The sequence below is a fragment of the Sceloporus undulatus genome, chromosome 5 (genome assembly GCF_019175285.1).
Source record: "Sceloporus undulatus isolate JIND9_A2432 ecotype Alabama chromosome 5, SceUnd_v1.1, whole genome shotgun sequence".
NCBI lineage: Eukaryota > Metazoa > Chordata > Lepidosauria > Squamata > Phrynosomatidae > Sceloporus > Sceloporus undulatus.
In genome coordinates, this window is record NC_056526.1 from 152,013,123 (window position 1) to 152,077,765 (window position 64,643).

At 39.2% G+C, this 64,643-nt stretch overlaps 1 long non-coding RNA gene across 2 annotated transcripts; it reads right to left on the reverse strand.

Moving 5' to 3' along the window:
* Positions 1–16,268: 16,268 nt before the first annotated feature.
* LOC121931488 lies at positions 16,269–57,924 on the reverse strand. 2 transcript variants are annotated; one of them, XR_006104151.1, is made up of 4 exons: positions 57,686–57,924; positions 52,585–52,748; positions 19,135–19,287; positions 16,269–17,975 (listed from the first exon to the last, which is right to left on the reverse strand). It is a non-coding gene; the product is annotated as an uncharacterized LOC121931488 (long non-coding RNA). The 2 variants fall into 2 exon arrangements; XR_006104152.1 differs by lacking the exon at positions 16,269–17,975 and having other exon boundaries at positions 18,438–19,287.
* Positions 57,925–64,643: the final 6,719 nt, after the last annotated feature.

Sequence of the window (64,643 nt, forward strand, 5' to 3'; positions counted from 1 at the left end):
TTTCATTCCATCTGCTTTTTTTAAAAAATCAATAGAAATAAATACACATACAATTAAATATTGGATTAAACAGCCAACTGAAAGACTGAGTTTCTTTCACTTTTGAACTTTTCTGATTTTGTCTCCAAGGGAGGACTATTGTGCTCTTATTCCTCAGCAGGCACTCGATAATGCAAAAGCCCTTTGAAGTTGCCATTGGAAAAAATTGAACAGATGGAGCAGTGAATAAACCCATAGTGCTGTCTTTTGAATATTAAGAAAAGCCACTGTTCCAGACAAAAAAAGTTAATATTTAATATCATTTGCATATCAAGGTATGTGGTTTTTGAGTTGAGCAGAGAAGACTATAACCATCCTGTAGCCAGGTGTATAAAATTCCTTGTTTCATGGCTTACATGCAGTACAACAAATGTGACAGCACTGATCTGGAAGCTGATGGACATCAGTGGTTACATGAACTGATTTTTTATTTTTTACTAAACATGCAGCACAACTTGTAGAAACCCTGGATTTCCTCCATAAGGCAATTCATAGCATTAGGAAATTCTGCATGACAGATGGAATAGTGTCACTTGGGGTTGCAGCTCCTTTGTTCACATGTTCAATTACATGGTGTCACTTTGAGGCATTGGCTGTTTTGTTTTGTGTTGTATATTTTACTATTTCTTGTTACTGTACTGCAATATGGCAAACAGAAGATGATAATTTTCTCAATGTCAGGCTTTAATTTCCTCTGCCAACCATTTCTGAAAAGCACTCCAACTTCATCAGGTTTGAAAGCCAGTGAACAATCATAGCAGCAATCTCATCAGTCGTAGGGGAAAATCACATCCTAACCATGTTGAATGCATATCAGTCAGATGTGCTGATTGTCATAGGTCAGTGTAAAAGCTGCTCCCTGGCATGTTTTGATTTAGCATGGATACATCTTACTGTCTAGTATCTGTGGAAGACAGAAATGCAAACTATATAGTAAACAAGTCTATGTGGCTGACAAAACTTTAAGCGATGTTGTTGTTGTTAACCACCCTCGAGTCAACCCTGACACATGCTGACCCTGTAGATAAGACATCTCCAAGCCCCTCTATCCTCCACTGCTGCTCAGTAATCTGTAAATTCACATTTGTGACTTCCCTAATTGAGTTTATAAGAAGTTCCTCTCTTTCTACTGTTTTCCACTCTTCCTGGGATTATGGTCTTTTCCAATGAATTGTGACTTCCCATGATGTGGCCAAGGTATTACAATTTCAGTTTGACGATCTTCACTTCCAGGACTTAATGATTTTAAGGCCAATTTGTTCATCTTTTTGGCTATCCATGATATCCTCAGCACACTTCTCCAGCAGCACATCTCAAATGAATTGATATTCTTCCTGCTTGCTTTCTTCACTGTCCAGGACTTCCATTTGTACATGATGATGGAAAATGCAATTTAATTTAAGCAATATGAAAAGACAAATAACTTAGGCCCCATACAGACAAGCCAAAAAAAAAAAAAAACTGCTTTGGGTCACTTTGAAGGTATGCTGTTTAAATGGTGCATGCATACTAAGAGCCCGGAAGCCACACCAAAGCCACGATCCAGTCCTAAGGAATGGTGCACAGCTTTGATACAGCTTCTGGACTCTTAGGATGCATACATCATGTAATCAGCATACCTCCAAAGTGACCTGAAGCAGCTTTATTTTGGCCTGTCTGTATAGGGCCTTAGAAGACTTTTTCCATTAGCTGATGTTACCTCCATCCCTCATGATCTTGTAAACAGTTAAGCTATGTACATTGAGCAATCTTCGGCCTGGTACATACCAGCCTTATGTTATGCCCTCATCATGTGCTAGGGTTGCCTGGAGGTGGAGCACCCACATGCCCTGCAACCCTCGCACGCGATGAGGGCATAACAATGGCGGCACATTGTTTACATGGGCGCTGCCATTGTTGCACAAGCACGCGCCGCATCTCGTGGCACTGCACACAATCAGATAAGCTTTATGCCAAAGTTAATGTTAACGTTATGTTAAAGTTCTGTTAGAGAATAGATGTTCTAATGTCACCCTGTCAGTTGCCAAGTTCCTATCTTTGGTAGGAACTTGAGTTAAGATAAGAGAGAAGGAAATTGCTAAAATTGGCCAGAGTATCTTAAAAAAATGATTATGTCAATTTTATTGCATTTATGGGATGTTAAATTGTATCCTATTTTTTGTTTGTTTGTATTGCTGGGTCTATGGAATGTAATAATAAATACTACTGTGTATCCTGGTCTGGCTTTATTTATATCAAGTTATAATTCTTTCCCCTAAAACTCATATTTACTAACCATCTTACTTTGCTGTGGCCCTAGTGAAATGATGGTAGGAACCAGCATGGTGCAGCTGGTTTGAGTGCTGAGAGACCAAGTTCAAATCCCACTCAGTCAGGGGAATGCACTGGATGACCTTGGAGAAAGACAATGGAAAAACTCTTCTGAATAAAGCTTATCAAGAAAAAAATATGATAGGGTCACCATAAATTGGAGCCAACTTGAAGGCACATAACAAGATGCACATAGACGTCTGATACATATTGATGATGAACTAGTGATGACAAACAAGGAAAAAGATGTTAGAGTGGCTCAATGAAACTATCAACCCAATGTGTAAAAATATTTCATTGAGGAATCACTAAGAGAGCAGTTGAAGATGACACCACAAATATTGTACAATGTGCCTACCTCATACGCTGAAAGCCATGCAATGGGAGAACAATGCCGAGCATGAGCCCCATTATTTTCAATGGGGCTCGAACATACGTGTGATTTGCCCATCTTTATATCTGAAATATTGTGCACAGTTCTGGTTCTCATGCCTCATCAAAGATAGTATAGAGCTGGAAAAATGTTGAAGTCAGTGAAAATGATCACTGATTTGGAACAACATTCAAAAAATAAGGAAGTGCCATGTCTGGGAGCTTTTTACATGAAATAAAATTTAATAAGGAGGAACCTGAGAGATGGTTTAAAAATTATTCATGATGGGTGAAAATGGATTGAAAGATGTAAAGTTGGCCTTCAGTATCCATAGATTCTTTATCCAAGGATTCAAATATCCATGGCTTGAAAATATTTTAAAATATATTAATTCCAAATAGCAAACCTTCATTTTGCTATTTTATATAAAGGGGTCAATTTTACTGTGCCATTGTATTTAATGGGATTTGAGCATCCACAGATTTTGTTACCCACAGGGGTCCTGGAACCAAACTGCAGTGGATAATAACTATATTCCTCTCTTATAATATTGTAACTAATATATTTCACTGGCATGAGATACAGGACATACAAAGTAAATCTAACTGGCATGAGATACAGGACATACAAAGCAGTGATGTAGTGGAGCCAGGGCCACAGGGTCAAAGTACTGGGATATCATCATCATCATCATCATCATCATCATCATCATCATCATCAGGGGCTATGCTATGGTCTGCCACTTCCCTTGGACTCTCCTGTTCCCTCTGAGCTTAGCTTCAATTCCCACAATAACTGGAAGAAAAACAAAATTTCCCAGAAATTTTTGGATTGTTTCTCTGGGATGTTGCTATAGAGACTGTCCTGGTAAGGGTCTGCATTTCAATATTTGAAAAGGCAGGGGTTTTTCTTATACTACAGAATTTAGTGATAGCTGCCAACTTGGATAATTGCAAAGGAACAAATTCATGAGGACAAAATTAACAATGATTACAAGTCATGGAAGCTATATATTATTTCTAGTATTAAGGCAATAAACCTTTGGATTCAAGGTGCTCAGGAATAAGATTGTAAAAGTGTTCTTACACTCATGTTTTGTTTTCAGTCTTCGCAAGGCATGACTTACCCTGATGTTGCCCAAAGGTGTGGATGTTCTGCTAGGTATCCTCAGACTCAGTGCCAGAAGTCTTGCAAAGGCTCAATCATTGTGAGATTTCAGTTGGGATGTGAGACAAATCTCATGTCAGATCTCAGGGGATGTCTCATGAGACCAGAAATCTTGCAAGACTTCAGATGTGATCTTGTGGGGATATAATGCCTACACACATGGCTGCTGCCCATTTTCAGCCAGACCTTTTGTAAAATTGGTACTATAGAACAATGCTGCAGATCCTGATAAAAGGTGCAATGCAATAACACATGCCCCACTGTTTCTACCTCTCCAGACCCACAAGGAAATTATCCTTATCCACTGTATGGAGAGAGAAAGAACAATAGCCACTTTCAGAATTAGATGTTCAGTGTACACAACCTTTTCATGCCCTCTGCCACAGTTGCAATGTGCATCTGGAAGATACTCATTCACCTCTTACATCAAGATGAGAATGGCAGGGTTGGCCCTGCAGCCCCTTCCAGATCTAAGCTCCTATGATTTTATGAAGATGTGGCCTGAGAGCTTCATGAAGCCCCAGGGCCTCACAGAGATGAAAATTTCTTTTAAATTTTTTTTGAAAATGAATGGCCCTCAAATGTTCTCTAGGTGGCATGGGGGCATTTACTCATGATTTTGCCCCCTAGGCATTTCTGGCAAAAATGTGCCCTAGACCATGTATGGGGGCACTCTGGGACAAAAATTGAATTTCTTCGTGAGAGGTTTGGTCCTTCAAATGTAAGGCAACTCCTCCTGGATTCTGACTGTTGTCCATTCCTGCCTTGTAGTGTATGTCTTACAGGTTGCCTGAGTACCTTGTGAGGTCTGTGTTCATGTGTGTGTGTGTGGGGGGGGTGGTGGTGGGTGGTAGGGGGGGTAAATATATGGACTAAAGATATGTATCAGAATTCACAGAGGACAGGAATGAATACTGCTGGTCTCTGACCAACAACACTGACTGGTATAATTGAATCCTTTGAACCCATTTTCATTTTTCAGGCTGAGAGACAAAAACTTCTGGGATCGGCCACACTAATCTCAAAAGCATGCACAAGACGCACACAAATAGTTTTTAATTATACAATAAAAAAATTGTCCATGTTGTTATGGGCCATCAAATCATTTCCAACATATGACAATCTTAATGTGAACTTATCATGAGGTTTTGGGGGACTGAGACTGTGTGATTCACCCAAGGTCACCCAGTGGGTTTCCATGGGCAAGCAATGAACTGAACCCTGGTCTCCAGAGCCATAGTCCAACGCTCAAGCCACTACACCACTCTAGCTTAGTAAACATAGTCATACTATAAAATATAACTTGAAAAGTAAGGAGAAGAAGAAAATTAAGTATGTATGTGTATGTGTCCATGCCCATAGCTTGTGCTGTAAATTAAATTATTTGGAGGTTGTTCATAATAATCAATGTTATGGAGAGGGGAGCTAAAAAGATTTGCACATTTTGAAAGGTAAGTTACTTTGCCTTGAAATTAACAATATTCTGAATATTCTGGAGGGGTAAATGCTAGTTTCTATTTATGCCATATACTCATATAACCACACATAATCATTTCCCATTCAGATCGTCAATTCTAATGTATTGGGATTCTGTCCAAAGTTGCCTTCGTGGTTCTCCTTTGAATATCTATATTTATGTATATAGTGTTTTCAGTTTACTTGAACACAAGGAAGCAAATAGAAAAAAATCATTCTATTTGCTCTGTTCATCCTTTTAGTCTAATTAGAAATAATTCTACTGTCACTTATAATATATACACAAATCTTGCATTAACATTCTTGTAACCTATTTGGCATTTCAAACTAAGAGTTTTATTGCAATTCTTATAATTAACCAGTCGAGCAATATCTACCTTTTGAATGTATGTGGCTTTTAAATCACAGGGGATCCTCCTTAGCACTCCCTGCCTTCTTCTTCACTCTCTTTTTCTGAAAATAAGTGTTCCAAGCATGTAAAATATATTAGTTGAAGTAATATCATTGAAGGAGGATTTTGCATTCATAAATTGCATCTTGGATTGGAATTTGTAGAGACAAATATTCAAGAAGGGATATCTTTTCCAGCTTACTCTCCAACAGAGAAATAATTCATATAATGCATGTCAAGAAAGAATAAAGTCATCACATAGCACAAAATGTTAGAGCACAGATATACTAATCAGAACTTGCAAATCTTATAGTCAGCATTTAGCTATGATGGGTAAGATAATATATCCTTCGTTAGACTGGATCTGTACATGTGTGTCAGCAAATTAAATACACTTCATTAGCCATTTATGAAACATCACTATGCGTCACATATTAGTCTTGTATTCAGGACTGCCCTTACCATTAATCAGCTGACACATAATGAGAGTGGGCATAGATTTGTGGGATTATATGCCTTTCTGTGCCAAATAAATTAAAGGGCATGTCCACATGGGGCAAATTAAATTTTCCCCCACTGCCCTTACCACAGCCTTTCTTCATGATGCAGGGCCAAAGCCTCAATTTGACAATGGACTATCTTCATGATATCAGGCCAATTCTGCATTAAATCTGAGCCATTTCTTCCTTAAATTGCATCAAGAAGACCTACCTTTCTCCATGGTGATACTGGATGCCTGTTTACACATGCATCCCATGTACCACGACTGTCATGAATCGATCCCACCAAAGTCACAACAAGGCACACAGCCTTTTATTGAAGCTGGGTGCCTCATTTAGACCTCACAGAGGCAGCAGCAGCACCTGGTGGCACAGCCACCCAGAATCACTTGAATGTGGAGGTAACAGGGGAATCCAGGGCAGTTCTGGGGCCAGAATACTGTGAGAGCAGCCTGCCCTCAGACAACAGAGCAGTAAAATTCAGTTACAAATCTGCACATAGAATGAAGGGAGGGGCACCATTTTGTCCTTTGCCTTAGGCAGTAGGTAGCTCTGCCTGCTAGAAGCAGAAAATAACTGAGAGATTTCAGAATATCTGGCAGGTTACAAGACAAGGCTAATAAGCTATGTTCAGCTTACTGAGTCACTAGATGTCAATTCTGACCCAGAACATTTTGCTTTCTGAAGTGGAGCCCAAATAGCAACCTGCCTCCTGATATGTTTAAGAGTTCGAAAGATGTTGCTGTGTTATTCAAACATCAATGTCTGTCTTCAACTTTCTCATTCTCACGGTGCTATCTGAAGCAGTTCTTTTCACCTTGATGCATAGCAGGGCTATTCCTGTACATTTCACCATCATGCTTTAAATGTAGGCATCTGAACTAGGTGAGTGACAAAAAATAATAATAAAAAAAAATCTTAACTAACATGAACAGACATAAAGAAGATTTTGTTGGGGACCATAAAGATTTTCCCAAAGTTAAAAAGCAGCACAATTTTGTGGCTTTTTGCACAGGTTAATGTTGGGTTAATGCCCAAGTTGTGTGATGTCGTCTTAATACAATTCCGTTCTTGCAGGATATTCCTAGTTTTAAACCCTATTTATCCACAGGATTTGGGTGCTTCCCTCTCATGTGATAAACTCCGTAGTATATACGGGATAACTTTATAGTTCAAGATACTAGAATTAAAGCCTAAATGTCATCAATCATAATTAGACCAAAGCAAGGTGTGGTCAGTTAATGTTTGAGATAGTTCTTCAAAGAACTGAGGGAACTTTTTTTGATACTGTGGTGTAGTTGTTTGAGCATCGGACTAGGGCTCTGGAGATCAGAGTTTGAATCCCTGCTTGACCATGGGTGACCTCAGGCAAGTCACACATTTTCAGTTTCAGAAAATTCTGTGATAGTTTCACCTTAGGGTTGCCATAAGTCAGAAATGACTTGAAGGCGCGCAACAACAATAAATGAAGATGTGGTATTGGATATCTTCAATGTCATGGAATATAGATAATAATGGTTTTCAAAACCTCCTATTTAGCTGCAGGAGGGCAAAACCAATGTAAGAAAACCCCAGTCTTTCTTACTTGTGAACAAGATAAAATTGTATATTTACTTACCCAAGATATAGTGGGGGAAATCAGTTTATTGTGATGTGAGTCACGAACTGACTGCTTTAATTTTTAACCTTAATAAAGAGTAACAGAGAAATGAAAGTGTGCATTTCATAATAAATGATTTGACTGAAAGAAAAATGCTCAATATAAGTAATCATCAATCACATTTTGTCACAGAACAGCCTCATGATATTTTTTTCAATAATATGAAATGTTGATTTTGTCAGCAGTTTTGTTGCAATACATTTTCTATGGAGAGTCAGCATTTTGGTCGTGTATGTATTTTGTAATAAATTCTTTAAATGCTTGCAAATACAATCAACAGTGTTTGAACCTGTGTTGGGTTTTCCTGATTTCCCTTGTTGTACTTTTCAAATATTTCACAATGGTGTCAGCATTTTGGGGGGGAAAACCAGTTAAAACTTGTCTTATGTTCTACTTTGTCTTTTTTTCTGGCTAAGAAGAAGCTTGCAATCCAGTTTGAAAAAAAATATATATATTTTTTTGCTTATTGCTGCAATTCTAAATAGACAGAATTATTGTTTCATTACAGCTGCTTGAAAATACCACTTGTGATATGTGGTGAATGTGCATATGGTAGCACCACCATTAAGGACTGCCCCCATTGTCCCCCGTGGTGGCACATGCATGCAGATGCAGCACCATTAGGGACAGTGGAAGTTTCCCCAATGGTGGCGCAGCCATATGCACATGCTGCCAGTGAAGTCCCATTGTCCCTAATGGTGGCATAGCCACATGCATGCAGTGCCATTGGGAACAATGGAGTTTGGTATCTGTGGAGAGTCCAGAATGGATTCCCTACAGATACTGAGGGCTGACTAGATTTAACAGTACATAACATCAATGAAGTGGGGAATTGTCAGGAGAGGCTATTGTCAGTTAACGTATACAATTAAAAATGAATAATTGACTATATGTTTGAGATGTGAACTTTCTAAAGTGGTAATCTAAATGTTTTAAATTCCATTGCCCTCATTTGGAGCCAAGGCAAGGCTTTTGAATTTATATTGCTTTTTCCTGCACTTTTTGGAGAAAGGGCTGCCCTCTCACTCAGTTTTGTAACATAATGCCTGCCTGGAACAATAGGCTCATTGTCTGATTAGGACCCCTGAGAAAATTAGAACATGAATAATTCATAATATGACAATTTGTTTTCAGTTTGTTTACTAAATTATATGCAAGTTTTAAACAACTCAATTTGTATGACTCCTCCGCTCTTCCATCCTACAGTTGCAGTGTTAATACAAGCTGTTATTATCTGTGCATGCATATGCTTTCTCCTGAATTTTACAAGAATGAAATTACTGGTTTCTTTGGTGCAGAACCCTCCTCCAAAAACATTTCCCTGACTGAGCAAGTATGGAAAGGCCTTCCTGCCCTCTTAGTTATACTGGTATTTCTGGAAATGTTCTTATCAACTGTGCTCCTATCTAAATTACAATAGCTACCTACTGTCTAATATTACTGTTTAATATATTAGGCCCAAGTAGAGAAGCACTGTAAACATTGTTTTTCATCAACACAAGACATTTTTTGTTTTCACTGAGTCAGGGCAGTCTCATCTCATAGGAGACAACTGCACTGGAATAGACATCAGCATGGTAATTTAGAAAATCCTTGTTTAACAACCTGTTTTGCTGTTACCTTCCTACTCACTATTCATACTGTTGCCTCTGGCAACTCTCTTCAAGTCATGTGCAGTTTGTGAACAGTGGTGACATGCAACTGAAAAACCAGAGGCTATATCCTATCTAGTTACTATACTGAAGCTTGTTAAGTCATCGTTACATTTCCCCCTATTTTGATAGTGGTCCTCCTAAATCAGGTGTCTCCTCTTCCTCAGGGATTGTCCACACTGGCAAAAGAAAGTGGCTTCAAACTAACTTGAAGCCAAGCTGTTTAGACAATGTGTGATGTGTAACTGAGTGAAAACTGACATAAAGCCATGATCTGGGGTTAAAAACTAGAGCAAAAAGAAGAACTGATTGGGCCACATTTTACCACATCTGCAAATTATATTTCAAAAGGCTCAAACTTTATTGAGCAGATGGAGTTCACCTGTCTGAACTAGGCAATTCTATTTTCTTAACAGGCCTACTACAGGGCATTAAGGGTGTTTTCGATGCCTTGGTGGGAAATAGGGGCTCATCAGATGCTTGTTCCATATTTGTGGTATGATTTGGGAAAAAATTGGATTTTGGTGAGCACCTAAGACACTGTTTGGGTGGAACGGAGGCCTGTGGAACCACCTCTTTGGGCCTTGGGACCTGGGAGGTGGGGAAAGATACACCCCTTTGGACTGCATCTCTTTAATTCTTTGACTCTGGGAGAAGGGCTTTCATGTTAGTCTTCCTGATATGGGCTGGCCAACAGATCACCCAGCTTTGGGTTACCATTGGGGCTCAAGTGCTATCGCCCAGGGGAGGCTGTGGAGATAGACACCAACTGCAACTGCTCTTGGTTTGCAGATCTGTTAAGAAATTAATAAAGAGGTCAAGTTGGTTCTGTTTGAACCTACTTTTCATTGTCTTCTCTCATTATTCCTGGAGTAGGTGGGCAAACAGCACAGTGATGTTAGCATATAGTAATGTCATTTTCATCAATATATGCCAATCAATTTCAGAGCAGAAATAATTGAAGGCAATAATAATAATAACAAGGTATTATTATTAGTAGTAGTAGTAGTGGTGATGGTGGTGGTGGTGGTGGTAGTCATGGGTATTGTAATGACCCTGCAATGCTTCTAGACTCAGTTATAGGAAGGATTTTCATGCTGGTCAGTGGGAAGAGTGGAAGTGAGGAGACCTGATTGGCTCTGACATCCACAAGGTTCTATTAGCCAGCCAATAGAAAGTGAAAAAATGGAGAGTCCTGATAGGCTCTTACTCATCTTGTGTTCTGGAAGTTTAGAAGGAGAGAGAGATTTGTGGTGTAAACAGGTTCTAACTGCTCTGACCTGAGCAAGGGAAGAAATCCTGAGAAAAATCATAGGAAGCCAAGGACCATCTAGGTAGATTGGATAGGTTCCTTGTTCTTTGGAAAATAGACTGGTCAACATAGTCGGTAGAGTGCAAGACAAATGGACACACACACACCTTATACTGAAGCCTTACAGTATAAGTTAGAGAAGCAAACAAAAGCCTTGATTCCTGGTTCTTTGAGGTAGCAACTGTCATTCTTCTCTCTGGTACCTTAAGGAGTATAGCTACAATAGATAATATGCTTCTGAAGTGTGAACAGACAATGGAAGAATTCAATTTTGCTATGCATAAGCAGGAAAAAAAATGTAAGTACACAGTAAGTGAAGCTTCAGCAGCCAGTCATGAATTAATGTCCATGCAATGTCTATGAGTTTAAGCTATGTTTGTATGTAAAATGCAGACTTCCAATCACAGCATGCTATGGTGTCATAGATATACAGTGCGGCCACGCCATAGGCGGGCACACTATATGCGGCTTCAAGCTTATGCTGAAGCTGCGCAACAGTAAAATATATGGAATGCTTTGCTGCAGGCACGTGCCCCATTGTTTTCAATGTGCCACAAGCATGCACATAATTTATTTTAAGTGGGGGGGATCTGAAATGGATCCTCTGATTAAAAGAAGGGCCAATTGTAACTGTAAACTGTATAAGAATGCTGTTCTCACCTGTAATGGGAGGACACGTGATTGCTGCTAAGGTGCATGTACTCAATCTTGCAATATTTAATAAAGTGCTATAAAGAATCTCTTTCTCAATGTGTGGATCGGGACCCTTGCACGCTGGGCATGAATTCTCATTCTGAAGGTCCTGTCTGAGGTTTAAGGTAACAGACCTGTTAAACCTGTGTTCATTTTGGCAACCGGGGGAAAGATAATTGGAAAGTTTGTGTTTTTTAAATTATTTGAACTCTCTTGTTATAACTATATTTACCTTTTACCATCTAATTTTCCTTTTAAAAAATGAATAAAAAGTAGTTTGCTTTTTAAATGTCTGAGTGATTCCTTAAGAGAGAATGAAGAGGAAGCTCTGATCACACATCTCCATGACCAGATCTGTCAGGAACCCAATAGCTAGTATTCTGCATTCTCAACAAGTACAAGAGAGGGAGGGAGGGTGTTGAGTCTTTGCCGCATCTGGAATTTGAGAGGGATTAACTATCCAGTGAAAGGCTTGCTTATGTTTTCTGAGAACAGTTTTTTGATATTTTTATCCAGACTGAAGATTGTGTCATTGTTGACCAATAATCTGAATCTTCTTGAGAAAGAGGAAGCAGAGGGGCTCATGGAAGCATCTTTTCCAGCTTAGAAGAAGCAGATGGAAAAGAACCGGGAAGAGAGCATGGAGGCCATTATATCATATCTGTGAGACACTTTATGTGCCCCAAGCTATGCATGTATTTTAAAAATATGAACAGTTAATCATGTTGCAAAGTTAAAAAGTATTTTCTTTCATCAGTGAGAAAAATTAATACATAACACTTATATTGCAGAAAGTTCATAAATAATATGCATTTTATGAAAAAAAAATCATGCAGATAATGCTTACAGACTTCCAAAACAAATTTGGGAAGAAAAGGGAAAGTTTCGCAGCTTTGAAAAGGAAATGAAGGGTGGATGGGACAGGAATACAGATGGGATTTGGAGAAAAGCAACAAAAGTGTGGCTAACTTTTCTGCATTCCTCCTTAACAATGGTTACATGTTGTGTAATAAAGGACTATGCATCTACACTATAAGGCAGCATGATTGGGAAGTATGTTTCACATTTCCTGGTGAATTGACAGTGTAATATTTATCTTCAAAGCCTTGTTCAGACATCAATCAAGCTTCAAACTTTTTCTGTTACTAGAAGGTGATAGCTAAGCCGGAATCATTAAACAATTTATTAAAGTAGTCCCAAAGGATTCATTACATGTACTCTGGAGTAATTAAATTTGAAGATTGGGGTTATATTCCTTATCCTTCATAGCATCCTCATTTTCTTCTTCTTTTTTTTTAAATGAGTTTTTTCTTCCCCCATTAGTCACTTTTCCCCCTTTTAAAAATATATATTCGCTTTCATTATTCCCTTTCCATTTTTCTGAAGTGCTATTGTGTCAGAATTATTACATCCAGTGTCTGGCCTAATAAGAGATTATTGCTGAGGTTCTTGGCATTCACAGAAATATATTATGATACAAATTTTAAAAGGTTAGGATATGGCTTTAGGGCAGTGAATTTAGGTGACCCAAGAGCAAAGCTGTAAAGCCACAGCTTTCAAAGTCAAATGACATTAAAAATATGGATTTCAAATAGATTCTGGAGAGATAGCCTAACAATAATCTTACACTGACCAGGATACTTATCCAGAATACAGACCACTTTAAGTATATTTACCTAAGCCTGAAGACCAAGTATAGTTTGGGGACTGTGCTAGTATACTGTCCATCCCATTGTCTAGCAGACTTCCTAACCAAGCTGACACAACTGGTATCAGAACTAGTGTTGGAGTTGCCCAGGTTATTAGTCCTCAGAGACTTCAATATTCCACTTGAGCCCAGTTTGACAAAACTAATAGGTGCATGTTTGTCATGTAACCATGACAAACATGGGCCTATCCCAATTGGTCTGTGAGTCGACACATTGTGCAGGTCATGCACTAAATATTTTATTTATTTATTTATTTATTTGAGTATTTATACTCTGCCTTTCAGCCCTAAAGGCTATCAGAGCAGCTTACAATTATTATCTTTAATTAGATGGTTCTTTGACCTCAAGCTTACAATCTAAAAAGATATTACACAAAAAGAGAAGAGAATGGTGGTGAGGAAGGGGATCAGGTCCAGCAGTTCTTCTCTCCCTTTGAGGCCTGGACCAAGGCAGATGGACTGGAGGGAGGGCTCTTCTTAGTTCAGGCCAGGCTCGATGGAGCTGGCAGGCCTCCCTCTGATGATGTAGATGGCAAAGAGAGGGCTCTTCTTAGTTCAGGCCAGGCCTGATGGAGCTGGCAGGCTGCACTCTCCCTATGATGATGTAGATGGCAAAGGGAGGGCTGAAGGTATCATTTTGTTAGGAAAATAGGGCTGTAAATATGGCCTTTAGTAAAGAACAGGTGTATCCGTGGGCAGAGATAATCAATAATCAATAATAATAATAATAATAACTCTTAATTCCAAGAGAATGTCATGATTGATAGTATTGAAAGAGGTCCAGAAATACCAAATGGGTCACACTTCCCCTGTCGATACTCAGACAAAGATCATTGACTAAGGCAACCATGGTAGTCTCAACTCCATATTCTTCCCTATAGCCGGTTTGAAATGGATCCAGATAATCAGTTTCATCCAAAATTACTTGGAGTTGAAGGACAACAGCCCTCTCAATCACTTTGCTCAAAAATGGGAGGTGTGAGACTTTTCTGTAATTGTTGATCTCCAGAGGGTCTAAGGAAGGTTTTTTCAGGAGTTTTCTTACAACTGCTTCCTATAAGCAAGATGGAAACTCAATCGTGACATCCTCTTGGAACACCTGAGAGAATTGGGAGTTGGGGACACTGCATTGTAATGGTTCCAATCTTATCTCTTGGGTAGATTCCAGAGGGTGATGCTTGGGGATAGTTGCTCCTCAAAAACAGAGCTTAAAATGCCATTCTGTCCCCAATGATATTAAACATATACATGAAACTGCTGGGAGAGATCATTCAGAGACATGAGGCAGGGTGTTATCATATGCTGATGACACCCAAATATACTTCTCCATGGCTCAGACCACATCCCTGGCTAAAGATGGCATCTCTTCTCTCAAATGAATGCCTTAAGGTGGTAATGGACTGAATGAGGAAAAACAGACTGAAACTGAATGCAGATAAAATGGAGGTACTCACTGCAGTAGGGGCCCCTAATCTAGACACAGGGATATGTCAACCAGTCCTAGATGGGGTCATACTCCCCTTAAAGAACTGTGTTCATAGCTTGGGAGTTCTCCTAGACTCGTTGCTCTAGATGTCAAATCAGATAAATGTGACGATCAGGAGTGCTTGAAATCAGGTTTGGCTAATATGCGAGCTGCATCCTTTTCTGAAACAGGGGGATCTGGAAATAGTGGTACATGCGCTGGTAACCTCATGACTTGACTTCTGTAATGCACTCTACATGGGGCTACCCTTGTGCCTAGTTTGGAAACTTCAACTAGTACAAAACATGGCGGACAGATTAGTCACTGAAACAGCTAGAGGTGAACATGTAACACCCATCTTGAAATCTCTTCACTGGCTGCCTATAAGTTTCCAAGCACAGTACAAGGTGTTGGCGATGACCTTTAAAGCCCTTCATGGCCTGGGTCCAACCTATATACAAGATCGCCTTCTCCCATATAATCCACCCCGCACACTTAGGTCCTCTGGGAAAAATTTACTGCAGTCAATAAAAACAAGATTGGCTGCAGTTACCCAGAGGGCCTTCTCATCTGCCACTCCCAAATTATAGACTGGTCTGTGTGAAGAGATCAGAAACATTACAAATCTTGGGAGTTTTAAAAAGCTATCAAGATGGATCTCTTCTGACAGGCCTTCCCCTGAATAGTCCATTGGTCCCCCAATGATGCAGACCATCACATAGAATATCCAAGATGCCATTTCCCCATCACTGGTTGTTTTATGATTATGATTAATTAGTATTTTATTATTATTATATATGTATTATTATGTTGTTATTTTAGAAAGGAAGGGATAAGGGAACTATGTTATATTTTTATATTGTCTGTATTTCATTCTGCTGTAAGCCGCCTCAATCTTGATGGAGAGGTGGGATAAAATAAATAATAATTATTATTGTTGTTGTTATTATCATTATCATCATCATCAGTACATACTTGGTTGAAAGTATATCTGCAGGCATTAATACAACCCCTAAAACTCTGAACATATGATACACTAAATTGACTTGAAGAGCTCCATATTCCAAACAAGGTTGTCAATATTTTCCTTAGATCCATTTTAGGATAATTCACCATGATTTGAGGTATCATTTTGTTTGGAAATTAGGGCTGTAAACTATACACATATATACTCAAACAGTGCCTCTTACTGACATCACTGAGACTTAGGGCCAAAATAGACCGGCATAAGGGACAGCTTGAAGACACCCTTCCGAAGGCATATTTGGGCCACAGCAACTGCACCCCATGGCCCCAATCCGCCTTAAAGCCTCTTGAAAAAGGAGCGGCAAAAAGCATCTCCTTTTTTGGGTGACAAAAAGCTGGTTTTGCATCACACCACAGTCAGAAGCCAGCTTTATGAAGCTCCAGCAGCATGCAATGTCTAAATGTCGTGCCACTGGAGCATCATGAATCCTTCCAGTCTGCTTGGGAGCATGCGGAAAACGTAATTGGTAACAGTATGATTGAGAGCCTGTGCAGATCAGCCAGTTTTATTTAAAGTAATAATAATAATAAAGCCAGATTTTAAAGCACAAAAAGCCAGATTTTGCTTAAAAAGATATTTTACATACAAAGTATTTTTCTTGCAAACAAACAAACAAAAAATTTGCAGATATGTGATATACCCATTCTGTATCCAGTGGCTGTAAAAGTTAAGGGATGTTCAGTCCTCAGGTTAGTATTTTATATAGTGTCTGTTAAGATTTGTCTATAAAAGATCTCCCATTCAGCTCCCTTGCATGTGAGGCAGGCCCTTTCTGAACTAGCTCAGTAAGAGCTAGATGTGAGAATGCTACTATCATTATTTACAGCTCTATCCATTCCTAATGTCTGTATATCATTTTCTGACTACGGATCTTAGATTACATGGCCTGTAATTCTGCTGTGTACTTAGAACTAAGTTTCAGGGCATGACATTTTGTTATGAAAAAAAAGTGTCTGTTGCTTTAGCAGTAGAAAATAGGATACAAAGTATAGAGGAGGGAAGCTGGTAAAAGCTCCATATTTTAAAAGTTACATTCAGTTGGTTTAATTTTCCATATGAAACTATTGATTCTACCTACAATCAGATTTTGTGTATATGTGAAAATTAAAATTATTTTTGATATATATTTTTAAAAAAACTTTGATTGTAGGATTTGCATATAAATGTTAATATACAGAAAAGTCACTTTCATCAATAGATGCAAATCTATTTCAGTACAGAATGAATTATAAATAATAACAATAATAAAAAGTCATGTTTATGACAGTACAAGAAAAGATAAGATATAATTTAGGGTTTTGTTTTGTTTTGTTTTTTGTTAAATATAGTATCAACGCTTCAGAGGTTTTGAGGAAAGTACAACATTCCAGTTCCACAAGTGATGGGCTCGAGGTTTCAAGAGCTGTATATTGTTATTAATTTATTCTATGAGAAAATACCAACATTTCACAAATGTTTTTTGGTTTATACCTCTTACAGTAAGTGACATTTTAAGTGATAGTTTCTCCATAACAAAATATTTTTGGATATTTGTATCCAGGCTGAAGATTGGGTCATATTTCTAAATATTAAGCCTCAGTGAGATCCATGTCCCTGCTCTCTAATGTAAGCCAGATAATGGTTTTGCATGGAATTATCAAGGAATGAGGGGTGGGGGACACACATTCCTTTACTTAAGCATTTTGATATTTAAATGATTTTTTTCTGAATATAAACCAATGTGCGGTGATATGAAGTCAAAGCACGAAAGGAATAGTTAAACTGCAAAGTGTTCTATTTTTAGAAAATAATTCCAATACCAGTACAGGCCTTTGTTGTGTTTTCTCTACTTCAATAGCATAAAGTCACAGCTAAATGTGATTCTCTTCATGGCTAGTGTATAGCCTGAATACACTGTGTCCATTAGAAATACAGGAATGCTGTGACAGTCAGATTAAAGCTATATTCTGTCTAAATCATGAATGGGTTGACTTAATGTTTGTCAGACCTTCCCTGTTTTTTGCTAGTCCTCCCTGTCACAATCCACCAGTGATTTTATAGACTAACACATCTACTTCTTGAAATTCTATACAAATCTGTGTTGTGTTGTCTCTTTTGCCAGTCCATAAGTGGTCAACTCCTCACTTGTATCCCAGACCTAGAGTGATTAAATTGCATTGTGGACCAGAAAGGACAGATGGTGGAGAATATTGGAACAACATTCTAAAAAATAAAAAAGAGTTCAGAATCAATTTATACATATGAGATTAAGTTCAAACATGGTAAAACATCTTCAGCCTCCAGAGATCTCTTTCCACTGGAAATCAAATATGGGAAAGTGGTGTAATGCCTGTAATCTCTTGCTGTCTGGGGTAAATATGCATGATATTTTATCTCAACTTTTATACCTACATGTCTCTGGAAAAGCAAGTCACCCCAAGTTCTAATGCGAATCTCTTACTAAATGTCTTTTCACTCAGTTATGAATTCCTACTGGTTTTAGTATCATGTACTGTAATTGTGCACCATTGAACAAATGCTTTACATCTGAAAAGCTAGTGAAAACACATTCAAACAGTATACAACACACTGTGACTTTCTCCAAACACACATTTTTAATGATAGAGTACAATTGTTATTAAATAAATGTTTGTTTTTAAGCATTCCTGTAAAGGTGATGATTCTGTGGGGCTAAACCACAAGAGTGGTTCACAGTGACTCTTACATTTCATTATAACCTTATGTAGGGCTTTGTAAATTAACTCCTAAATGCTCATCTCATTCTCCTGATTGGTCCCACCTGGAGTCATAAACCTTGGCATGATAGGATAATAACAATTTCTACAGCACTGTGGAGACATGCTGATAATGTTATTAGAGAACTGCAGTGGGCCAAATGTACAAAGGAAATCTCTTATGTATTCTATAGATTGTAATAATGCTGCTAATGATGCTGATAATTTTATTTAGTGTGCTTTGTACACCAGAGCAATAAATAATTTAAAAAACAAATAAACATTAATCAAATCACAATGCCCTTTAAATATGGATGAAATCTGGAGAAAGCCAACATTTCTGGAACTTCCTAGCTTATACAGCTTTATGCTGTCAACTAAAACTTTGAGGGCTAGGCCTACTAGTAAGAGTACTTGTAGATGTGAAGCCAAGATGTAAATTAGAAGCATAAAAGGTATATTATGAAAAGCAGTTGAAAAGACAACTCCTAATCTGGGTAATGGTGATATGCATGCAGAAACAAGCTCCTATTTGGAAAGCTTGCAAAGTTGACTTGAAAAAAAAAATAAGTTCCAAAGCCCCAAACTCTTATTAGTTACTACTGTAATTAGACTTGTCAAAAAATAACTTATAAACCCAACAACACCTGAATTCTATCAGACACTTCTTTCCATTTTAATGTTATTTCGGTATGCACAGCATTGCATGAGGCAGAAGCATGAGGGAGTGTGAACCAGCAGGTGAACTAAATGATTCTTCTCCTTCATAATCCAGTGAGGGGACTCCCCTGTAACTGTATCTGTAACAAAAAATTGTTGTACTTCAAATGGAGTGAAGTTATTCCCTCTAATATTGAAAGCATAATGTCACTTAATTTTTTTAAACAGTATTAACTTTATATTACAAACAAAAGTTAGAAATTATTATGAATTATACATGATAAATTATAAACTAAAACTATATTAGATTATATTAATTTTGTTATTGGAAAAATTAATTATAAGTAGCTAGTCATTTCAAAGTTTTGCTTCTGAATATCTCCAAAGATGTCTTGTTGAAAATATGGGATTATTATTATTATTATTATTATTATTATTATTATTATTATTATTATTAACCTTTATTTATAAAGCGCTGTAAATTTACACAGTGCTGTACATACAATCTTTTAATTAGGCGGTTCCCTGCCCTCAGGCTTACAATCTAAAAAGACACGACACAAAAGGAGAAGGGAGTGATGGCGGGGAAGGAGAATAATACTATTCCCTGTAATACTTATAGAGAAATTGTCATCTCAGGTCAAAATTCCTGCTAGTATTGTATTTGACCTCAGTGAGTGAAGAAATTCTCCTTATCCAATTTCATGCTGATAAGAGAAGTTGAATAAATTATAGAAGGAACAGATTTTCAAGCTTTATAACAGGAGAATGTTGAAAATCCAGTCTTCCTTGACACTAAACTTCCTGCTGTGGCATGGTAATTATGAGGAAGATAACAGAAACTGATACAGAACAATAAAGTATTCCCCCACACACACACACACTTTTTTCCCCCATGGAGAGTTGATTGGAACTGTGCATAAATAGCATCTTGAAATCTTAACCCCCTGTTTCTGGGCTAAAACCTGAAAGCTATGTTTACCAATAAACATATAGCATGGTACCCAGTAAAGGTATCACTGTTACCTGGATTTTGGATGTTATTGTACTTTGCTATAAGCCAACATGGCTACCCCGGAAATATTTTCTAGATAGGAAGATACCATATTTTAGCCACAAGAAGGGAATTCTAAGGACTGGCACTTTATTATTTGAGGTTTTCCCTACAACAAAGGTAAAATATATTTTTTCTTTTAAATTGGAACATGTTTTACCTTAAGAACACCTAAACATTTTCCTGATGCAAAAACATGGAGCCTTTCTGAGAAATTCAGTGCTCTCTTCCTAACAAAGGGGCTTGCAGTTTCACAAAGGATTTGAAACAAATTGGATCTCAAAGGCAGTAGCTTTTTGTCTTGCTAATGGAATTTAAAGTTTTAAGGAATCTCCTAGTATCCACAAATACAGAAGGATGAGGGGCCTGCTTGCATGAATACCCTTCCATACCATCTGAACTGAGGATAACAACCAGAACATCTTGACAAAATGCAGGCCTATGACTAATATTGTCACCTCCCACCCCCTTTTCCTGTATGATTTTTAACAACATTTGCATCATGAAAAAGCCAGTGGCTCTTCAAAAGCTTGCAACATGTATATTGTGCATTTTGGTTGGTTCAGTAAAGATATCCCTGTTTTGTGGATTTGGGGATGTTAATGTACTTAAGAGGTAGTTCTTGTAGGTCAGAAGCAGTGAACATTTGGCTAATATATGCTTCCTTCCCACAACTGTATTCATCTATGGAACATTTGCAGAGCTTTTGTCTTAAGCAACTACTTGCTGCCAGAAAGTCATTGATCCTTTTGCCTCCATGGTCTGATAACTGAAAAGCAGCCCTTACTGGAAAGCCCAGAGAGGCCATGAACAAGAACTATAATCTCTCATGATCATATTGTAAACCAGGGATGGATAAGATGTCAGACAGTTGCAAATGATGGTTTGTATGTTAGTGTGGTGGTAGACCAATTCTCAAATTTACTCTTAACTCTAAAAGAACTATCCAGTGTGCTGAACTCTATCCACCAGATGGGTCTAGAGCTTACATGGCTCCTGAAAATCCCAAGTGGATTCATTACCATGCTCACATTATTAATAAATATTAATAAATATTTATATACCGCTATTCCAAAGATCATAGCGGTGAACAGCAAGTAAGCTAATTAGCAAGTAATCACATGGAAGTGACTAGATGTCATAGGCTGCATACTGGATCCAGCAGGACCAGAGGCAAAAGTAGGAGAGCCACCTTACTTATAAACTGTAATTTGTTCCCACTGCTAATAAGAATGTTCAGAAAGTTATCTGAAGAAAATTGGAAACGTAATTCATTACATGATGTGTTGCATTACTGATTCCTTAGATAGTTCCTTTTCTGAGTGAGAAAAATCTTAGAATTGGTAAGGAAATGGAATAGCACTTGAAAAATTCCTTTCAAAATGCCAGTAGAAATGCCCATAAAAGGTAACTTTTACATGTAACAAAAACTGTTAATTACCACACCAGTTAAATAACTACCCTCTGATTTGTTCTGTCACTTCTGAAATATTACTTTCTTCCACTCTTGTTTTAAAAAAAATGTGTTACAGGAATAGTTACTATGGTTTGTTTTTTTGGTTTTTTGGGGGGTTTTTTTGCAATTCATTACTTCCATCCCTTTTCTTTCTCTTTTGTGCCACCAACTTTTCTCTGTTTGTTTCACTTCCTTCTCAATTATATGGTGTCTCCTTGTCCTCTTGTATTATGCTGCACAGGAACAGAGTATTCTTGCAAGGGTGGAAATAATTGCTACCTGCTGGAAATTATTTTGCATGTAACTCCAGGATCCTACTCTGCCAGCTATTGTGCTAGTGCTCTGTATTTTTACCTTTTTGGGTAAGTAATACTCCAAGGAACACCTTAAGATTCCTCCAGTCCTCTACTGTTTCTCTTGTTCATTACCTTTCTTAATATATGAGAAAAGTGGGGACAAAAGGAGCAGACAGAGCATAGCAGGAAAAAAATGGTAACCATGGTATGGGGGAATTTGTGGAGAAATTTCATTGAAGTCTGTTAAGTATCATGCCCACCCAAGTGATAATGGAAAGAAAAATCTTAGAACCCCACTCCCGCACCCTGAAAATTGTCTTCTTCTCCACTCTTACTTGTTGTAACATTAAGTGTAAGAAATGTAAGGTCATGAAATAAATTCTATAATTTTATAACAAGCTGTATGAAACATAAGTTGTTGTGCACCTCAGAATTCCAGCCACACTGTTGGCAATAACCATGAAGATGCATACAGTTTGATCATATTGTTACACTGAGAAATTTAGGTTTTATGGCAGCCTAAAGATAAAAGTGAGAAACCCATAACCGTTTAAATGTAGTTAGAGTTCCCACTGCTACTAGACTGCCTACAGTTGCATGTTTTTGATCATAAATTGGTTAAAAGACTACAAGAGTAGACTTGAATCCATTTTCCATTCATCAGTGAAGGTCTTCGATGTTTTGAGGCACTGCCTCTAAAGCTCCAGAAGTAGTGTTTCATTCAGTCTTGCAGCTCGAAATTAAATTGACTGGCAGATTGTATTTATCAAGCTTTGTAAAACTTTGAGGCTACCTTTTTATATTGATATTTTAACATTTAGGAAACAAAGCATAAACAAAAACTGAGTTCAAAGCAGCAACCCTCAATTAATTTGCATCTCAAATACATATCATTTTGATGACTCACACTACTGTGTATATTGTTGAATGAGATGAAACACTCCAACTGGCCTATTTTTGTAAGACAAATGCATACCTTTGTAGTCTAATTTATTAAAAATTGATGAGCTACAGAGAGTGGGAAGTTGTGAAAGGACAGAAATAATGGTCAGCACCATCTGGGCATTTATGGCCTGGTTTTGTTTTAGACAGAGACATCTTCCAATACTTGTTCTTAAGGAGAGACCCCATAGGGTGTCTTCTTCATGGGAGAGCAGGTAACCATTTTGTGCTATCTTTGTTTTCCATGATGGGTGACAAGGAGAAGAGGAAGGAGGTGGATGAAGAGGGAACCATTCATCCTCCTCTTCCTTCTCATATTATTATCCCACCCTCTTTTTCCATTTGAGAGTCAAGGTGGCTTATAACACTTAGAACAAGCATCATTTAAAAATCATAGCATATAAAACTTAACAAGTAATTAAGCCATCAAAAATTAAAACCAATTATATATTATTATTAAAACCATTTAAAACAGCTATGTACTTAGTGTGCACTTAATGCGTACTGATCACTCAAAGTATCCTTCAGGACGTTATAACTGATTGACATGCACATTTTAATTTACAGTCTCCCTCTTTCAGCCTTCAAGATATATATGTTGTTTAGATCTAAATGTAATTGCTAGTCCCAGAAATAATAGAACTAACTGAATCAATAGGATTTACTTAAGCATTGACTTATTATTCAGGAATTGATTTAATGGGTCTACTACTTTTGGGGTGAACAGTTGGATTTAGACCATAATTTCCTTTTCAAAAATATTTATTAAGCATGTTCTACTTCCCATCAAGAACATTAATTTTATCCCTTTAATATATTTCACACCAGTTAATTTCCAAGCCACTGCTTTCTCAAATTAATGGGATATTAGTACATTATATCCCCAAATCAACCTTGACTTTTAACAAAGACTATTCAATGTGTTTTTGGGTAGCACTGCCCAAAATGCTTTCTGGCAGCCCTTGAAGTGATCCTGCGGTTTTTGGATAAAAGAAGGTGATGACTCCCACAACTCTCAGCTGGTGGCTTTGGAGCCATCAGTAACAAATTATTTACAATCGCCTCCAGCTGTTGTCATTGAGGTGCAAATGACTCCAACTTCAAATCTCTATCTTCTTGATAGCCCATCCAGGATTGCTTTTATTCTTGCTACTCATTACTCAGGCTCCTTCATATTGCCTCAAAGACTTTCACTCTTGCTGAAATTGCTTTCAAGGTGTTTGCTGCTTTCCTCTTGTTTGCAATAAACCACAACAGCAAACACCCTATGTATGAGTGTTTGATTTGTTTCTCATATTTATACACAAGTTTGGACTTTGCATAGGATGCAAGACTTCCATTGCAAACATCGCATTAAAAGAAAAGTTGTCAGAAAACTTTTATTACTAAATTAAGCTAACTAGTTGACTAGCTCTTAAATAGTGGTAGTTGGTAGCTTGATATCAGTGAGGCTGATTCATTCTGGGGTTTAGCATGAATACTGTATTAAAAGAACTATGCAACATACTGAAACCTCAAAATCTCAAAAATAGGTTCAATGCACTGGATGTTCCTTTATTTTATATATTTTTTTCATCATCTTTATTACAGGTTCATTGATACAGGTGCGACATAACGCAACTTTCAGCATATGCTGAAAGCTGTGCCACATGCTGCACTGCACTATAGGCATGAACCCCATTATTTCTAATGGGGCTCCAGCATACGTGGGATTTCCCTTATGTGGGGGAGAGGGGGTCCAGAACGGATTCCTCCATGTAAGGGAAGGGCCCACTGTATAAGCAACAAAGCAGATATTATTTAACAGTGTATAGTTTACAGACATAAGTCAACATCAAAGCTTTTTCTCTAGTTTTATAAAGTTTTATAAATTTTCTCTAAAATATACAATAACATCCAAACAATGATACCTTTATGGGACCAACCAAAATGCACAATTACATGGTGCAAGCTTTCGAAGTCACACTGGCTTCTTCATCAGGCAAACAGGAGAAAGAAATGGAAGATGTCAGTCATAGGCCAGCAGCCAGTGTGACTTTCAAAGCTCACAACATGTATTTGTGCATTTTAGGTGGCCCAATAGAGATATCATTCCTTGGATGTTATTGATTTTGCCATGTGGCCAACATGACTACGCCTAGATGTTTTTTGTATTTCAAGATACCACATTTTAGCAATTACAGGGGAAGAGAGAGCCAGTGTACTGGGACTTTGCCATCTGAGGTATCTGCCTCCAACAAAGGTAAATAATTTTTTCTAATATTGGCACTGATTGGCATGCTTTACTACTACACCACCTAAAGTTTTCCTTATGAAGAATTCTTGAGAAATTCAGTGTTCTCTACCTACATAGGAGCCTGTGGCTTCACAAAAGAGGGAGACATGGTGGATTCCAAAGAGACATCTTATTTGAATTGCAAATGGACATTATTTTTTTTTAACTTGAAAATCTACCGGTGACTATGTGGCTAAAGGGGAAGGTGCCAGCCTACAGATGGCCCTCCCTACCCCTGGAGCAAAATTAAGCAGCTTCTAACCATCTTAAAGGTGTGGCATTTATATGATGCACTCCTCAAAAGTTGGCAGGAAGCAGAAGGAAACTGCTCTCTGGGATTAAAAAACAGAGTAAAATGGAGCTAAAATACTCCAGCTCAGCCCAGACAAGGGGGATTTTGCACCCGCATATAAATAGCCTGGAGTCAATGCGGGGTAGAGGCAAAGCAAAAAAATGATTGTGACAATTCCAATGGATGTAATTACACCATACACAAACCAGACAGTCCAAAGGGTGGGGGGATGGAGTTAAGGGGGGGAGGGACATTAATGGGGTGGCCTCCATGATTGTATTTTGCCAGTGAATACTGATGCACTGATGCTTTGTGCCCATGAAGCACCATCATTTGGGTGGCATATGAACAGGACTGTGGAGGTTTTGGGAGGTTTCAGGCAGTGTGTTTGTGCAATGGTGTGAATGCATGGTGGGAAGGTGTCAAAACAAATATCAAGTGGCATAGCTTGATGCTGCATCATGCAGACTGCCATGGCTGTTCAGCCTATTCAGGCTATGTGGAGAGCAGGGTTTTGACCCACTTTTGAGAAAAGCAGATTGAGACGCTTTTTCATATCCATATACTCTGGCCCAATGTTTCACATTATTTAGATTCTATCCAAGAATGAAGGGATAGTGAGATGTTGTCAGATGATGGGAATGAGAGGGAAAGTAGGGATGATAATGAGGATATCTTATCAAGTTGATAAGATCCTTAAAAATATTATCAACTTGATAAGATACATCCCTGAAAAAATAGCAATTTCTTTTATTATTATTTTCTTTTCTCTCCCCCCCCCTTTTAGCACATATGCAAGACTGTGATAACCAATGTCTCCCTACCAGTTTCCTTCAGTTTATGCAAAAATCCTAAAGAGGAACAGTCATAATGGGGCTTGACAGATGGGCAGCTCTATGCCACCCCTTTTAGCTCTGCATCGTTACCACAGCCACCAAATGGCACAACAATGATGCACTCCCTCCCAGGACCAAAAAAGAAGCTGCCTAAAGCAGCTTCCTGTAAGGGGTGTGATTGCTGCACACACACGCCCCTATCACATCACTTCCTGCCAGTGCCGTTTGGGTGCTGCATAATGCTCACACCATGATGGTGCCACCTGTGTGGAGGATGGCAAGCCATGATGGTCGCATCCTCGCGGACTAGGGCTGCTGGGCATCTAAATGCCCAGCCTCATCTAGCCCTAGTTCACAGAGAGGATGTTGCAAACTGCCCATCTGTACCAGGCCAATGTTATCATAAGGCTTAAATGAGTTGGAGCTATATTGAAAAAAAGTTTGCTTGGATAGAGAAAATGTTGTGACTTTCTAGTCATTTCAAATTAAGCTTTGTTTTTTGTTTGTTTGTTTGTTGTGTGACTTCATCTCATTGAAGACTTATAGACTTCAACCCATAAGCTCCTTAGTGAAGCAAAGCCCTCAGACCATAGAGCAAAATGAATTGATCCAAAAGATACACAAACAACCCATTCAATGTGTCTGCTTTTAAACTATCTGTGTAATAAAGCAGCAACAAATCTAATTTGTACCAAAACAGTTTATCGAATTTGTGTCCAAAAAAACCTTTTGAAAAAATGGGCAAAAAATGTCTTGCTATCTCACCTACTGAACAAAAAGATGATGATGAAGCTCCGATGACACCCATAAGCCACCTGACTGCCCCGATGCAGATGGCTTCAAGATGCTTTTCATGCTTCAATGATGCCCAGGAGCCACTCAGTTGCCCAGATTCCAGTTATGTGGCATTTACATTTATGTTTACATTTTCCACTCCTATTTGGGCTGGGTTCAAGGGGGACTGGGGCCACGGTGTGTGGTTGCTGCGGCCCCAATGCATCTTCACCAGGAGGGGCTGCAAGCTATCCTTTCTTCTGTTCTGGCCCTAAGTGATTCTTTATATCAATACTTGTTAGTTCATTCTCTTTCGAAGCCAAGTCAGTCCTTCCTTAGGGTAAGAGAAGGAAAGACCAAATGGGAAAATGTTCACTTAACAAAGAAGGGATCTGCATGGCTCCTCCCCAGAGCCAAATGTAACACAAAATGTCATTTATTGCTCAAGATCATAGGGCTTATCCTCAAGCTGTATTCTACTCTCACACATAGGGTGAGTATATATGTTAAGTAAGCATGTTAATGCTCAAGGAACTGAGAGAAGGGGACCTATTAGAAGCATCCCTTGAACTGGGGCAGCATAGCGCTAGGAGAGGTGCTCAGGTATATGATTGTCTCAGTTTTGGTTGAGAATTTGGAAAATTACCCTTAAAGATTAATTCATTCCTCTCATTCATTAAAATGTTACACAAAAGCAACTCATTGCTTTTACTTGCTGCACTGTTGAAGTATTAATTTGTTGAGTAATATCTGGGACTTGCTGGTTTCTTTTACATTACTTTGTATTACTCTGTTTTGTTTTGCTTTTAAGAATTAGACAAAGGCTTAAAAATGAAAGAAACATCTGTCAACTTGCTTGTAACAGTGTCCTTAAAAAGTAACTCTTGGATGTAACTAGTAACTGTTAGTAAAGTGCCTTCATTTTTATTTCTTACATTACTTTGAATTTTAATTTCATCAATCTTCATTTCTCCCCCCAAAAATTAACTAGTTATAGTGCTGTATCAACTTGTGATTTGTTGCTTCCAGCACCTCTACTTCTACTTTAAAAAAAAAAATAAGGAATTGAATAGTTGTATTAAATTGCATACTTTTACTGTTTGTTTTTGCAGAGGGTTATTTTTTCTTTTTTCATATTTCTGCAGTGCAGTTATAAACCTTTTTTTTTTCTTTTTACCCTCAGTAAAAAATAGTACAAAGCAAGAAAGGTGCTCATCTATGAAGGAGTGGGGGTGTGGAGGGTGGGGAAGAAAGAAAGACACTGATTTCCAATTCTGAATTTAATCTGCATATTAACAGCTTTCATTGTTGTTTTCATCCAGACTTTTCTGCTTTGCATTTTCAGCAGCCTACAGCTTCTCAAGAATCTCCATTTCCTTCCCTTTAATATTGCATGTGTATGATTGCCTGGAAAACTACAAGACATGTTTTAGAATTTCAGGCATGAGGCGTTAAAAGTTTTATTTTTATATTCTGTGCACTCAGATGCTGTTAAACATATGCTGAATTATTGGAAAACATTTTGTAGTCTCGTGGGCTTGGTAATGAACTCACTAGATACAGATAACAGTTTTTAGTCCCTTATTAGGAACAATTGGGCCTAAATATCATGAAAGTATCAGGTTTTGCCTTCATCTCAGAAGGTAGATAGATGTTGGAGCCATTCTAGCAACACCCCCCCCCCCCCCAAAAAAAAAAAAATTGATTCCAGTGCTGTTGGAACATAGAAAATTTTGACTGTGAAAGCACTTTTTAAGTCTTTAACTTGATTTAGAAAAATTCAGTTTTTACCCCAGATTTTCCAGGAAAAACGATTTTCTCCTGGTCGCCCCCCCCCCCAAATTATGTGTCCTGCTGGATCAGTATGGCACTGAGGATAGAGTGGGGCAGAGCATTCCCCATCCAGCAACTATTTCCCCACTTTTTGCTCTTTTGTAGTGGATCCACATTGTGTGTGCATATGTGGTAATAAACAAAGCCCATAGCAAGAAAAAACAAAACAAAACCCTAAAATAAAAAAGGAACATTACTCAAGATTTATTTCAACAGAAACACAACTAACATGGGTCTCTCTTATGTATCATTTGAGTTTGTGGTTTGGTCTGGCTTTGGTTTTTTAAAGGTAGCTGGAGGCCATTCAACAGACTTAAAAATATTAAACAGCACATGCAGCAAGATAGTGTGCTCCCTGTCCACCTAAGAATAAGTCCAGCCCCTGTTCTCCTACAGGCACAGATTCAAATCAAATGTTTGTTTTCATCTTGTGTCAAAGCCCAGGGTCTGCTTTCCCTGCTTCTGAAAAGCCCTACTGCCCATTGAAAGTATTTCGAAGTGGGGGAGCAAAGAATGAAGAAACCTAAACAGCACAAGCCAAACATCCCACCAAGAAGGAACTTTTTCTGTAAATAATAATCTTAATTAAATTAAGGATTTAGAGTGGAAATGAAAGTGGGGAAACAAACATTTTATTTTAATTTTTCATTCTCTTTCTACTAGGGGCTTCAGGAGAAATTGAAACTTTTTCATTTACTCACTGGGTGAATGGGGAAAGAGGATTGTATGGAGGAGCCATTCAGTGAGAATGCAAAATGTGTAGTAATATTGACAGAAAAAAAGTAAAGCTATTAGTTGATAGGTTTATGCATGCTGGAAATGGGGGGGGGGGGTTGTGACATGATAAGAAATGCTCCTTTGTACAGATTTGAATTCCACTGGGGGAAGTGTGTGGCTAACAATACAATCTGACTCCTAATTTTTATGTGCCAGTTGGTGGAGCAGGCTGAAATCTGGGGGAAATACTGCACACTGGATCTGGTTATTTTTCTGGGTCTAATTTGAGCCGAAGTCAGCCCTGGTTAGTAATTGTGTGGGAGTGTGCCAAGGAAAACGAGGTGCTAGTAGGCTACATCTCAGAAGAAGGATATGGCAAGTCACCTAAGAAAGCCTTATGAAATCCATGGATTGCCATAGGTTGACAGGTGGTTTGAAGATATATACAGTTGGCCCTTCATTTTTCCAGGGATCTGTTCCAGCCCCCCCCCCCCCAAATGGAGGCTTGTGCATATTCAAGCCTCATAGGCTTGAATAGGGTGCTCCCTTGCACACACAGCCCAGGCGTGCACTATTGGAGATAGCGGAGGTCACCTTCCATGGATATTTGAGGGCACAGTTTGAGTTAGGAGGGGCATATTATATATATATATATATATATATATATATATATATATATATATATGCGCACCTCGGGTCAAGTACAGCAAAATATGAGACAATGCCCTATCAGTTTCTGTCCTGTACATACACGACAAGTCAAAAACCTCAGATTTGAATATGGGCTTCACTTTATTGAAGTTAATCTGACATAAAACTTGAAAAGCACTTACACTGACATCAAATAGCACAATCCTAACGGTCATTGCACAAGCTGAATTTAAGGGTGAACTGCCTCGGGTCAAGTACAGCAGCATATGAGATAATACCATATCAATTCCTGTCACAGGCAAATTACAAATTGGTTGCGCAGAGAGGAGGTCCTGTTTTGTTGATTGCAGTAAGGTTGGCTAACCCTTGTTCTGAACCTTTTATTTTCCCCAAAGACATGTCCAAAAGAAGGGAGAGTTGCTGATATCCTAAAGTGACAAATCCTTCATCCCATCAGACCTCTAAGTTCATCAGAAAGTCCACAACTGCATACCCATAGTGGAGTGCACTGTGCTGCCTAAACTCCAGTAAAAGAATCCAATGAAGACAAATCTAATTAGCCAAATTCAAAACAATAAAATAATTCAGTGTGTCAAATTAAATGGTACTTGAAACAGACAAATTGATTTCAAAAGAATATGAAAGATGCCTCTGACAGGCATAAAGTAGGTGAAAAAAGGATGCAGTCCCTGGCTAATTTTTATTGTTCCTCAAAAACCCATTGTTGTCAACTACAAGTCCAGATACACCTCCAAATTGTGCCAAAGTTTTATTAACTATAGGGATATGTTCATTTGGATTTGCCAAGGTCAAAACCAAATTGTCTGCGTAAGCTTTCAATTCGGTTTCTTCTTCATATGTGGTGGAATTGCAATTTTGCCAAAAAATATTGGATTCAAATTCATGAAAAAAAAAATATTAGGATGCCAATTTAAGTTAGATCCAAAATGCTATTTATTTAATATGATTTCAGAATCATGTCTAGAAGATAAATTTGGTTTACTTTTATTTTATAAGATTTCTACAGCACGGATAGTCTTTGCTTCGCAATGGAAAGGAAGAAACCATCTGACATGGAATGACTGGATGTTGAAACTGATGACATATTTGGAAATGGATAAACTTACCTGTTTTATTAGAGATAAAGACTTGAATAACAGGAAAAAATACTGGAGGCCATTAATATAGTTTATTATATCTGAAAAAATAACAGCAAATTTTATTTGGTAATTTAATAATAAAGATTAGGGTTGGATAGAAAATCCAATTTATATTGAGATAGAGTAATGTTCCCATTTTTCTCTTTTTTTCCCTTTAATTGTGGTAAAAAAGAAAACAACTACTTTAAATACAGCAGGAAGTAAAGAAGCAAACAGAAATTTAGGGCATAATTTTGTAGGTATTAATGGATAAAAATCAAGGGAATTATCAGTTTTTGAACCTTTCAAGGAGGCCGAAATGTTATTTATTTGTTTAACTTGTATATGTCAATGTAAATGTAATTGTGTAGTTTATGTTCGAGATTTGTGTATTGTATATCATGTGTTTTTAATCAATAAAACAAAGTTTAAAAAACCCCGTTGTTGTTGTGTGCTTTCAAGTCATTTCCAACTTTTGGAACCTATCATGAGGTTTTCTTGGCAAGTTTAACTCCCTCCCTCCATGATAACCATCATCCTTCGGCCTGCAAGGGAGTGAACAGGCAAGCCCAGCTACACCAGGGCTAGCCTGAAGAAAAAGAGCTCTCTCTCCAGTCCATCTGCCTTGGACCAGGCCTCAGAGGGAGAGAATAAACACTGGGCCTCATCCCCTTCCCCACCACCATTCCCTTCTCCTTTTCTGTCATGTCTTTTAGGTTGTAAGCCTGAGAGCAGGGAACCATTTAATTAAAAATAATAATTGTTAGCCGCTCTGATAGCCTTTTGGGCTGAAGGGTGGGGTATAAATACCATAATAAATAAATAAATAAATAAATAAATAAATAAATAAAACACATAGACCCAAATATAGTGACTGGATAAACCCATCTTGAAACCTAAATAATAGTAGGTGCTGCAGAAAGATTTGGACTGAAACCACACACACACACGCACACACACACACTACTAAGGGGCAATACAGACTGCCTCTTTGGGGTGGTCTGCAGCCACCCATTTACTGGCCAGATCAGTGCTGCAGCAACTGCATGCTGTGGCATCAACCCAGCCTCCATGGAGGACAGAAAGGAGCTGGAAACACCGGCTCCTTTTTCTGCCCTTGAAGTAGATCATAGCCATCACCACATGGTATGATGATGCCCCTTTGGTGGTGTGCCATTTGGATGGAGCGCCAGAGGCACATCATCATGGCATGCACCGTATGAACCAGCGTGCACCGTGTGGACCTGGCGGTGGCATTGAACATAGAGACGCTCAGTCCTGACTCCGCCCACAGGCTGGCGCTTTTTGCCTGTCTCTCCAGGGCCTCTCAATGCACAAAATTCATGCATGGTGACTTTGTGCAGAAAATAGGATTTCCTGTACAGGAAACATTTGCTGTGTAGAAGTGATTTCCTATGCAGATCAACCGCAGGTAAAGTTTGCAAAGAATAAGTCCCCAGTTACAGCCTTTTTGGTAAAGAAAACAGTAGAATAAGTCCCAAGCAGTGACATAATTATTCTCGTTTTTCCCAACACTGGAAAAACAGACTTTTAAATCACTGCCCACATACTATATTCCTTACACCTCTCACCACATGCAGTTTCCAAGCTGTCACTTACCTCACAAAGCCCTGGACATACCCCACAGACAGGGTTAAAATGATTCTTCTTTTGAAAATCTGCAGGAAATCGATTTCAAAACCTGTGGTTTTGCTTCAAACCCAGCAAATTTAAAAATAATAAATAAAAACAAACTAAAACTTGAAGTGACTTCTAGTCACTTGTGGTGCATTAATTCATTATCAGGACACTGAGGGTCACCATAAGAGGTGGAGAATTTGTCCCCAGATACAGTTGCCCACCCCTGCATTATATCAAGAAATTTGGATAAGCCTCAGATTTACACAGTTTCACCTCTCTTTTGCCCCAGTGCGCATATATATATATATATATATAGAGAGAGAGAGAGAGAGAGAGAGAGAGAGGTTGGCGGGGTACAGACCGCCAAATAGTACGTATACAATACATACTAGGGTTAGGAAGGGGCGGTGCTTCCGCACCCCCCTAACCCTAGTACGTATTGAATACGTACAAGATGGCGGCGCCCTGTTCATACAGGCGCCACCATCTTTATGTATCGGACGCTGAGCGTCCGTACGTGTCACAGCCTTTATGACGTAGCGAGTGCGCCCCTGGCGCCTCGCTACGTCACAAACGCGACTCAAAAAGAAGCTCCATTTTGGAGCTTCTTTTTCAGTCCGCGTGGGAGCCGCGCCGTCTGAAGGCTCCTGCTCCCCCGCGGACCTATCAGCGGCAGCGGCAGACCGCCGCAAAGCCGCGGTCTGTACCCCGCCAGAGAGAGAAGCAGATTTCCTTTTCTTTTAAGACCAACCATGGTTTCATTAGTGTAGAGGAAAAGTAGATTAGGCTAGGGTAGCAACAGCCAATCACAAATCAGCTGTCATCAGCTAATGGAATGCTGGCTGAGAGGAGATGACATTTCCGTCAGTGGCAGTTAGAAGGATAGATAGAGTCTTGCTGAGTCCAGAGAGGGACGTTTTATTTGAGGGTTCCAGAGAGGATCTGCGGTTAAAGTCCAGAGTTGAGGAGCTTGTATCCGAATAGATACTCCAAGTGAGGGAGTTATTATAAGGAAATAAACTGAGGGTTATAGGCACGGGACAGACCACCAGAAAAGTGCAGCCTGCTTGCAGCTTAATTTCCTCCGGAGGGAAACTGCAACCACCAAACCATGTGGCTTCCCTCCGGAGGAAAAAGAACCCGGAAAAACCAGGTACTTTTTGCACCACAGGGCCAATGTAACGAGTGTGCCAGTGGCCACTCAGTCCCTAACCCTAAAATCAGGGCCAGCATGGTGCATTTGTGCAGTCTGTACTGCACCACAGTTAGCCTGTGTGGCTAAATTAGTAGTTAGGTTTATGGAATCTAAGCAGGATAAGGACAGTGTGAAATATTTGATACACTGTGGAGAGTTATTAAGGAAACTGCAATTGTAACAAAGTTAACACTAAGAAAGAAACCTCACCAACTAAAATAAGTAACTCGTGCCATAAGCAACAACTGCTTTATTTACATTTATTCAAGTAACATTTTGTTGGAGCACCTATACAATAAAGTTCTGTTCTTATTTTAATAAAAGCTTTTTGAATTTCATCCATGTTTTTAAAAGGGTCTGATTTAATTTGGGGACAGCAATGGGGAAGAAGTTATTAGGGGAGCGTGCATCACAATTATATCCCAAAGTAGACACATGGTGTTTAAATGTTACAATAATTTGTTCAAATAACTGAACTGTGGGGTGAAACAGATGCCCTAAGGGCAGATTTGGGCTGCCTTGGTGCTCCTCACCCTGGTACCACGGCAATCACACTTGCATAGCCTCGTTCCTTTTCAACTTGGCTTTTCCAGGTTGAGGTGGTGTTGAGGCAGCTTCAGGATTCATTCGGGACATGTGTTGTCTAAAAGCCACACCCTGAATGCAGCCTGACGGTGGACCTTTTGGCCCATCTATTTCGGACCTATGAATGGTTTTGTTTCCATTCAAAGACATAGTTTAATTTAATCTGGACATTATGCCAAGGGATCTTTTAGGCCTTTTTAGATGAACTAGGAGAAAGAAGTTAGTAGCATAAGCTTTCTTTGATCCAAAAGACACTGCAGAAATTATCCAGTTTCAGATCATATTCTGAGAATTGTAGTTTTGTGAGACATTTGGCCTTCTCTGTCAGAGAGCTCTGGTGCCACAATAAACTACAGTTCCCAGAATTCCCAACACTGAGCCAGGGCAGTTAAAGCAATCTCAAACTGGATTATTTCTCCAGTGTGTTTTGGACCATAGACCTAAGTCTACTTCCTCAGATTCATGAGTTGCAACAGTTCCCTCCTCTCCTCTCTCCCCTGCTCAGTTAATTGTCTCCATACTACTTTTGCATTCTGAAGTCAGTTTGCAGCAAATGAAGTAAGGTCAGGATAAAGGGGGGATGTGGGATGAGGAGAGAGAAACTGGGACATTTTAGAAGCAGCTAAGAAAATGAGATGACAGAAGTTTAATTGTGATTGTCTTTGCTAAATCGGAAGAGCTGGACAATATGAGTGTCATGCTAGTGATGGTTCATTCTCGCATGCATCTTAGCAGTAAATGTTGTTTGACAGTATGTCCACCCTCATTACAGCTTTTTAAAAATTCTAGCTTCAGTTTATATCAGACTTTTGTAGTGTCATTAGTAATCTTGTGCAGACATGCACATAAGGCTGAATTTAGATGGTTCTTTGTTTCACTATCCATAGATTCACAACCTTGTATTCTTAGACTTTATTGTCATTGCATGCCCACATTCAGTTTTAGACTTTTCTTTTTACAGGGCTATCATTTTTGAAAGGATCAGACTATGGCATTTCTGTAACCTGATGTAACAAGTCCTGCTATATGTTCTCAAAGGACTTCTTTCGTATTATCTAAATAAATGCAAATTTCAGTTTCTGATATTTTTAAACAACAGCAGCAACATATGTTTGCTTCTTGAAAAGACAGAATTTTTGTGATAGGTCCACATGATTACATAAACAGCACCAAAGGATTGTAAGACAACAATCTGCAGAAGCAAAGACATCTATTTAAAACTGATTAAGACCATTTGCTGACCAACTAGGGAAACAATGAGAACAGACACAGAGAACTGTGTTATAAATGGGCAGCATTATTTAACTTAACCTATTTAACTGTTTTCTTTGAACTCTGCAAAACCCAGGGAGGAGCAACCTAGTGTAGGAATAGCTGGAACAGGTGGTAAACTCCTAAACCATCTCCTCAGCTTCCCCTGAGTGAAACACCTGAACCCCAAGGGAAACCCAACATTGGGTTAGGCCCCATCTGGATCCCCTCACTTAAGTCAAAAGAGTTTAATGAGGGTTTATATCATAGGCCAGCTCCAAGGCAAGTCTCTTTTCCTACCCCTTTGATCTCAAGACCTAAAGAGACCGTTGCAGAGACCTAACCTTCTGTTATCAAGTATGGTTTTATATAAATTTTGGGTGCCATGCGATCTGAATCTATGACCCCTGACTGACCCCATCGCTAGCCGCCATTACCCTAAAAGCGAGCTGACCATGTAGACAGCTACTTCTTGCTAGGCATGGTCAATGAAAAAGTAGAGTTTAAACCTTTCAGCAAGCAGTTTTGGGAGTTGCCCTACTAGTTGCTATTTGATGTTCTTTTGTTGCCTGTTTTATTGAATCATTTCCTGTATTGCTATGTATTTTATATGTATTATCCTACTAGTGAGGCAGGCTAACTCCAACAGGCCTCCCTGTAAGAAGATTAACCATCCATTATGAAGCCAAGCCCTCCCTCCAGTCCACCTGCCTTGGTCCAGGCCTTGGAGGTAGAGAGGAACTGCTGGACCTCATCCCCTTCCCCTCCACCACTCGCTTCTCCTTTTGTGTTATGTCTTTTTAGATTGTAACCCTGAGGGCAGGGAACCGTCCAATTAAAAAGATTGTATGTACAGCGCTGTGTAAATTTACAGTGCTTTATAAATAAAGGTTAATAATAATAATAATAATAATAATAATAATAATAATAATAATAATAGTTTTGCAAGCTACCCAAAGAAGAGAGGACAATAGAGGTAGCCTCCTTCTCAATGAGTGAGTGATTAACTTAACAGCTCTGCCATCGAGATATTTGTTCCCTCCTGAAAAGTGCCAGACCTCTCTTTGTGTATCCATTGTGTAAGTTTTGGCTTAGACAAAGATAAAGTCATCAAGCCTTTGTTCGCCAGGTTGCCATAGCCTGAGGTTATGTTCAGGGGTATAAAAGGACCCCACTTCCAAACCTCCAGTGGGCTTGTAGATTCAGTTCCGAGCCTGAGTTCCTCGCTTGTAGAGCAGCCTGCTCCAAGCTTGCGTTCCCTGAGCAACTTGCTCTGCTGAAATCACTTGAGCGAAGCCAAGCTCACTGTCACCAGGTCTCTTGTTACTTTTGCCCGCCGGAACTCAGCTCCTAGCCACTGCTGCTTTCTTTCCCCGTTCCCGAGGCTGTGTCTCACCATTCACCATCCCTCACATCCATCTGTGGGCATGGTCCCCCGGCCCACTGGCGCCGCCCCTGGGACTTGCTCCATACTCCTGTAATGTCCCTTTCAAACAAACACAGAGGCTGGGAATGGCTGGTCAATAACGTCAAACACCACTTTTATTTCTCCCTCCACCAGTCACATATGCACCCAACTCTCCGGTCCAGTTACTTCACTGGGACCACGAGGAGTCTTCGCCCTCTCGGCGTCTGGCCTTGCACAATCTTCCTGACCCAGTTACTTCAATGGGAAGGTGAGGCTCTTCTCTTTCTCATTGGTCCTACGTGGACGTACTCTCCTTCACAATGTTCGAGGATGCTGGAGTTGATAGTCTCTTGCGAGGCTCTCCCGTCCTCTATCCTCCGGGGTTCCAGACGTCCCTCCTCCTCTAGAGCGGCTCTCCCGTACAACCCACCAAGGCTCTTCCCCCGCTCTAAGCCCTTCTTGCCTCCAACTCACTTCCGGGTTCCACGGCTGGGCGCCTCCTTCAACCTCCCGCCTAGGACAGGCCGGGTGGGTAGCCAAAACGGGGCCGACCCGGACTCTCCCTCCCAGTGAGGGGTCTCTCTGAGCCCAGTGGCCTTCCCCGAACTCCGGCTGCTCCTTCTCTCTCCCTCTCCCGAAGTCCTCCTCACGTCCCAATCTTCCGCTCTCTCTTCTCCCCCCTTACACCTCTCCTTTCCTTTTTATCGGACTCTCCGGGGCCCCTCCCCTCTCCCCCGGGACCGCCCTTGATTGCCTCCCTGTTTCCAGATGACTTCTTCCTGGTCCCTTTCCCCCTCCTGGGTCCTCATGCCCCTCTCTCGCCCGCTCAACCCGACCTCTACTCTCCTCCTCTCTACACCATCACTTTGGAGAAGACTCCTAAGGTAATTATCCCAACGGTGCCTCTATCCTTTCTCCTTTACTCCCAAACTCACCCCTCCCTTGCTTTAGCATTGAATGTGTGTGTGTGTGTGTGATCCCCTTTGTTGTGTGGCTTTAATAAACGTTTTATATTTTTATTGCAACTCATTGGCATTTTGAGTCTCTTTCTCTCTGGGGGTGGACTAGATTACCTCTAGTATACACATAGGGACCCGACGCCACTGCGTGCATTGTTAGGACATGCCTCTTGTAATATTTGAGCTAATTAAATCCCCCTAATTCGATCCTTCCTAACACTTTACCCAAGAAGAACACCTCTCTATGAATCTCTAGGTCCTCCAGTGCAACTCTGTGGTCAACATCTGCCAGACATTGACAATAGAATTGCACTGAAGAAGCTACAAATGCCAAGTGTAGTGTTCTCTCTAAGAATGTCTAGGTCCTTCAGTGTGACTTTTGGTTAAAGTTGACTACAGAGTTGTGCTGCAGGACCTAGAGATTCCTAGAGAGAACTTATTAATAAAATCAGTGAATAATCAAATCCACAAAAGTCAAAGCTGCAAATGTGGAGGAATGAGTGTAGTTGTAACAATATGTATTTATTGGTTTGTCTTTAATAAAATTTTCTGGCTGCCATGATGATACTTACCCTTTTCTTTTATAGACAGTAGTACAACACTCAGAATTTTAGATATATTTATGCATAGTTATATATTGGTGTTTTTTTTTAAAATGTACTTTAAAAAGTTAAATTTTGTTATGCTTGCTTTTCCACTGAAAATGGATGCCATCCCTATTTCAGTGTTTTGGTTTGAACATTTGATTTGCGATCCAATATTTGTTCTGGCCAGTGTCATAAACAAGAGCTTTAAAGAAAGCTGTAGAGCTGTAGTGAGCCAATGTGGCATAGTGGTTTAAGTGCTGGACTACAACTGAGGAGACCCAGCTTTGATTCCCAGCTTGGCCATGAAACCAACCAACCAACCAACCTTGGACAAGCCACATCCTTAGGAGAAGGCAATGACAAGTCTCCTCTGAACAAATATTGCCAAGAAAAACCCATTAAAGGGTTTTAGGGTCAGCATAAGTTGGAAATGACTTGAAGGCACACCACCACCACACATCTGCAGCATCAATAGCGTAATAAACCTCATAGAATAGTCCCAACCATCTCAGTCTAACATTTCCCTGTAATATTGGTGTTTAAATAGATAAACATACACACACAGATAAATAAAATGGAATAGCAAGATGTTATTTTATTAACATTGACTTTAGAACTGGTGTGTGTGTGTGTGCGAAATGTAAAGAATAACGATAGTTCTGTGGATGGTAACTTTGAAGGTAATTATCAATTTCTGTGCTTTTTGCAGCTGTCCTTCCTCTGATCATGCACACTTTACACACACAATACTCCAAAGCATGTTTGGAGGATAAAAACCCATGCATCAAAGGAAGTGGGCACGCACATAAGCTCTTACACCATGATACATTTAGAAAGCTTTAAGGCTGACATTAAGAGCTATTCGACAGTGGAACACACTCCCTCTTGAGTGTAGTGGAGTCTCCTTCCTTGGAGGTCTTTAAACAGAGGCTGGACGGCCATCTGTCAGAGATGCTTTGATTGAGATTTCCTGCATGGCAGGGGGTTGACTGGATGGGCCTTGTGGTCTCTTCCAACTCTATGATTCTAGGTGCTGCATGATTCTTTGTTTTTACTAAAAGAGACTAACTGGAAATTTGGGGGTGAAAGGAATTAAATTTTTTAAAAAGAATGATTTAAAGATTATCATGAGAGAAAGGAGAAGTTTAAGATATTTTATAATATTAGATCTAGAAGACATTTCTGGTGGGGGAGAAATTTCTTCCTGTATTTAGGTTGCAACTAAAATATTTCTCATTCTTTACTTGATTTTTAATGTTACTCACATTGTAAAGACCTCACTGTACAGTAAATAAGCAGTGCAGTATTATTCCTTCCCCAACAATGTTACAACCCAATTAATCCTTTAATTAATCAAATCAATCAAATTAATCAAATCAATCTGTAGCACAGAAGCAGCTGTGAGAACCCCAATAAATGGGTTTTTCTTGTTATGTATTCTTTTACTCTGTCTTTTTATGGTTTCAAAATATTTCTTACTTCTTAAATTATTCACTTATGAATGCATAAAATTATTCTCAAGTAATTAATTTGTGAATTCTTCCTTCTGGCATTCTGGCAAGTTACATCCAATGTTTAATTTACAGTTGGAACTATACCAATTTTATTTTAAAATTCAACAGTATTCCCAGTAGCAGATTATTTATTTCCACCAAATATCACTTCTTCAAAGATGACGTGTGCCGTGTTAATTAAAGTGAGAGAAGAAACCAGGCTTAGTTTTCTAATAGGTACAATTAGGCAGAGAGTTCAGTCTTATATTAAAAGCTAAACTTCTAATTCTTGTAAAAGTTAACAGTTGTATGTGTGTGTAAAATCCAACATTTTCCTAAAAAATAAATTCCATGGTTTTGGTTTTCTTCATTGGAAAATTCAAGAAGGAAGCTTCATATGTTAGTGCTGAACTTTGCAATTTCATTTGTATTTGTAATAAAATGTGGGTTACTTACATTTGTGTATATAAAAGTAGATATTTAGCCTTAAATCCAATTGTCAACTATAGAATCACTTTACTTTGCAAAAGTTCTGACTTGCAATTCAGCAGTTGATTCAGTGGGTCTACTCTATGTTCAGACTAGGAATGTGATTTAAACCTGAACATTCTTTACATTGACATTGATACTTAATGGTAAATGTTTTACACAGTGACTATACACATTGCTACTTTGCAGTCTTTGAATTTTATACACACAGCCAGCAGCATACATTTCCCGGTAATTAATACCTCCTGCCTGTCCTGATACTGGGCAGAGTGACCAGTGGAATCTCAATTCAATATATTTAGTACTAATTTAAATAATTTTACCCCACTCTTTAGCTGAAAAGGTTCACATGAAGGAAGAAGGGCTGCACCAGAGATTCTGTCACCCTCCCTGCCCTCCAGATAGTTGGCCATTATGAGAGATTAGGCCAATTTAAAAATTCAGTTTCAGTTAATTTATTTTCCTCTTCCTTGTTCTTCCCTCTTTCTTTTTTTTCAGTTGTATCTTTTAGAATGTATGACTGAGGGGCAAGGAGTATCTTGTTTTTATTAATCATGTATAAGCTGTCTGAGGAACCTTTTCAGCTGAAGACTGTTAAGAATTAGTATTAAATCTGCTCACAGGAAGCCTTCTATTAGTATTAAGAGTTTGCTCTTCTCCCTGCACCAAAACATGCCTGTTTCAGGAAACCCATCCTTGAACCTCTGTGTAGTATTTAGAAGATGGAAAGGCTATTGCAGGAAGGCATCAGGAGAATGTGCTTCCACTAAACTAGTGCCATGCACATAAACCTCCACCTAATGCAGTGAGACTTGTTTCTGAGTAAATCTGCATTTTGTATAAACTAAGTTTTAGGACCAAAATATATCTTACCTTAGCAGTATAGATCTTGCCTGGAGTGAAGATGCCTAGCACAAATTGCCAGATTGGTGTGATAAAATCTGGTGCAGTGGTTAAATGCCTCTACTGCAGCCACTGACTCAAAACCATAAGATTTTCAATAACAGCAAAAGGGCTCAAGCTTGACTCAGGCTTTCATCCTTCCGAGGTCACTAAAATGAGTAGCCAGATTGTTGGGGGCAATTAGCTTACAGTTTTAAACCACTTAGACACTGTTAGTTCAGTATGAAGCAATATATAAATGAAGATGTTTGTTTGTTTTACAAAATGGGAGGTATTGCAGGATTTTTAATCTCAAGGAATCAGATTCACTGTCCTCTCACTTTCTTACTTGGGAAACAGGGAAGCAAATACGGCAACACTCATCCAGTTGAGACACTAATTTAAATTAACTTCTGGAACACAAGCTGAGTTCCCTTTCCTTTATCCTTGCCTTTTGTTTGATGACCAAGCATGAAATAATTAGACCAGACAAAACTACAAATCCCAAAATTCCATAGCCATGACAGTTAAAATGGTGCCAAACTGCATTATTTCTATTGTGTAGATGCAGCCCAGGTGCCCAATAAATAAAGAAACAAACAAATGTAGAACCCAAACTGAACTACTGAGTAAAAATCTTGAAGTTCACTATGAACTTTCTCACCTGTGAGGGTGATGGGACAGAAGGACTAAGAATGAACACACACTACTTTCATCTCTACACAGTGTATTGTCAAGTAAAAATCCTGGCGCTGCATGAGCATACCATGAAAGAACAGTTCTATGCTATCATGCATTTGCTAATGTAAAGCTATTTCCTCTATTAGAAGCAAGCACTAAATTTCTTCCATATGGGGAGCTCCATTTGCTTATTACAGCTTGTGTGCCTGTTGAGGAGCTGTTGAGTCTGGGCACTTCTCATGATACCTACACACATTTTCTCTATTTTAATTACTGAAAAATCTGAGTTTGATATTTAGTAAAGGCTTCAAAGTGTGTTACAGTGAGTTGACTTATTACAATCTGGATTTCTTTCAGATTCTGTTATATATTGTACAAACTCTAGCGTGTTGTGATACTTATATTTTATGTTAATTTGACATTCATGTTAGCTGCCTATCACACTAACAATAATCCATCTGAACCAGCAGGCATGAATAACAATTACAGAAAAGATTGGAGCTCATCCTCGAATTTTCTTCTTCCTCTTGCTAGGAGACATATGCACAGATGTATTAAAGTCTTTCAAGTAACCAAGAATCTAGCTATATTCCATGTAAAGGAACAGAGTGGGGCTGACATGTTCAATCTAAGCAGGAAGAAAGGTTTCAGTGAATCTCTCTGAATATGGAAAAAGGTGAATACGAAGCCCTGTATCTCAAAGTTATGAAGATCTTTTAAGAGGTGTACAGAAACTTATTGGAATAAATTGCTGGTGATGAACTACTTTTAGGTAACTTTTTTTTTTGGTAAAATGAGAACTAAGACAGTGAGCAGTGATTTGATATGTAGACTTCACAGACTTTAAAGAATAATCATGCCATGTCAGGTGCATGAGATGTTACATTCTAGCTGGGGAGGAATGGGGAATACCAATACCATGGATACTTTAGATACCACAATGCCACCAAAAGATCAATCTTCTTTTCATGTAGTTTGCAAGTGAATGTTTTTCTGCTCTGAGATAATTGTGTGTGTGTGTTTAGGAATAAACTGTGAAGGTTATTAATGGTATGCTGGCTATGGCATGTTCTGCTGATTTTTATCTATTGTCTTTCAATAAATCTGTTTTAAAGGTTTTTATTTCTAGGTAATGTTTAATTATATTTTAGTTATAACTTTTTGTGTGATTTTACTCCCCTTTGGGTGATAATTCACCAACTGTGGGCCGAAGCAGAATGGCAGCTCCAGCTGGCTTCAGGCTGGCTTGGGGGCATGGCATTTACATGCATCATGCCCCCAAGTCACCTGGAAATTCAGCCAATAGTTACATGCCAGACAGCTTCTGGGTGATTTGGGGGCATAGCATTTAGATGCCACACACTCTGGAGCCAGCAAAAAGCCAGTTCCAGAGGCAAAGGGGAGGTCCCCCCCCCCACTCCAAATAGGATGACTGGGGTCAGGTGTTTCTCCCAAGGGAAGATTGAGAAGGTGGTCATGGGTTGACACCTGGTCTCATCTGGACTCACCTCAGAATGTCCAGTGTCATTGCTCATTCCCAGGTTAAATTGTTTAAATAAGCTAGAAGTCATTACAGTGACCCTTATTTAAGCCATTTGTCTGTGTCTGCTCTCATTATTTTATAGCTGGTCATCAAAGAAAGCCATGTATTATTCTCCATACAGCAATTCTTCCACACCAGTTCAGAGTATTGGAATACAGAGGGAATACTACAGAGTATTCTTCTGCTGTCAGAAGAAAACTACAGCAATTATTTACCCATGTGTACAAGGATGAAATACTTAAGAATTTAGATTCCTACTAAGCAACACTATAGACAAAAGACCCAGGGTGGTATAATGGTTTGAGTGTTGGACCAGGAATCTGAAGACCAGTGTTTCAATCCCCACTTGGCAATGGAAGCCTATTGGAGGACCTTACACAAGTCACACTCTCTCAACCTCAGAAGAAGGCAATGGCAACCTTCTCTGAATGAACCTTGTCAAGGAAACACTGTGCTAGGTTTGCCTTGAGGTTGTCATAAGTCAGAAATGGCTTAAAGGCCATACAGAAATAACAACATACTGTGTATCCATTCTAATGGAAATTACATTTTTACATTATTAGGTATTACTGTCCACAGAGTCTTTTGATAAAGGACAATTCATTGATTGGTGTGCTAATACCAAGGTTGGAATGCTAACTGAATGAGGATAAGAAAATTTCCACAACTTCATTCTCATCTTTTGTCATTTGACCACACACAAGTGTAATCTCCATGAATCATTGGTCTGACCCAATGAAGAAATGGCTGTACTTGCTCATTCAGTTCAGAAAAAGAAAGTCAGTGCTGAAGAAAAGAAGATCTTTGCTTAGCAGGGATAAGAATTAGCACCTTGTCACTTTTACTTAGGAACTGTAATGTATGGATTCAGTAGGGAATGGAACTGTAAATTTCTTATAGGGATATTTGTAATATTTCTCTATTTTGTATTTTCATTTAGGGCTTTGAGGTTGCATCTAATAAGTGCTGATTTCTGCAAGCAAGTTTTGCATTGGTACTTTATGGGGTGCATGAAACTTTGGGAGATTTACATGTGTTCAATGTAGTATAAAATATGGTTAATGTAAAATATGATTTAAATTTGGAAACTGTTTTAACCCTTATGACTGTATTTGCAGTGTTCATTTATAATTCACCCCATAGAAAGCCAAGGAATTACGACGAATTCACTGCTCCACTTACATGGAAGCTATAAGCAGCCGACTGATGGGGGGAGGGGAAGCAATTGAGGAGAATGTTAGAAGCAAGGAAGCAACTGCATGACATATTGTAGCTTCTTTCTGAACAGATTACAGTTTGAAGACTTAGGGGTAGAACAGGCAGGCAGGAAAAAGTGGTGGAACCTGCATTTTCCAGAAGTGGGTTGCACCCCCACTGTCTTCATTGACTGCTCCCAAGCCAGCCCAATTTCACACAGACTGACCACACAGCACAAGCCACTCCACTGGGTATTTTTTGTTGCCTCCCCAACATGTATGTGCATCATTGCACAAAGACATCACTGGCGACTGCTTGCTGCCTAGATGCCAACCCAATTGGATGGTCATGTCTTTGATCCTCCACCTGTACAGAGCATCAGACCATTGGTGGGCCCAGTAAAACACTGGCAAGGCACAATCATTGAGAACCAAAGCCTCTGTTGCAATTCCTACTCACTAGTGGGAGGAAACTGAAAATGTCATCTTCTTTGCACCCGGATTGGCAGATGAAGAGATATGCTTCACATGATGGAGCTGTGAGGTTTGGCTGGGGTGGGAGGTGGGTCAGGAAACATTACTTAGGGCCCAAACAGATAGTCCTTTTAAACCACCATCTGGGTAATTTTGGAGCATGGTGTTTAGACCTGGCACATCATGAAGCTGCCCAGAAATCAAGTGACTACCTAGACGTGGGTGGCTTTGTGACGCTCTAGAGGTATGGCATTTACATACCACACCCTACCAGAGCGTCATGAAGCCACCATAGGGCCACAGCAGGGATGGCAAAGCCCGCGTTTTCCTGGCCAATAAAGGAGTGGATCTTATCCACTTCTTTTTGGCTGGATTCAAAGTGGATTGGGGGCATGGCGTCTGTCCTCTGCTGTCCCAATCCTTCTTTGGAAGGAGTTGCTTCAAGCTGCCCCTTCTGTCCCATCTGCTTTCCACCTTAGTTATGCATCAGTGATGATCTTTAATTTTTTCTCTCTGTAAACTTGCTTGTTTCTATGATGTGATGTTATTTTTTTTAAAGGAATGGACAAGTTTTTGTTTGCTTGTCGTGTTGATGTCATTCAAAAGTAAACTTTTTTTCTACCCATAATCTCTTCTTCACAAATTAACACAACACATTTGGAAAACTGTTTCTGTGAACCAAAACCAACAAAAAACTTGTAAGCTTGAAAGTGGGAAGCAGTTGAAGAACAGTGAACTAAAGCATGGGGAGAAAGCACATCCTGTTTCTGTTTTAAAAATCAAGCTTCTTTATGGAGATGCTGGTTTGCTCAGCCAGAAAGAAAGAAGAAAGACAAACTTGAAATAAGACAAGAGGCAGGACTTTTATGCTTTCTTAGAACACATCTTTTCTGGCTAGTCTCCAGCAACAATTAAACTCTATGCTTGTAGGAAACCATCTCAGCTTGGTCTAAATGTATATATGTTTCTCTCTGTGCATAGGCAGATACTAAAATGCCAGGAATGAAGATGGAATAATAGCTCTGATATAAAAGAAGAAAACTAGGATCATGAGAGGATTATTCTTTCAAGTTTTCAAAGTCTAAGATCTGAATCCAAAGTCATACTGGTAAACAGGAAATTCCCATTAGCACAGTTGTTGTGGATTGCATTGTTGTGCACGTAATATCACAAATGGGACTGAAATCACACAATTCCCATTGAGCAAGCCTTTGCATGATTGCACCTTTGAATTTATTGGCTGAAACCCTGCATTGCCTTGATGCAGTGCAAAGCTCTACCAAGCACCCCTCCATCCTCTGTAGCACCTCATGATCATTAAAGGGGGGGGGGGGGGGCTTAGAATGGCTGCATTTTTCTAGTCAGCTAGACAAAGAACATGATAAAATTATTGGAGTTAGTAACATTTGCATGCCTATACTAGTGGTAAGTAGACTGCTTGTCATTCTCTGTCTGCATCTGCACAGGGCAGCCTGGAATATCTTAGCCCTCTCTCATTGGACAACCCTCTGTTCTGACATGGAGCAACTGACTGCACGCACATCCCTCTGAGCCATCCAGCAAATCTGTTGATGTTGTGGGTTATTTTGCTCTGAGGCCAGAGTGAAACACCGAGCCACAGTCACATGGGCAGCTCATCTCAATGAGATGCATATGCAGTCTCAACCAGCTGGCATCAGAATGGAGGGTTCCAGATCTTCTGAAAAGATCCAGATCAAATGGGGATTTTTTGTGCGGTACAGACCATGCAAAAGAGCCATGCTGGCACTAATTTTAGCGATAGGGACCATGCGGCAACTACATAGTCCCTAACCCTGACATGGCATGGCACCGTAACAATGGCGGTGCCCCGTCTGCATGGGCGCCACCATTATTTTATTACGTAAGCACCATGCAGCATCCGCATGTCACTGCATGGCTCTTATGTAACAAGTACGCCAGTGGTGCATTTTTTATATCGCACCTTCAGCACGAAAAGGACCCATTTTTTCCAGGTTCTTTTTCTTGCAGAGGAAAGTCATGCAGTTTGGTGGCTGTGGCTTCCCTCCGGAGGAAAGTAGGCCGCCAGCAGCCTGCCTTTCCCGGGCAGTCTGTCCCGCACCGTTGTTAAATCTAGGGCAAGAATGGTAAAACCTGGTTCTTTGCTGAATGGTCCAGCTGTCATCCAGCCTGCTTACACCAGAAGTGAGCTTTGGACCATGCATTGTCCAGTCTTGTGAAAAGATCCAGACTTGCACTAGTGCAATGATACAACTGAATAAAGGCCCTCATATCAAATCACTACTCCCTTTTTACTTCCCTGGGTACAATGCTGTGCATATTTAACCCTTCCCATCTATTTTCCAGGATCATGTTTAGGGAAGAACTACACATTGTAACAGACCTCTATAACTGTCCAGATTTGGCAGGAACAGATCTGATTAAAACCTGTCAGCCCAAATTCTCAGTTGCTTTTAAAATGTCCCATTTCTTTCTCCTCTTCCTCCCCCTATTCCCCTCTTTTGTCCTCAGCTTATATCAATTTCTGCAAGCTGAGTTCAAACTGAAAAAACAATAGTGAGGGTGTAGTGGGAAGGAGGGGGTGGACTCTTGCCGTTCCCTGTAAACCCAGGCTGCAACCTCTCCTATCATGTGCAAACTGCTGCAGCCTTTCCTATCATGTTTGCTTTCTTTCATTTATAACTTTTGCCATCTTGAACACACTCTGGGGCAAAACAGACCACCCTGATAGAGCAGTGTCCTGCTGCCCTTTTCAGTGCTGGACCGAGGCCATGGCACTGCATGCAACAGCCCCGATCCAGCACTTTGCTGGGTCTAAAAAAAATGGCAAAATGCCACTTCTTTTACAGCCAGCAAAAAGGCATCTTTGCTGCTGTGGTAGCACTTTCCAGCACTCCTTTTGGTGTGCATCATTTGAATGTTGTGCCAAGAAAGCACCATGATGCTGCCCGCTTCACCTTGATGGTGGCCTTTCCAGCTGGTCTGTTTTGCCTCTCTGATTGGGCGGTATGGACACATGTGTTGTGCTTTTCATCTGTGAAAGGCTGGAGAGTATGAAGCTAAGATATTGAGTACAAAGGCATGCTATTAATTTTCTCATGGCTAAATATGAGAAGACAGGTGACCTAAGAACACATCAGAGGCAGAGTGTAAAATATCATTTTCTTCACCCCTTAGTGACTTAAGATTGCATTTAAGCACAATATATGTTTATCCCCCAAAATGCAACTTCTTTCCTTTGTTTCCTTATCACCCTACCCCTACTGAGTTGTTTTTCTCTCTCACTTGGAACTAGGCTAGCCTGTAGACAGAGGCTCCTCCCTCCCTAACTGTCATCGTTCGGCCTCTGAGGGAGAGAGAAGGCTGGCCCAGTACCATCAGGGGCTAGCCTGAAGAAGGAGGCTCCTCCCTCCCTAACAGTCATCTTTCGGCCTCTGAGGGAGAGAGTAGGCTGGCCCAGTTCCATCAGGGGCTAGCCTGAAGAAGAAGAGCCCTCCCTCCGGTCCATCTGCCTTGGTCCAGGCCTCAGAGGGAGAGAAGAATGCTGGACCTGATTCCCTCCCCCCCTCACCATTTCCTTCTCCTTTTGTGTCGTGTCTTTTAGATTGTAAGCCTGTGGGCAGGGAACTGTCTGTTATCCCCTCTATTGTAAACCGCTCGGATTCCCAGTGATTGGGCGGTATATAAATAAAACCTATTATTATTATTATTATTATTATTATTAGTTTTAGTTTTCAGCAGCTGGAGTCACAACTGCTTTAAGTTTAGACTTTCCTGACAATAATAATAATAATAATAATAATAATAATAATAATAATGCTACATGAAGAACTGGTGTGTGTGTGTGCGTATGCATGAGTAGAATTTTTACAACATCTATTTCTATGCACCATGTTACAATTATTTCAAGTATAAATTATCTTCAGCTCTTATTTTCCATGTTGGACATTCTGTGTATGAATAGTAGGAAGCTGGGAGGCTCAAAGCTCATGTCAACATGAGTGTCATCAGTTGCTGGTAGATGTAGATTTTAAAAAAATCTAGCTGGTGTCAAGGGAAGGGGACAAAACAGAAGGAATGGATGGCAGGCATGCTGAAAAGGTTTTGGAGTTCTTATCTGGTATTTGTGTTAATTGTTATCCAGCAGGGTTTTATACATATAAATAAAGCAGCACCAGTAATTTTTTTTCAATTAATACTGAAACTCATCTCACACAAGCCAGCAGAGTGTCACTATAAAATACTCAGTTAGTCCCTTGTTGTGATTTGGCTAGATCCTCATAACTGTATTCTCAATAAGAGAGTGTTTGTGATAGTAATAATTTCCTATTGCAGATAATAAATTTTCCCAATCCTGGGAAAAGAGCAGGATACAAATAAATAAATAAATAAATAAATAAAATTATATTAATAAAATCAGGGCTCTCATATGTTGCATGCATGGATTCATGCCTTCATTTCCTTATGGCACAAAATACATAATTCAGTGTATGATAAATGATCAGGGAACAGCTTGGACACACTTTCTTGTGATGCTGAACAGCCCCCAAACATAGCATTTTCATGTATGGTTTTCTTCTATTCCTAAAGATATTTAAACTACATTTAATCCCTATTTAGTACATAGAGAAAAGCATTGTTTGAATGTTGTGGCTACATTTTTTAAAGGTTGCAAAAATGTGAAGACCATAATGCTTACAGTTTTTAAAAACAAAATAAATTAGGTGTTTAAATTATTGACACCCCCATTAAAGGAAACAGTATCTCACTACATTTTCAATGACTTTTAAATTATACTTTATATCAGTGAAGCAAAGGCTGATATTGCTCTTGACTTATAATGAAAGAAAATACCCAAGGATGACTTGTTGCTAAGGGCAACAGAATGTCATAAATGATCCTTCTTCTGTTAACGATATAGATGGATAGGCTGAGGTGGGTAGGTAGAAAATATGATTTGTAGTTCTCTGAGGATTATCAGTCTTTCACATTTTCCTGTCTGCCATGATTTAAGAAAAGTCTGTCAATGTTTTATGACTTTGCCTTGGTCCTTCTTCCTTTGCTATTAATTATTTCTCATCACAAATTTTGTTTCCTATAGTTCTTAGGTAAAGGACTTGTACAAGTAAACTTGAACTGAGGCCTAGGCATTTTGTTTTTTCCCTACATATTTCAGCAAGAATAACATTTCCCAGTTCAAGAAAATGATTTGCAGCTGTATCGTTTCAGAAGTATAAGATAGCCAGATATAGGCGAACATGATGAGGCAGTAAATAACGCTGGCACACACATGGGGACAGCTACTATGCACAGGAGCTATGGACTTTATCACACAGAATTTTAGAAGTTTAAATGGGGTTTATCACATGAAAATCATACAATTACTATTAAATTGCAATTAAGATTTTCAGACACAGTGTGATAAAAGAGCCATTTTCACGGGAATAATCAGGGGATAACCAAGCAATAAACATCAAGAAAGCATTTTCAGGATTTTCCAGTGAATGAAGTCCCTCATGATGCTTTCTTGACTAAATTGGTGTTTTCATAACTAAATTAGGAAGTGAGATATAAACCTTATCAATTCTATGAGCTTCACCATTTACAAGATAATAGGGTGAAAAGGTGGGATGTTATCAGTTAGTTTTCATATACCTGAAAAATGTTCCCTCCTTTTTTGGTGGTATGGAGAATCCTTCTCCACTAATTTTTCAGTACAAAGTGGGGACTATTGAAAATGTGGAACAAAAACTAGAAATGAAATGGTGCTTTCTATTTAGCATTATGCTGAAGTCCAAAAGAACTTATGAAAACAGTCCAAGGGCCTGAACAGACAGGCCAAAATAAAGCTGCTTTGGGTCACTTTCGAGGTACGCTCTTTAAATGAAACATGCATCTTAAGAGGCCAGAAGCTGCACCATAGCTGCGCTCCAGTCTTTAGGACTGGAGCATGGCTTTGGTGCAGCTTCCAGCCTCTTAGGAAGCATGCACTATTTAAACAGCATACCTCTAAAGTAACCCAAAGCAGCTTTATTTTGGCCAATCTGTTTGGGCTCTAAGTTTTGAAAGATATGCCAGGAATCACTATCACTATTTTCTGATATGTGGTTCTTTATAGAAGATGAAGCAGAGATTAGTATCTTAGTTTTCAAGTCAGAATTGCTATTTCTGTAGGACTGTTCAACTACCCCTTTCATGCATAAGGGTGGATATCTATTAAACCTTGCCCTCTCTAGTGGGCAAATGTTTACTAAATTATTGAACAGTGTGTGTCCATGCAACTGCCAGTGCTGTATCAAGGGCATGTAAATGCCATAATCTTCATTTTCAAATGTTACAACAGTGAGGCAGGGCCATCTGTGTGCATTATTTTGGGATGAGGCCTTGCTCTCCTTTCTACACACTGAATATGAATGTGAATTTAGTAGTGAAAGGGACAATTCCTATTCACTTCTTTGCTTCTGAAATCTTCAATTTCCTAAACTTTCTCAGTCTCCTCACTACTACATTCTGTTTGTAGTCATACTGTGATGGTTAACTCAGATTTTTGTACATTTGATATAAACTTTTAAGTTTATGTATAACTTACATTCAACATTCATAGCAATTTAAAAATAAAGAAATAAAAATCCCAAACAACTGTGTACTATTTGTATGTGGTTTCTTAAGACATAAAGAGAGGAGGCTGGAGAAAAAAGAGTAGGAACAGAGAACCTAGTCTCCCTAGAATAGAAACATATCTCAATCAAGGTAGGACAAATAATGAAGTTTTTAAAGAGTTCACTTACTTTCAGTACACAATAAAGAATAGAGAAGAATGGGCCAGGAAGATGTGTTGAATCTCTTTACTTCTTTCACATGTCAATTGTTGTCACATAACCCTTGAAACTGTGCCTGGAAAGGATCCCAATTGTGAGCAGCAGCAGTTTTTGAATTTTTTTTCCACATGATCCTTGAGATAACAAAGAAAGAAACTGCTGATGATCTTTTCTAGAGCACACTGTGATTTAAACTGAAATTCTTGTGTACTCAGTAAAGTTATGCTGGACATTTGGAATGAAAACAGGAGTGAAGTGTTCTTATGAGTTTTCAAGTGTTATCCAGGGTTTGAATTGTAGTGTCTAGACTGCCATACATTGTTGTGGAGGGGAGCCACAGTTGGAATGATCACAATAAATTGGAAGGAAAGGGCCACAATATTATTATATAAAAGCAATATTGTAGGGTTTTCTTCAATGCATGAGGTCTGAATCTGTTGTCCATCAGTCCCTGACTGATTGATGAATCCCATTTTCTTGGTCATAGCAAAGCTTCGGGATGACAAAAGGGGCTAATGTGTTGAAATGTCCATCACTCTTTGATAACTGGTTGATTGCTTGACCGCATCTCTGCCCTTGTCACCGGGGGATGCTGACTCAATGTTGCCTCTGCAATGACAACATTGTACCACTCTCAGCACCTCAGTGTCCCTTTTGGACTCCCAATTCAGTGCTATGCAGTCCTAGAAGTCATGCCCACCAGATACAAGACATATGTTACCACCTAAAAGTTGTGACAGCATCACCCTGATCCCAACAGAGGGCAGTTGGGTGGGGAGAGCTGAGCTGAGAATTGCATGGAACACTGTGCCACGTGGCCTTTTATAGGCCCACAAGCCAATGAGGGGCTGGGATGGAGCAGAAATACCGCCAATCCTGGGTGCCACCATTAATGGCACTAATCATTCAGGGGCTATTTCCTCCCCTGGTGTCCCCAGGATATGTAGTCCTGGAGCCAGATAGGAAGTGTCTCCCCTGCCAGACCATGCCAGCCAATCACAGCCCCAGCAGTCCCGTGCTGGGCCTGCTGGGGCTGCAATCCACCAGGCAGCCGACCCCAAGCCACAGCTCCACCTGGTGCAGCAACTGGGCTGGCCTGCTGAATTGGGAGGCCCCTTTTGTGATAACAGAGAACGTCTGCAAATCTAGCAATGTTCACGTGCTACCTAGCAACACTTCACAGTTCCCATCACCCCCAGCATTTCTTACAACTACATCAGATGATTGAATAAGCTGAATTATAAGTCATGTCTATATTTTAGCCTAGAGTCAAGGAGAGGGATAGGAATCTTGGCTACCATTATGCTTGTGTTGTGTCCCTCCATCCTTCTCCATACATTTTTAATGTATGTTTATAATGGCTATAGTACAACAGCTCTTTCCATCCTCTTGTTTTGAAAAATAATTCTGCAGCGGGTTCCTTCTTTTTAGGCTTTTGGACAGCATGTCAGTAAAGATATGGTGGGTGGGGCTATACATATTTGATACATAACAGATGTCTTTAACATTTGCTTTTCATGTTTACTGGAGCAAGAAAAAAACCAACACAAAACAAGAACCAACTCTCCAAGGCTCTGTGCACTGTTGCTTTTGTCATGACAGTCACAGAAGCCAATGCTGTGCATTTGTTTCCAAAGGAAATGACATTTTTATTTATCACAAATGATGGATCTGCATTTGAAAGGTGAGCTTGATACGAGCTGCTTCTAATTTCTTCGTGATGAAGAATATTTATGTGCTGTGCTGATTTTCTCTTCCTCTGCTCTCCTTTTTCAGAGAAAGAAATGACAAGATACACCTAGGCTGCATATTTGAAATGTTAAAATACATATGTTGGCTCTCAAAGGATCTTTCAAGAAAGATACTTACTGTTTAAAACATTTCACAAGCTCATCATTCAGATAATCTTAAAGGTTTCTAGTTGTTTATTGCTGAATTAGAGTATATTCTTTTACTGTTGACAATTGGACCTTTGACTAGCCCTTCATGAATTTGTCAGTATAAATCTACTTTCTTTCTTTCTTTCTTTCTTTCTTTCTTTCTTTCTTTCTTTCTCTTTTAAGAAATTATCTAGGTAAAATGAAAACATAGAATTGCAGGGCTTTCTACAATGAAGACTTAATGCCAAAAAGAAGAAAAACACTTGTTCTATTCTATATAAATCTTATATTTGTTGAAACACCTGGTATTACAATACTGGGAAGAGGACTGGGGAATTAAGAAAGACTTAATGATTTAAACTAAGATTTTAAAGAAAAGACTTTAAATGATGCTAAAGGATAGATATCAAGCAAAAGAGGTAATCTAAGGGAGACGGTAACTTTAAGCAATTTAGATAACATAATAGTTATGAGGAATTGTTTCTAGATATATTGTATTGGTTACTGTTTATAATGGTCTAAAAGGCAAACAATTCTAGTCAATTGTTACTATAAATATTTTTCTTTTCTCAATAAAAAATAAATCTTATATTTGTTATGAATAATCAAGACATTTAAGCAGACATGTATACAAAATGATGTATGATGGTCTTCTGAGCATGTAAAATGTGAGATTTAAATCTTCATTAAATGTATTAATTAGACCTTGCTTGCCAAAATCTGTCACATGCTAAATTAAAAAGCATCTTAAAACTCTATTGGCAAGGGCTTTGATTTCTGTGTGTTTTGGATAACAATTAAAACTGTTATTTCTAATGCAGTGTCTCTGACTATGCCAAATTTGAATTCATTTGTAGTTTGAAGGAGCTCAATATGAACTAAAGCAGCAGAGTCTGACAAGATGAAAGCTCCTGTCAAAGTCAATGTAAACTTGACTTTCTGCAGAGCTCAAAGTGCGTTTAAGATTAAGGTAGATTCAGGACTGAGAGCCCAGATGACTTTGAAAGTGCATATATAAAAGGATGGTGTGGTGTTACTTTCCTGTATTTAAAATTTATTCGGGAGGCATGTCATTTTATCTGTCTATTAAGGCAATTTCTGAAACAGTCTTCTCAGTGCTGTAGACATAACAGCTTGAAAACAAAGGAGTGAATTGTCTGTGTAGAGTTTTTATCCCTTCTGCAAAATAACATGCAAAATAGGCAAACAACATTTTATTTCACTAGTTTTCAGGAAGACTTTGTTTTAACTGGGGAAAAAACACCCACCTTACAAATCTAGATTCATCCCCTTCGTTCAGTAGTTCAAAGATACATGCAAAATGAAAAGAGAAGGGAGGGAAGACCTTGATGATGGTTTCACAGCATTTCTAGTCAAGAGGCTGGCTAAGTCTTAGTGAAAGAGTTGAAAAAATCAAGGACTTTCTGCTTAAGAGAATTGTCAATGCAGTGCTAACTGACTAAAACCCAACTGGCTTGAAAGGAAACTTTATTCCTTTGGCCACTCTGTACTATGTGTATGAAGTTGCACACACTCTTAAGAAACATCACACCTTAATGTCACAGAAAGGTTAAGTACTTGCTAGACCCAGGTAATTAGTTTGTGATCTCAAGGAAGAATGTGATATATAATCAGAATTATTATTTTTTCTTATATATTCAATCTTTTAAAAATATTTTCAGGTAAGAGCTCGCCATAACTTTATTTTTACTTCTAGACTGTTCAGTGTGTCAGTTTGAACATAACAAGGGCCCTGTTTACATGGGCCATTAAGCATGTACTCAGTATGTGCTAGGGTTGCCCAGGAGCGTCCTTTTTAGATGCTCCCTAAGCCTAGTACGTACTGAGTATGTAAAAATGGCAGCACCCTGTGTACATGAGTGCTGCCATTTTGATGTAATGACCGCGTCATGTCCAAATGTCTTGGCACCCTTTCAGCGGCACCAGAAAGAGCTCCATTTTGGAGCTCCTTCCGCCACGCATATTGCTGGTGCGGCCTTTAAACAGCCGCACCAGCAATACAGAGAGAGAGGGGCCAAGCGACCCCCTTCTCTCTCTCCCTGCCGCTGTTAGGGTGTCCTTGGGGCATGAAGCCCTAAGAACACCCCTTTCCAGGCCGTGGGGAAGCAGCCTTTTGCTGCTTCCCTGAGGCCAGGAAAAGCAGCAGATCGGGGCCTCCGGGACTGCCGCTGTGGCACCTCAGGCCCCAATCCATCAGGGAAAGGGGCGGTCTGTATCCCGCCAAAGTATCTGTTTCTTCTTTTCCAGAAATCACATTACACGATGTACTTCTGCCTACCAAAATGTTTTCTGGCAGACAAGACTACCACTGATTTCTAATCATGATGGATAGATATCAAGAAGTTCAGCCTCCAGTATCAGAGGCAATATGGCTCTTTTGAATACTAGATGCTGGGAGACAAAGTAAAAAGACATGAGCTGGGGTAAACATGAGGAAATGCTCTATTGTCTTCATATCCTAACTGAGGTGTTTTAAGCACTGAGGTGGTCACTAGTGAAAAAAGAATCCTGGTTGACACATTATTTGCTGGTGTTGTTGTGTGCTTCACATTTGTTACCAATTTGAGGGCCCTAAGAAGAACTTAACACATGTTTTTTGGGGGCTGAGAGTGTGCGACTCATTCAAGGTCAGTGAGTGAGTTTCCATGGCTGAATGGTGAATAAACACTGATTTCCAGAGTTGTAGTCCAGTGTTAAAACTGTTATACTACTGGCTATCTTGACATACTATAGACATTTGGATTGGTCTGTTGGGGCTCTTCTTATGTTCTTATTATGTGTGCTAAATAGATTATTGATGTTACTATCTTAAGAATAATTCTTCAGATGGGATAAAGTAAGAATATTTGTGTCCCAGGGGAGAAACAGATGGCCCCAAAGGGCTGCCTTGGAACCTTCACGCTGGGGCCATGGGGACTGCCACCACAGTCCCCAAACAGCCTGCTGAAAAGAAGTGAAGTTTCCAACTCCTTTTTGGGCTGGTGTCATGTCCAGCCAGGGTGAAGACAAGGAGGCTGAGCCAGAGCCACAGCCACAACTTCCACTTATTCTGGAGGCTGAGCCTGGCCCTAGTTTGTGGCTTCCAAGGAGACTCAGCTGCCAAACTTTCTGGAAACAGAGCCTGCAGGAATGTATGAGGAAGAAGAAACAGCAATACCTAGAGTACTTACCTTCAGCAAGCGATGAGCAGAAAGGGAGAGCCTTTGCCATACGAGGAGGCTTTAATAGAAATGCTGAGATAATCAGGCACAGCTGGATTCCTGCAGCTTGGGAATTTAAACAGGTGCAGAATGCCTGCCTCAATGTCAGAGATTTTCTGAGTTTCCCTGCAAAGGCATGATTGATCCTGAGTCCTCCCTTGTTTTCCTGGCTGGAAACCTTGCTCCTTGGATTTCTGTGTTTCTCTGGACCTCTTGATTTGCTTACTTGTCTCATTGCTCTCTGGAACCCTGGACTTTGGATCATTGACTTGTCTCTTTGGTTGTGCTCTCGGGTTTGTGCTATTTGGACTCTTGCTTGATCACTGTCGGTTTGCCCAGACCTTTGTTGTTTCCTTTGACTTTGGAACCTTATTTAGCTCTGATGATATTGCTATCAGCATACTTGGCCACTTTCCCGGGACAGCTGATTTTGGGATTTCTCCTTGGAAAAGAGCCACACCCTGGTGGCTTCCAGCTCCATTTGAGGTGTGTGTCATGTGCACATCCTGTCCCCAATGCTGCCCAATGGCAGCCATTTGGGGCCATCTTTTTGAGGCCTTGGATACAATTTCCTGTAAATAGAAAAATATTTGGGTCTTTTCCATCTAGTTTGCTGCCTCAATTTGCCATGTTGTTTTATGGCATTGGAACCATTTTTACTTATTTATTTGACTTCGAAACATATGGATGGTTCCAGCCAAAGGAATATTAGACATGAATGTCACACTGTTATATAGCCATTTACATATGCTCTGGGAAGTTTGAGGATATTTATGAAACTCTTACCATTCCAATTTCTGCTGTAAATTTTTAAAATGCAGATTCTGGTACTGTTGTATCAGTAATCCATTGTGTACATCATGTATGACACTAAATTACACACCCTGATCTTAAAACTGTGAGTGCTCTCTAACACAGAATAGGCAATTAAATCTTTGTGGAGTTCACCCCTTCATTCTTGCTTGCAGCGATAAAGAATTTCAAGAGTTGTCTCCCCACTGGATGAAATTATGAGAATTTTTTTCTGAAGATTTAAAAATTTTGGGGGGAGGGGAGATTGGTGATAAATTAATGTGTCCCAAAATCCTATTGAATTTTGCACAAATTGCTATGCAAATGATTTTTTAAAAAAGCAGTTTCAAAATGTCATAAATCTTGGAGCAGCTGACTTCTTGTGTAGTGAGTTGCTTGATGTACTGAGAAACCATTTCTCATCAAGGTTGTGAAAAATTTACAGTATTCTTAACAGCTCAAATACAGAGCAGATGCAAAAAGTTAGAATTAATCATGGAATGAGGAGCTTAACCTTTTTTTGTCATTCGACTCAAACAGCAAATGGTGGAGTGTACTGAATTAGTAGCTCGGAAAATAACATGTTGAAGTTATTGACAAATACTAATAGGCACTTTCCAACTCCCCTGATGAGATACCTCCCATAAGGCTATTTGCTGCATTTCTTGCCTTCAACAAATCTTATACCCTCTAGAAAATAAAGGAAGCTTGATTTGAGTAACTTTATTGGTGGAGTGAAGAAAGTTCTGTCATTACCTGGCTGCCAATGAACAGGATATATGCTGACTAAATCATGAAAAAAGGAATCACTGTGTATATGTGCATAGATTAAATAAGTGAAAGCAGAAAAACTGATACACATGTGATAATACTTCTGTGTAACATTTGGCTGGGAGCAGCAGATGAAGTGTACAATTTTATGCTCATGTCCTGCTGGCAGAGACCCGGTGGACCACTGATTGGCCTCTGTGTAAACAAAATGTTGGACTAAGTAGGCCTGTGATTTGAATCAACATGACACTTGTTATATTTTTAATGTTTCCAAAGCAACCTGGTGCTTACCCAAAGTGTCACAACTCCTTTGTTATATGGCAGCTCAGTCTAATGGCACACTCTGTACACATGAAGTTTGTGAACTGTGTATTTATTGGCATTGTCCTGAGACCTTGGCACAGTAATCCATTTTGACCTGGAAAAGTAGCCAGATCAGAACTATTAAGCCTGCCAGAAATGAATTCTGGATAACTGCAACAGGGTCAGAATATAGCAGGAGTTCATCTGGCAGCTCTTAGGAATTAACAGGGGGAAATAAAATCAGTTAAATTTAACATCACTATAAATTAAATTATAAATGGTTTAAAACAACACAGAAGGGGGAAAAGAGCCTTCAACACTAAACAACTGAAACAAAAGATTGAAAAATAATCCTCAGAATTAAAGTACTCTAAAGGCAAGGATAATTGAATACTCTTAGGGAAATGAAATTACATTTGCTAGAAAGATGTTGAAGTAGGCACTAGGAAGACCTCTCTGGGAAGAGAATTTCACAATTGAGAAACCAGTACTAAAAAACACACAACACCTTTTTTTTTTGGTCACCTCCAGCCTTATTTCACTTGGAGAATACACCCAGAGAAGGCCCTAGAAATGAATGAATCTCCATTCATTCATTCATGTATGTGCTGTCTTGCTACAGATTTATCCTGCCTGTAAGAGAAATTGCCTACAATAATAAAAGAGAAAAAACTGTACATGAAACTTTTGAAGGTGTGAGTGACAAACACACATTGTAACCTGGATCAAATGCAGAACAACCACTGATGAAACTGAATTCATTAATGGAGTTGGGTGTGATTTCCTCTCCCAGTGCAGTTTGACTCGGAAACCCTGGACAACCTTCCCAAGCTGATTTGACTACGCTGAAGGTAGCGGGGAGAAGGAGGGGAAAAAAGTTTCAGGAAATACTGGATTTAGGCTTGGATTTTCACAAGTAAATTACTTTATTTCTCCATCTTTCTATGGTCATCTATATGCAGGTTTCTCTAAGTAAGTGCCCATGGGGCTATATTTTATATCACCTTTCATACCTGCTATATTTGAGATTTCAGATTTTAGAAATGAAATACTTTACTTTCTGGAGGTGGTGGCTCAGTGGTTAAGATGCTGACTGACAACTGCAAGATCTGCAGGTTGGCAGTTTGAGACCCAAGCGCCACATGACAGAATGAGCTCCCCTCACTGGTCCCAGCTTTTGTCAACTTAGCAGTTTGAAAGTATGTAAAAAAAAGTGCAAGTAGATAAATAGGTACCAGTTAGGTGGGAAGGTAATAGCATTTCATGCAGCCATGCTGGCCACATGATTATGGGATTGTCTCTGACAACGCTGGCTCTTCAGCTTCATAACAGAGATGAGCATTTCCCTCTACAGTCAGACACAACTATACAATTTTGTCAAGGGAAAACCTTTACCTTTACCTTACTTTACTTTCAAACTTGATTCTACTTAATTTCAAGTCACCTATCAGACATGAAGTTATAATTACTTTGTGTTTTTGTATTATGAACTGCATAGGATTTGGAGCCTTTACCAAGAAGTAACCATATGGAGAGTGACAGTGCCTAGAGTAAAATAACTCAGCCATTTCTTTTCTACAATTTTTCAAAGATTCCCCTTATTATGTAAAGAAATGAAGGTCTTTGGATGATAATGCCTTTCAAACCCAACTTTTAACAGGTTTTAAGTATGCAAAATAAGTTACTTTTAAAAATTTTCCCTCTATAATTCATATTCATTATTCTATTCATTATTCTACAGCAAATGCTTCTTTAAACTGAATAGAGTAGGAGTTAAGAAGAATATGTTTAGAAATTATGATGAGTTCTAATAAATTTAAATATAGATATGATGGATAACTCAGGTGCTACTCAACAAGAAGAAAAAGAAATTCCTCGAGTAATAAAGAAAAACCCTCTCAGCCTTCTGACAAACAGAAAATAGGGCTGAACAGGTTGGATAAAACTTTATTTAAGTGAAGCAAGTCTGCAGTAAGGAAATAGTTAGCAAAGCTAACCTTTATCAGTGCAGAACTAGTCCTGTGGATGACTGTATGAAGCCAAAAACACACCACCTCTGAGGTACATATAGAGCCATGCACAATCACACCATTATTTCTGCCATGTTCCAAACAAGTACAGAAGGAAAAGATTGTCAGGCAAATCACAGCAGTGTTGGCAAGCCCTTTATGTGGTCTGTTGTCAGTTCCTAGGAAATGTTCCCCTCCAAGATACTTCAAGCCAGATGGCAGGTGCTCATAAGAGATTCATAAATCTATCCTTGGCCCACACTGTACAGCCTAACATGAGATAAGAGACTAATCAGCCAATTTCCAAAGAATATTGCTGGTACAATGCCAATAAAACAAGAATTCAAATAGCCAAAATATGTTCAACAATGAGGCCCCACTCAACCCCCAACACTCTAGGTGGGTGAAAAAGGAGGTAAATTCTGGGTAGTTCTGAAAGGTCCCTCAAAAATTCCATATCATCCTGAACATGGGGATGGACCTATGTTGATGATGGCTAGGTGCTGCAAGAAAGGCACTTTGGAGCACTGAAGAAAATGGAGGCTGCATTGATGTGTTGATCTCCTGATATAAGGCAGTCGCCTATAGTCTAACATGTCTAAGGTGGAAGCATGTGTTAAACATTAAGGTAATGCAATACCTCCCCCCCACACACATACTTTTTTTTTTTTTTTTTTTGGTAGCAGATAAACCTACCACTAACTTGGAATTTGTGTTTATTCTATTAATGTTGCAATCACAGGGGTTTTTTTTACACTATACAATTATAGCACAAGAAAGAAGAGAGAAACACACACAGTTGTTAGCAACTGCATGGACTGCAAAGTTACTCTCAAAGGAAGAAAAATGACCTGTGCAATGACAGTGGCATTTCTTTATTAATGGATGGTTTGGCTCATCATAGGAGTTTATCACATGGGAGGCTAAGTGCCTAAATCTTGTGCAAAAATGGGATTTAAATTCAGAAAAAATCCCACAAAAGAGGGATCATTTTCACACTCATGAGGGGCAATGAGCATTAACGGGAAAATAAATTGCACAGAAAGTGGACAAATATTGGCCATTTTTTAATTTTTGGGGGAGAATCCCGAAAGTAAAAAGCAGCCAAATTTGTCCACTTTTCGTGCAGTTTATTTTCACATTAATGCTCAATGCCCATGACATTGTGTGAAAACAATCCCGCTTTTGGGGGATTTTTTTTAACTTTCTGTAAATGTTAATCTGTAACGTCGTGTGAAAATGATCCTGCTTTTGGGGGATTTCCCTGTTTTAAGTCCATTTCTGCATGGAAAAACCCCGTGTGATAAACTCCTTAGTGAAGTTGAACGAACGATGCATAACTTTGTGAAATAGTATGACTGTATCCAGTATTTTTGTCCTTCTGTTGTAAGAATGTCCTTCATATGGAATCTGAGTTCCCTGTAAAAGCCAATACATAATTTCTCGCTTGGTATAAAACAACTATTTTTTTTACATCTGTTTTTCTACCAGAAGACAATCATTCAAAAATATTGACCTAGATTCAAAATACAGTGGAAATATGCCTATTCAGCAGAATATGTCTCTGTCCTCAGCTAAATAAATGAATCATTAAAGTCCTCTAGTTCTTCTAATATGCACATATATTGTTGATCTCAGTGTTACCACAAACTGCCCCTTTTCACGTTAAAATCTACAAGACAAGGGTAGATATTTTAATTTTTTTTTTAAAAAATGATAATAAAAATCCAGTTCTTGGTTGCTAATAGATGTGGCAACAACTAAAAGTCAGAAACTATCTGCTTCATATTTCTGAGCTGATGGCAAAATAGCCAGTGGGAAGTTGAATAAACCAGCAAACAGTACATGAATTGGCATATGGAAATAGATCTCTCTTTAAAAAAAAGAAAAAGAAATATTAACTAATTTTTACAGCCTCTGACAGAAAGATGAAGGGTTCAATGTTTTCAAAAATCTCATAGAGACATGAGGGAGAGTTGAAGAGCAGTTAATGCAAACAAAGCTAGCAACAGTACAACTGAGATATAGGACTATTGGCAACTTAAGTTGGAAGCATCTTTATATGTTTTGCTTTGTGGGTGTGAATGTTATGTGGTCTTAGATATATGTTCTTTCAGGTGCATGTATTGCTTTGTCCAGTGTCTACTTTATATCTACATCTAGAAAAGATCCATACACACTACCCCCTTAACTTTTCCTAGCAGGCCTTAGGTTTGTCTATATTTCCCCTTACCTTACATGTTTATCCGTTTTTAGTGATTTTATTGGTGCTATTTCTTTTTTTACAACAGCTCAATGGTGGTTTTAAAAAAACATACCTAAAAAGTGAAATACAATTATGGTTATATTGAATAAATACTTTTAGGGGTCTGTCTGCATTACTCCCTGATATGGAATTCACTTCAATTAAATTTAAACAAAAATTTGGATAAGATGCTATCTTATTTTCTTTGTTATTTAGACTTTAGATTCTGCAAATGTACAATTAACAGATAAGCATTAGTACATTTTTCTTGGGGACTATTTTATAAGTTACACCAGTACAAATGGTGATATCTTGGTGTCAGAACCTAAAACAGGATCTGCCATAATGGTTTGCAAGGGGGATTGGTTTTACTAGGGGGATGGTTCTGCCATAATGTATGAGGTGGTTCAATGATGGGCTGAGGCATTGTACCATCATGGGTTAATCTGCTTGGTAATAGAGTCTGCTAATGAAGAGTGCTGTAGGAATGCGGAGGAGGATTTTTACTGTCAGGCTGTAGAACTTTGCTGCTTGGGAAAGGCATGTAGGTGGGCAGTAGAGAGATAGAAGAAACAGTTAGGCTTAGCTGTGGGAATTAAGTTTGTACACCAAGTAGCAGGGGTGGAGTAAATAGATATTGTACTTTTAGACCTGCTAGATCTGACCTAAACACATTACTGATAGCTTTTATTCCTAATGTCTGCAATAAAAGTCTTTTGTTCTCACTTCACTAAGACTGATTGTTTGTGCATTGGGATAAGAATTCATTGGTTCTGACAGAAGGTTTAACAGATGGCATAATTACTAG